This window comes from Triticum urartu, chromosome 2A (assembly GCF_056163025.1).
Source record: "Triticum urartu cultivar PI428250 chromosome 2A, HENAU_Tu73, whole genome shotgun sequence".
Taxonomy (NCBI): Eukaryota; Viridiplantae; Streptophyta; class Magnoliopsida; order Poales; family Poaceae; genus Triticum; species Triticum urartu.
Window position 1 is genome coordinate 625,183,600 of NC_141874.1, and position 64,434 is coordinate 625,248,033.

The window sequence follows — 64,434 nt, forward strand, 5'->3', positions numbered from 1 at the left end:
AGATTGAGAAACTTGGTTTTTTAATTCCTGTAAATCTAAAACACGCCCGAAAATCATGAAACTTGGCATGGTGTCATGACAAGGCACCAACATGCTGCGGTAATTTTTTTGGCCGATTTAGGACAAGCTTTGGTGTAAGCTTGTTGCAAACCGGAGCTTCCCTCAAGAAGGCTCGTGGTTCCGAGAGGGAACGTGTCACCTCTGTGTGTGAAACAAGATACGTACACTGCCTTCTCCCGCCTTAATTTTTTACACTGGCAGATTAGACCAATTAGAAGTATCATGCTAAATTTTGGAATTATTTCGGGTTCTTTTGGCCTTTTTATACATTAATTGAGTTTCTATGCATTGAATGTGCATAATTCAAATTTGAACTACAAGGACAGGCTCCAGTGCACCAAAGTTCGTTGAAAAATCACATGTGTGTCCTTGGGTGAATTTCTAGGTCCCAGTCAAGAATTGGGAATGAAATTCAAACATCTGGGCATCATGGCTCGGTGGGAAAGATTGAGAAACTTGGTTTTTTAATTCCTGTAAATCCAAAACACGCCTGAAAATCATGAAACTTGGCATGGTGTCATGACATGGCATCAACATGCTGCGGTAATTTTTTTGGCCGAATTGGGAGAAGATTTGATGTAAGCTTCTTGCAAACCAAAGCATCCCTCAAGAAGGCTCGTGGTTCCGAGAGGGAACGTGTCACCTCCGTGTGCGAAACGAGATACGTACACCGCCTTCTTCTGCCTTAATTTTTTTAAACAGGCTGATTAGACAAATTAGAAGTATCATGCTAAATTTTGGAATTATTCTGGTTTCGTTTGGCCTTTTTTATATATTAATTGAGTTTTTGCACATTTAGTGTGCATAATTCAAATTTGAACTACAAGCACACGCTCCAGTGCACCAACGTTGCTTGAAAAATCACATGTGTGTCTGTGGGTGAATTTCTAGCTCCCATGCAAGAAACGGGAATGAAATTCAAACATCTGGGCGTCGTGGCTCGGCAGGAAAGATTGAGAAACTTGGGTTTTAATTCCTATAAATTTAGAACACGCCAGAAAATCAAGAAACTTGGCATGGTTTCATGACATGGCACCAACATGTTGTGGTAATTTTTTTGGCCGAATTGGGACAAGCTTTGGTGTAAGCTTCTTGCAAACCGGAGCTTCCCTCAAGAAGGCTCGTGGTTCCAAGAGGGAACGTGTCACCTCTGTGTGCGAAACGAGATACATACACTGCCTTCTCCCACCTTAATTTTTTTACACAGGCAGATTAGACCAAATAGAAGTATCGTGCTAAATTTTGGAATTATTCCGGGTTCGTTTGGCCTTTTTAAACATTAATTGAGTTTCGGCGCATTTAATTTGAACTACAAGCACATGCTCCAGTGCACCAAAGTTGGTTGAAAAATCACATGTGTTCTTCAGGTGAATTCATAGGTCCTATGCAAGAAATTGGAATGAAATTCAAACATCTGTGCGTCGTGGCTCTGCCGGAAAGATTGAGAAACTTGGTTTTTTAATTCCTGTAAATCCAAAACACGCCCGAAAATCATGAAACTTTGCATGGTGTCATGACATGGCACCAACATGTTGTGGTAATTTTTTTGGCCGAATTGGGACAAGCTTTGGTGTAAGCTTCTTGCAAACCGGAGCTTCCCTCAAGAAGGCTCCTGGTTCCAAGAGGGAACGCGTCACCTCCGTGTGCGAAACGAGATACATACACTGCGTTCTCCTACCTTAATTTTTTTACACAGGCAGATTAGACCAAATAGAAGTATCGTGCTAAATTTTGGAATTATTCCGAGTTCGTTTGGCCTTTTTAAACATTAATTGAGTTTCAGCGCATTTAATTTGAACTACAAGCACATGCTCTAGTGCACCAAAGTTGGTTGAAAAATCACATGTGTTCTTCAGGTGAATTCATAGGTCCTATGCAAGAAATGGGAATGAAATTCAAACATCTGTGCGTCGTGGCTCGGCCGGAAAGATTGAGAAACTTGGTTTTTTAATTCCTGTAAATCCAAAACACGCCCGAAAATCATGAAACTTGGCATGGTGTCATGACATGGCACCAACATGTTGCGGTAATTTTTTTGGCCGAATTAGGACAAGCTTTGGTGTAAGCTTGTTGCAAACCGTAGCTTCCCTCCAGAAGGCTCGTGGTTCCGAGAGGGAACGTGTCACCTCCGTGTGTGAAACAAGATACGTACACTGCCTTCTCCCGCCTTAATTTTTTACACTGGCAGATTAGACAAAATAGAAGTATCGTGCTAAATTTTGGAATTATTCCGGGTTCTTTTGGACTTCTTATACATTAATTGAGTTTCTATGCATTGAATGTGCATAATTCAAATTTGAACTACAAGGAAAGGCTCCAATGCACCAAAGTTGGTTGAAAAATCACATGTGTGTCCTTGGGTGAATTTCTAGGTCCCACTAGAGAATTGGGAATGAAATTCAAACATCTGGGCATCGTGGCTCAGCGGGAAAGATTGAGAAACTTGTGTTTTAATTCCTGTAAATCCAGAACATGCCAGAAAATCATGAAACTTGGCATGGTATCATGACATGGCACCAACATGTTGTGGTAATTTGTTTGGCCCAATTGGGACAAGCTTTGGTGTAAGCTTCTTGCAAACCGGAGCTTCCCTCAAGAAGGCTCGTGGTTCCTAGAGGGAACGTGTCACCTCCGTGTGCGAAACGAGATACATACACTGCCTTCTCCCGCCTTAATTTTTTTACACAGGCAGATTAGACCAAATAGAAGTATCGTGCTAAATTTTGGAATTATTCCAGGTTCGTTTGGCCTTTTTAAACATTAATTGAGTTTTGGCGCATTTAATTTGAACAACAAGCACATGCTCCAGTGCACCAAAGTTGGTTGAAAAATCACATGTGTGTCTTCAGGTGAATTTATAGGTCCTATGCAAGAAATGGGAATGAAATTCAAACATCTGGGCGTCGTGGCTCGACCGGAAAGATTGAGAAACTTGGTTTTTTAATTCCTGTAGATCCAAAACACGCCCGAAAATCATGAAACTTGGCATGGTGTCATGACATGGCACCAACATGCTGCGGTAATTATTTTGGCCGAATTAGGACAAGCTTTGGTGTAAGCTTGTTGCAAACCGTAGCTTCCCTCAAGAGGGCTCGTGGTTCCGAGAGGGAACGTGTCACCTCCGTGTGTGAAACAAGATACGTACACTGCCTTCTCCTGCCTTAATTTTTTACACTGGCAGATTAGACAAAATAGAAGTATCATGCTAAATTTTCGAATTATTCTGGGTTCTTTTGGACTTTTTATACATTAATTGAGTTTCTATGCATTGAATGTGCATAATTCAAATTTGAACTCCAAGGACAGGCTCCAGTGCACCAAAGTTGGTTGAAAAATCACATGTGTGTCCTTGGGTGAATTTCTAGGTCCCACTCAAGAATTGGGAATGAAATTCAAACATCTGGGCATCGTGGCTCGGCGGGAAAGATTGAGAAACTTGGTTTTTTAATTCCTGTAAATCCAAAACACGCCTGAAAATCATGAAACTTGGCATGGTGTCATGACATGGCATCAACATCCTGCGGTAATTTTTTTGGCCGAATTGGGAGAAGCTTTGGTGTGAGCTTCTTGCAAACCAAAGCATCCCTCAAGAAGGCTCGTGGTTCCGAGAGGGAACGTGTCACCTCCGTGTGCGAAACGAGATACGTACACCGCCTTCTTCCGCCTTAATTTTTTTAAACATGCGGTTATACAAAATAGGAGTATCGTGCTAAATTTTGGAATTATTCTGGTTTCGTTTGGCCTTTTTATACATTAATTGAGTTTCTGCGCATTTAATGTGCATAATTCAAATTTGAACTACAAGCACACGCTCCAATGCACCAACGTTGCTTGAAAAATCACATGTGTGTCTTTGGTTGAATTTCTAGCTCCCATGCAAGAAATGGGAATGAAATTCAAACATCTGGGCGTCGTGGCTCGGCGGGGAAGATTGAGAAACTTGGGTTTTTAATTCCTGTAAATCCAGAACACGCTAGAAAATCATGAAACTTGGCATGGTTTCATGGCATGGCACCAACATGCTGTGGTAATTTTTTTGGCCGAATTGGGACAAGCTTTGGTGTAAGCTTCTTGTAAACCGGAGCTTCCCTCAAGAAGGCTCGTGGTTCCAAGAGGGAACGTGTCACCTCCGTGTGCGAAACTAGATACATACACTGCCTTCTCCCGCCTTATTTTTTTTACAGAGGCAGATTAGACCAAATAGAAGTATCGTGCTAAATTTTGGAATTATTCCAGGTTCGTTTGGCCTTTTTGTACATAATTGAGTTTCAGCGCATTTAATTTGAACTAGAAGCACATGCTCCAGTGCACCAAAGTTGGTTGAAAAATCACATGTGTGTCTTCAGGTGAATTTATAGGTCCTATGCAAGAAATGGGAATGGAATTCAAACATCTGGGCATCGTGGCTCGGCCGGAAAGATTGAGAAACTTGGTTTTTTAATTCCTGTAAATCCAAAACACACCCGAAAATAATGAAACTTGGCATGGTGTCATGACATGGCACCAACATGCTGCAGTAAATTTTTTGGCCGAATTAGGACAAGCTTTGGTGTAAGCTTGTTGCAAACCGGAGCTTACCTCAAGAAGGCTCGTGGTTCCGAGAGGGAATGTGTCACCTCCGTGTGTGAAACAAGATACGTACACTGCCTTCTCCTGCCTTAATGTTATACACTAGCAGATTAGACCAAATATAAGTACCGTGCTAAATTTTGGAATAATTCTGGGTTCTTTTGGCCTTTTTTATACATTAATTGAGTTTCTGTGCATTGAATGTGCATAATTCAAATTTGAACTACAAGGACAGGCTCCAGTGCACCAAAGTTGGTTGAAAAATCACTTGTGTGTCCTTGGGTGAATTTCTAGGTCCCACTCAAGAATTGGGAATGAAATTCAAACATCTGGGCATCGTGGCTCGGCGGGAAAGATTGATAAACTTGGTTTTTTAATTCCTGTAAATCCAAAACACGCCTGAAAATCATGAAACTTGGCATGGTGTCATGACTTGGCATCAACATGCTACGGTAATTTTTTTTGGCCGAATTGGGAGAAGCTTTGGTGTAAGCTTCTTGCAAACCAAAGCTTCCCTCAAGAAGGCTCGTGGTTCCGAGAGGGAACCTGTCACCTCCGTGTGCGAAACGAGACACGTACACCGCCTTCTTCCGCCTTAATTTTTTAACATAGGCAGATTAGACCAAATAGAAGTATCATGCTAAATTTTGGAATTATTCCGGGTTCGTTTGGCCTTTTTTATACATTAATTGAGTTTTTGCGCATTTAATGTGCATAATTCAAATTTGAACTACAAGCACACGCTCCAGTGCACCAAAGTTGGTTGAAAACTCACATGTGTGTCCTCGGGTGAATTTCTAGGTCCCATGCAAGAAATGGGAATGAAATTCAAACATCAGGGCGTCGTGGCTCGACCAGAAAGATTGAGAAACTTGGTTTTTTTAATTCCTGTAAATCCAAAACAAGCCTGCAAATCATGAAACTTAGCATGGTGTCATGACATGGCACCAATGTTGGGGAACGGAGTATTTCAAAAAAATTCCTACGATCATGCAAGATCTATCTAGGGGATGCATAGCAACAAGAGGGGGAGTGTATGTCTTTGTACACTCGTAGACCGAAAGCGGAAGCGTTATGAGACACGGTTGATGTAGTCGAACGTCTTCGCTATTCAAATGATCAAGTACCAAACGCACGACACCTCCGCAATCTGCACACGTTCAGCTTGGTAACATCCCTCGTACTCTTGATCCAGCTGAGGCCGAGTGAGAGTTTTGTCAGCACGACAGCGTGATGACGGTGATGATGAAGTTAACGACGCAGGGCTTCACCTAAGCACTACAACGATATGACCGAGGTGGAATTCTGTGGAGGGGGCACCGCACACGGCTAAACAGTCAACTTGTCTGTCTATGTGGTGCCCCTTGAGGAAGTCCTGGACTAAGGGGTCCCCGGGCATCCGGCCCGTTATCCATGGGCCAGACTGTTGGGCTGTGAAGATATGAAGACCGAAGACCATACCTGTGTCCGGATTGGACTCTCCTTGGCGTGGAAGGCAAGCTTGGTTACCGACTATGGAGATTTCTTCTCATGTAACCGACTCTATGTAAACCCTAGATCCCCCGGTGTCTATATAAACCGGAGGGGTTAGTCCGGAAAGGATATTCATTACCATAGTTATATAGGCTAGGCTTCTAGGGTTTAGCCATCTCGATCTCGTGGTAGATCAACTCTTGTAACACTCATATTCATCAATATCAATCAAGCAGGACGTAGGGTATTACCTTCGTAGAGAGGGCCCGAACCTGGGTAAACATCGTGTCCCCTGTCTCCTGTTACCATTGATCCTAGACGCACAGTTTGGGACCCCCTACCCGAGATCCGCCGGTTCTGACACCGACATTGGTGCTTTCATTGAGAGTTCCGCTGTGCCGTCGATGAAAGGTTCGATGGCCCCTTCAATCGTCTATAGAGACGTTGTCCATGGAGAAACCTTCCTCCCCGACAGATTTTCGTGTTCGGCGGCTTCGTACTGCGGGCCAACTCGCTCGACCATCTGGAGCAGATCGATAGCTCCGCCCCTGGCCACCAGGTCAGATTTGGAAGCTTGAACTACGTCGCAGATATCCATGGAGACTTTATCTTCAATGGATTTGAGACCGCAGCGATCGCTCCCCCTCGCTCCGAGGAACATGACTTAAATCTGTCATCGGATCACATCCAGGAGGTGGTCCCTGTTGCTGCAACGGCCTTAAAACCGGAGTAGATCGTGCCATTCGAAGCCACGGAGTCCGCTACATTGGAGCCGCACACGGACTCGGCACCTCGCAGTATCTGCGTCAATGGAACTCTGGATTCGTCTCTGGCTATAAATTCTGGACCATATGCGCCTATGGACACCGAGCTAGATCGATTATAGATCTACGAATTCAGTGCTGCAAATGTTTTTCAGCACTCACCTTTGGGCGATGTGCTAAACTCTTTAAAGAACCTGCCATTCACGGGAGACTCGCAGCCGAACTATGTCCGGTTCGAACTAGGGGCTGACGAGGGAGTATTTTGTTTCCCACCCGCCACCCACTTCATAGCCACTGTAGAGGACTTAACCGACATGCCTACTCCTGGCTCCGCAGACATTGACGGTAAAAACGACGATTTAGTTAAGGAGTAAGGCCAAGACCCGTCAGTCATCAGGCGCAAGAGGCCACCCCTTCACATGACGTGTACATGATCGATACACTTAAAAAGCCTCGCGGCAAAGACAAGGGAAATCCAGCTAAAACTCCCGAGTCACAGTCTAAATTCCGGCGCCCCAAACGTTGCCCCAAGTCACACCGCAAAAACAATGGCACTGGAGAAAATAGTACTCCGGACGGTGCCGAAAGCAATGAAGACCCTGGGGGAGCAACATTCGAGTAGGAGGAACAGAAAAACGGGCAAGCTAGCCCCGACGAAAAGGCCCTGCACAGCGACGGTTCGAAGGACGACACCTACCATCCGCTCTCCGAAGATGAGGAAAGCCTCGACGATGAAGACTTCATCGTCCCCGAAGAGCCCCTTGAACAGGAGCGCTTCAAGCGCAGGCTGATAGCTACGGCAAGGAGCCTGAAAAAGAAGCAGCTGCAGCTTCAAGCCGACCAAGACCTACTCAATGACAGATGGACCGAAGTCCTGGTCGCCGAAGAATACGACCTTAGTGGCCCAGCAAAAAGCTACCCAAAGCACAGATCGCTCTACCAGTCCGATGACGGGGCGTCGGAGCCCATACCATCGTCACACAACGCGGCAGGTCGCCGGCAACTCTGTCCGGATAAAGAGGCAACTCAAGCCAAACACCAGACCGCTCCACCTTGCCATAAAGGCAAGAACAACATAGGACACAATTACCTAGACAACCTGCAGAGGGACTGGGACAATAGTGCACGAAGCGCAAGACTGATCTATGGATCATGAAAACATGCTTCGACATGTGACGATGGCCACCTATTCGGACGTGTCACACCTCGCCGCGACCAGGCTGAAAACCGCAATGGGACTCCTTCGGCGTTACACTGTAGTGTGGCCCAACACAGAGGTGTCGCACACCCGCTTTGCTTCATTGATGAAGTGATGGATCATGAATTCCCTGAAGGATTGAAACCCATCAATATTGAATCATATGACGGGACAACCGATCCTGCCGTATGGATAAAAGATTTCATCCTCCACATCAATATGGCCCGTGGAGAAGACCTCCACGCCATTAAGTACCTCCCACTAAAACTAAAAGGACCAGCTCGGTACTGGTTAAACAGCCTGCCGAAAAATTCCATAGGTAGCTGGAAGGACTTGGAAGAGGCCTTCCTTGATAGCTTCCGAGGAACACATGTCCGGCCACCGGACGCCGATGACCTAAGTCACATCGTCCAACAGCCCGACGAATCAGCCAGGGAGCTCTGGACCCGGTTCTTAGTAAAAAAACAAATCGTCGACTATTCGGACACGGATGCCCTCACGGCTTTCAGACACAGCTTCCGGGACGAATGGCTTGCACGCCACCTCGGCCAAGAAGGACCTAAATCCATGACAGCTCTCATTGCTCTGACGACTCGCTTTTGCGCGGGAGAAGATAGCAGGCTCGCTCATAGAAGCAATAGCGCCAGCAACCAGGGCACCCCCGAAATCCGAGACGCCAACAGCAAGCCACGAGAAAGCAAAAACAACAGTCACAACAACAATGAAAGATCAGGCGGCACAGCGGTCAACGCCGGATTCAGTAACCCCAAGCCGGTCAGCGGAAGAAGCCATCCAAGGCGAATCGAGATGAACCATCCAACCTGGATATGATATTGGACCGACCCTACCAGATTCATGGCCACCCCGATAAACCAGGTAATCATATCAACAGAAACTGCTGGGTCTTTAAACAGGCCGGCAAGCTCAACGCCAAACATAGGGGAAAGAAGCCGCCATGCGACAGGGATGACGGAAAGGTTCACCAACGAAAAACCGGGTATCTGAAGCAGCCTCTACACGAGGATCAACTACCCCTAGAACGGAAATAGCAACCTGGTGTCCGCCACCCACTTCGTACACCTACAAAGTTTGTACCGTGCGTACTTCATTATGCACTCAAGATACCATGGGCATCGGCGGAAGCACAATACGGACAAGCTCGCGAGCACTCCAGTAACTTTTTTCTACATATAATTATTTATTTATATCTTCTTTCGATACCCTTTAAAAAATAGGTGACAAACAGGATAAAAATCGGAAACTGGCTCTATCGGAGTCCGGATCCGTACACCCACCTAAGGGGCCCTGTCCATCAAGGATTCCCCCCACCGAGGACTGGCGATGCAAACGTGCGACAGGAGGTCCAAAATAAATTTTTGTAGACCGCACTCTCTATTTTTTGAGCCTGTACTATGCCTGTTCCTCCACCTCCAACCCCGAGCATGTCAAATCGCCGGGGGGATGGGTTTTATATACATATATCATAAATAATCATCGGCATATCGCTCAGTTGCCAGTAAACAATATTCGAACTAATCATCCATATGGTTTTCCCGACAAATATGCTCCTACGGTTATTTCACAGACATACCTTGGCCTAACATGCCAGGGGCTCGGTGTGGGAACAAATGAGTTGCCAGTAAAAGTCTGAACAGGTCCATAGCATACTTCGGCATCGCAAGTTTGGCCTTATATGCATCAGCTCTGAATCATTGTCTTGGGTCAATAGTTGGGTTGCCCGGCTCCTGTGCTTGCTACCCAATGTTCCGCTCTATCGGCTAGGGTAGTAAAGGGAGAACTACTGCGATTGTGCCCTGGTCTAAACCGGACGAGCACCTCGGTAGAGAAAGCCGAAAACTGACTGTCATTATGCGGCGTGAGCTGGTTAACCACTTGACGACTTATTAGAATCTTTCACGATTCTCCGTGTCACACGCGGGATCTTTTTCAGATAAAAAATGTAAGGCACCATACGCCGCATACATACCAGGGGCTATGTCGTAGCCCCACCATAAAACTCCTATGGCTAAGTGAAGGTGTTAACACCTTATAGTCCGATTGCCTAGTTCGCCGCATTATCACCTCCTTAATGGACCAAGACGTTGGATAAAGAGTGATTAAATGCTTTTTCGAACACCCCCGTACTTCCTACGAGGGGGATGAAGCCGACGACTGGAAAACTTTCAGATTATATCAAAACGGCTGCACAGGAGGAATTCAAGATTTCAAGCAAAACATAACTAGATTAACTATAAAATTGTTTGTTACAATTTTCATACACCTCACTCGAACATTATGTCTTTTGAGCACTGACCCTCTACAAAGTGGGCGGCCTCTAGGACGTCTTCAAAATAATGCTCCGGTTCCGGACACCCTTGCCTTTGGGTGGACCCTTCATCGCAACATCGATGGCCTTCATCTCCCCCCAAAACGTCTTGACTCGGGCAAAAGCCATCCATGCACCCTCAATGCACGTTGACCGCTTCACAACGTCGATACACGACACCGCGTCAACAAGCCTTTGCACTAAACCGAAATAGCTATTTGGAACAGGCTCGGTTGGCCACAACCGGACTATGATGTCCTTCATGGAAGCGTCAGACATCCTATGAAGTTAGGCCCATTGGGACATCTGTTCATTGAGAAACAAAGGGCGCTTGGATGCGCCAAACTGTGACCAAAAAATCTTCTCCATTGCATATCCATCTCGCGCTTGGTAATACTGTGCCGCATCGGCAGAACTCTTCGGCAAGTCCAAGAACTCGTCCGGAGAACTCCATACTTGGTTGAGCTGGGCATAGTTTGGGTCGCCAAACTTAGTTTGCAGCAGAAAGGGCTTTCCAGCCGTAATCTCCCTCGCCTGTCGAACCTCCTCACATGCCGCTCTGGCTTTGCATTCCGACCGCGCTCCTCTCGCCTCTGGTAAGGCCTTCTCCAGATCAGCCGTTAAGGCTTCATTCTCCTTCTCTTGAAATTCATAGCGGCCGGTAGCATTCTCCAGCTCGAGCGTCATCGTGGATATCTTCTCCTCATCTTGGCGCCGTGTAGCTCGTTCGGCTTTTAATTCAGCCGATGCCTTTTCGGCAGCAGCATTGCTACGTCGGGCCTGCTCCTTGGCCCGGGCCAGCTCCGCTCGAAGAACTTCAACGGCGGCAGCACCATCTTCAGCCAAAATTTCAGCATCATGCTTATACCACAAAAATGTATGAGGATTGCCCCGAATACATACCTTGCGACTCGTCAAGATGCATATTGATTAAAGCAAGATCACCCTGTACCACATCAAGCTTGCGCTGCAAATCGGCAATTTCCATAGTCCAGGAAGTGGCCAAGGGAGAAGAAGCATGTGTTAAGAGTTGATCAGGTTAGTCCTCAAACGGTCCTTTTTGATCCTCCGTTTTGCTTCCCAGCGGAAGCCAACCCAACTATCAGGGGCAACTACCTATACACAGGCGCATCTTTGCAAATGAAACATAGCTAAAAACATTAGGTTGCAAACCTTGAAGCCCTTCAGTAGGCTCATGAAGGCTTCATTTAATCCGCTCTTCACGGAGGAAATCTTCTCAATCACTGTACCCATCAAGGTACGCTGTTCCCCCGAGACAGATGCTTTCCGCAACATGTCCCACAATATATCGGAGTCTCCGGGTTCCCCGAGGCCGCCCAAAAAGCACAATCATCCTTTGAAGGAATCAGCTCACCTGTCTTCAAAATCGCGGGCGGCTGTGAACCAGACAGGTCGGGGCTTCGGTTATCATCAGCCCCGGAATCCCGGATGGTCGGAGATCCACCTTTGGGCACTGCCTCTTCTGCCCCCCGGTATAAAGGGGCCCTCTGCGATGACACTTCAGAGTCATCCGCCTTATTGGGCAAGGAGGCCAGAGGAGGCGTCTCACTCTCCATCATCTCTGGAAGGAGAGTCCCCGAAGAAGTGGATCGCCCCGAAAAATCCTATGCCAACCTGTAAAAATGCATAAATGTGTTACGTGTATCTTCGGTAACAATAAGGGAGCGGAACGCTATCAAAGTACTCCGGATTCTCTTACGGTTTGGCCGAGGGCTTGCCCCTTGTTGGGGCTGCTCAACGGCATCGCTTTCCAAACCCAAGCCGGTGGACGGTGGCATCTTGCCCTTCTTGGGAGACCGCCCCTCCCCATCTTCGGAGGCGGCCCTTTTCCTCCTGTTCGGAGAAGGGATACTGGGTCCTTTTCCGCCTCTATCTTCGGGCGAGGAAAGGTCGATTTCTCCGGATTCAGTGTCCGACTTACCTCTGGAATCAAGGTCATCTTGGATCTTTTCGCCCTCCCCTGCTGGTTCCTGGTATGGCACCGAGGCCAGCATCCTTGTCAACACAGGAGTAGCTGAGTCCTCGGGAAGGGGAGATGGACACCTAATCAATTCCACCTTCTTAATCCAGCCCTGAGAAAGGATGATACTGTTGGTATCTTGCCACTAGGTATCTGATTATGAAGTATTCGGTAAACGATTACTTACTGGGGTGTCCAGATGGTTGCAGTCAAGGCCGACATCTTCGGTGGTGTCCGGCCATTGCCTTCGTTTCCCGAAGACTAATCTCCACATTCCTTCGTCCGTTGTGCCGAAGAAGTTCTGAAGAGTCCGTGGCCCTTCTGGATTGAACTCCCATAGTAGGAGAGGCCGTCGCTGGCACGACAGGGTCCGGCGAACTAGCATTATATGAACGATGCTGGCTATGTCGATGTCCCTCTCAATGAGGCTTTGGATGCGACTTTGCAGAGTTCGCACATCATTCGTTGATCCCCAATCTAGCCCCTTATTAATCCACGATGCAAGTTGAGTTTGAGGGCTGGGTTGAAATGTGGGCGTGGTCACTCACTTGGAGCTGTGGGGCTCGGTGATATAGAACCACCCCTGCTGCCACAGATCGGAAGATTTGGCGAAGGATCCTTTCAGCCAAACAGTGCTAGCAAGCTTGCTCACTGTAGCACCGCCGTTCTCGGCCTGCTCCCCCTCTACCACTCTACCACTCGGGGCTTTACATCAAAGGTCTTGAGCCACAAGCCGAAGTGCAGAGGAGTTCAGAGGAGGGCTTCGCATGTCACGATAATCGTCGAGATAAGAAGAATAGAGTTCGGGGCCAAATCGTGGAAGTCTAGCCCGTAATAGAACATGAGCCCTCGAATGAAGGGGTTAAGTGCAAACCCCAACCCGCGGAGGAAGTGGGACATGAAAACGACGCTCTGGCCGGATCTGGGGGTGGGAATAACCTGCCCCTCGGCAGGAAGCCGATGATGGATTACAGCGGTCAGGTACCTCGCCGCCCGAAGCTTTGCGATATCTTCCTCCGTAATAGAAGAAGCTACCCACCGGCCTAGACGGCTAAATACGGACATGATTGGGGCTGGTGGTGATCGAAACCTAGGTGTTGGAACTCGGGGTAGCAAGGGTTGAGGAACATGCAAGCGTGGAAGAAAAATACGGGTTTGTACCCCTATTTAAAAGCTGCAAATATCAAATGTCTCCTCTCGAGCCTCAAAAACTTGCTTGTTTCCAAGGAGTTGTACCCAAGGGACGGTTGGGTTACCCACGTGCGGGTCGACAGGAATTCCTTAAAAAGGGAGGCACGATCTCCATTTGGATAAGATGCACCAATAAGGCCACGTCCTGGGACGTGGGGCGACGGGCTGGCTAAAATGGTTCGCAAGCAAAGGCCGGGCAGGCGTGGTGTCATATTACTAAAAAGTGGTCGGTGGGTTGAACCCATTAAATATTATATCCTCTATGGTTGTGCATACAAGCCCGGATACAATCATTACATATGAAGATCAACTAGGAGTTCGGAAGGGGGAACCCGCCTTGCAATCCCGAAGACAATCAGCGCACCGGATTCCTCGTCATTGAAGCCAGGTTCAGGGGCTACTGAGGGAGTCCTGGACTAAGGGGTCCTCGGGCGTCCGGATCGTTATCCATGGGCCGGATTGTTGGGCTGTAAAGATATGAAGACCAAAGACTATACATGTGTCCGGATTGGAGTCTCCTTGGCATGGAAGGCAAGCTTGGTCACCGACTATGGAGATTTCTTCTCATGTAACCAACTCTATGTAAACCCTAGATCCCAGCGGTGTCTATATAAACTGGAGGGGTTAGTCCGGAAAGGATATTCATTACCATAGTCATATAGGCTAGGCTTCTAGGGTTTAGCCATCTCGATCTCGTGGTAGATCAACTCATGTAGCACTCATATTCATCAATATCAATCAAGCACGACGTAGGGTATTACGTCCGTAGAGAGGGCCCGAACCTGGGTAAACATCATGTCCCCTGTCTCCTGTTACCATCGATCCTAGACGCACAGTTCGAGACCCCCTACCCGAGATCCTCCGGTTTTGACACTATGGGTTTGAGAACTATGTAGACATGACCGAGACTCGTCTCCGGTCAATAACCAATAGCGGAACCTGGATGCTCATATTGTCTCCTACATATTATACGAAGATCTTTATCGGTCAAACCGCATAACAATATACGTTGTTCCCTTTGTCATCGGTATATTACTTGCCCGAGATTTCATGTCGGTATCTCAATACCTAGTTCAATATCATTATCGTCAAGTTTCTTTACTCATTCCGTAATGCAACATCCCATAAGTAACTCATTAGTCACATTGCTTGCAAGGCTTATAGTGATGTGCATTACCGAGAGGGCCCGGAGATACCTCTCCGATACACAGAGTGACAAATCCTAATCTCGATCTATGCCAACTCAACAAACACCATCGGAGACACCTGTAGATAATCTTTATAGTCACCCAGTTACGTTGTGACGTTTGATAGCACACTAAGTGTTCCTCCGGTATTCGGGAGTTGCATAATCTCATAGTCATAGGAACATGTATAAGTTATGAAGAAAGCAATAGCAACAAACTAAATGATCATCATGCTAAGCTAATGGATGGGTCAAGTCAATCACATCATTCTCTAATGATGTGATCCCGTTAATCAAATGACAATTCATGTCTATGGTTTGGAAATTTAACCATCTTTGATTAACGAGCTAGTCAAGTAGAGGCATACTAGGGACACTCTGTTTATCTATGTATTCACACATGTACTAAGTTTCCGGTTAATATAATTCTAGCATGAATAACAAACATTTATCATGATATAAGGAAATATAAATAACAACTTTATTATTACCTCTAGGGCATATTTCCTTCAGTTTCCCACTTGCACTAGAGTCAATAATCTAGTTCACATCGTCATGTGATTTCACACCAATAGTTCACATCTTTATGTGATTAGTTCACATCTTCATGTGACTAATACCCAAAAGGTTTACTAGTGTCAATAATCTAGTTCACATCGTGATGTGATTAACACCCAAAGAATGATCATGTTTTGCTTGTGAGAGAAGTTTAGTCTACGGGTCTGCAACATTCAGATCCATATGTATTTTGCAAATTTCTATGTCTGCAATACTCTGCACGGAGCTACTCTAGCTAATTACTCCCACTTTCAATATGTATCTAGGACGAGACTTAGAGTCATCTAGATCGGTGTAAAAAGCATGCATCAACATAACTCTTTACGACGAACTCCTTTATCACCTCCATAACCGAGAAATATTTCCTTAGTCCTCTAAGGATAATTTTGACCGTTGTCTAGTGATCTACTCCTAGATCACTATTGTACTCTCTTGCCAAAATCATGCTAAGGTATACGATAGGTCTGGTACATAGCATAGCATACTTTATAGAACCTATGACTGAGGCATAGGGAATGACTTTCATTCTCTTTCTATTTTTTGCCGTGGTCGGGTTTTGAGTCTTTACTCAACTTCACACCTTGCAACACAGGCAAGAACTCTTTCTTTGACTGATCCATTCTGAACTCCTTCAAAATGTTCTCAAGGTATGTACTCGTTGAAAAAAACTTATCAAGCATCTTGATCTATATCTATAGATATTGATGATCAATATGTAAGCAGCTTTACCGAGGTCTTTCTTTGAAAAACTCTTTTCAAACACTCCTTTATGCTTTCCATAAAATTCTACATCATTTTCGATCAACAATATGTCATTGACATATACTTATCAGAAAGGCTGCAGTGCTCCCACTCACTTTCTTGTAAATACAGGCTTCATCGCAAGTCTGTATAAAACTATATGCTTTGATCACACTGTTGGTGTCAAAACCGGCGGATCTCGGGTAGGGAGTCCCGAACTGTGCGTCTCGGATCGATGGTAACAGGAGACGGGGGACACAATGTTTACCCAGGTTTGGGCCCTCTCTATGGAGGTAAAACCCTACATCCTGCTTGATTGATATTGATGAATATGAGTGTTACAAGAGTGGATCTACCACGAGATTGTAATGGCTAAACCCTAGAAGTCTAGCCTATGTGGGTATGGTAATGAGTATATGTGATGTCCTTTCCAGACTACCCCCTTCGGTTTATATAGACACCGGGGGGATCTAGGGTTTACATGGAGTCGGTTACATAAGAAGGAATCTTCGGTCGCTAAGCTTGCCTTCCACGCTAAGTAGAGTCCAATCTAGACACGATGCAGTCTTCGGCCTTCATGTCTTCACAGCCCATCAGTCCGTCCCAAAGGATAATAGGCCAGACGCCTGAGGACCCCTTAGTCCAGGATTCCCTCAGTAGCCCCTGAACCTGGCTTCAATGACGAGGAGTCCGGCGCGTAGATTTGTCTTCGGCATTGCAAGGCGGGTTCCCTCCTTCCGAACTCCAGAATAGTGTCTGGATGCGATGATTGTATTGGGACCTGTCACACACACCATATATAACCGCAGAGAGAATATATATTCTTACACGAGTCTAATCCACTAACAGCTTTTACAACATGACATCGCATTTTTCCGATCGTAATTTCAAACTGTTTTTTGTCTACCGCTCCACGTTGCGAGACGCGGTTGTCATTGGCACGTCTTGTCTAAGCAAAGATCGTGCCCCCTTATTACGGGATTCTCATCAATACGTGTGTGGGTAACCCAACCGTGCCGTTTTGCACAGCTCTCGGGAATAGGCGAGTTCAAGGTGAGTGGGGAGGTGCTCGATATTCACGGTCTTTATAAGGGGATAAGGACATTCTTCCTTTACCCACATCCTTCTTCATCTCTAGTCCCTCCGTCCTTGAGCTCTAGCGCCCAAGCTTTCGGCTTTTCCTCGTTCTAGAAGACATTCCAATCATGTCCGGATCCGGGGCTGGAGGCAAGTGGATGGCCTCCTCCATTAAGGAGAAGAACATCATGGAGCTCCGGGAGGCCGGCTATCTAGCCAAGGAGATTGCTCACCGACTCCCGGAAAAGGGGCAGATTGTCCCTACCCCCGATCCCCACGAGAGGGTTGTGTTTCTCACACACTTCGTCCGTGGGTTGGGATTCCCTCTTCATCCATTTTTCCGTGGATTGATGTTTTACTATGGGTTGGACTTCCACGATCTGGCCCCCAACTTTATCCTCAATATCTCCACATTCATAGTTGTGTGCGAAGCCTTTCTCCGCATCCCACCTCACTTCGGCCTATGGCTGAAGACTTTTAATGTAAAGCCAAAGGTGGTGCGCGGCCAACAGGCCGAGTGCGGAGGTGCCATGGTGGGCAGGATGCCCAATACCACCTGGCTCGAAGGCTCCTTCGTAGAGACGGTAAAGGGATGGCAATCGGGGTGGTTCTATATCACCGAGCCGCACGACGCCAACTGGGTGGCGGCTCCCAAGTTTTGATCCAGAGTCCCGATGCGGCTTACCTCCTGTCAAGAGAAGGGCCTGACCTGGGGATCTTCGGAAGAGATCACGGGGTTCCAAACATGCCTCCAGAATATGATAACCCAGAAGATCAAGCTAGTTGATGTGATCTAGGTCATGCTTGTACGCCGGATCCTTCCATGTCAGCGCCAGACCTGTATTTGTGGGAGTTCAATCCGGCCGAGCACCAGACGCTCCTAAGGCTCTTCGGCACGAAGATATCTGGAAGGTGCTCTTCAAGGGAAGCGAGACGTCGCCACCCTTGACCAAAGATCGCGGGCTCAACTTTAAGTGTCAGGCCAATTCGGTAAGCCATCAAGGTGTAGTCTTTAAGGATACATTTCGAGGGAGGATACTAAGCCTTCTTGTCAATTTCTTTTTCAGGCCTAGGTCAATCTAGCAGGACGGATTAATAGTCCGGCTCCGCTGCCCGAAGATGAAGAAACCCCACTCCTTACCAAGATGCTATTTCCGGTGCCTTACGACGTGCCGGAGAAGAAGATCCAAACCACAGTCAAGGGGACCAAGCATGGGGTTCGCCGAAGGAGCACCTTGGTCTTCTCGTCTGACGACGAGACAGACCCCTCAGCCGCCAAAGACGACAACGAGGAGGAAGGCGACTCCCCCCTGAGAGTGGAAGGGAGAAAAGGGAGCCCTCCCGAGTTTGGAGGTGATACGTCCATTTTGCATCATGCTTTTATATCGATATTTATTGCATTATGGGCTGTTATTACACATTATGTCACAATACTTATGCCTACTCTCTCTTATTTTACAAGGTTTACATAAAGAGGGAGAATGCCGGCAGCTGGGATTCTGGGCTGGAAAAGGAGCAAATATTAGAGACCTATTCCGCGCAGCTCCAAAAGTCCTCAAACTTCACGGAAGTCATTTTCAGAATATATAAAAAATACTGAGCGCAAGAAGTTCCAGAGGGGGGCCACACCCTGCCCACGAGGGTGGGGGGCGCGCCCTACCCCCCTGGGCGCGCCCCCTACCTCGTGGGCCCCCTGGTGGCCCTCTGATGTCCATCTTCTGCTATATGGAGTCTTTCGATGAGGAAAAAATCATAAGCCAGCTTTCCGGACGAGACTCCACCGCCACGAGGCGGAACCTTGGCGGAATCAATCTACGGCTCCGGCGGAGCTGTTCTGCCGGGGAAACTTCCCTCCGGGGGGGAAATCATCGCCATCGTCATCACCAACGATCCTCTCATCGGGAGGGGGTCAATCTCCATCAACATCTTCACCAGCACCATCTCCTCTCAAACCCTAGTTCATCTCTTGTATCGAATTCTTGTCTCCAAGTCTGGGATTGGTACCTGTGGGTTGCTAGTATGTTGATTACTCCTTGTAGTTGATGCTAGTTGGTTTATTTGGTGGAAGATCATATGTTCAGATCCTATATGCATATTAATACCCCTCTGGTTATGAACATGAATATGCTTTGTGAGTAGTTACGTTTGTTCCTGAGGACATGGGAGAAGTCTTGCTATTAGTAGTCATGTGAATTTGGTATTCGTTCGATATTTTGATGAGATGTATGTTGTCTCTCCTCTAGTGGTATTATGTGAACGTAGACAACATGACACTTCACCATTATTTGGGCCTAGAGGAAGGCATTGGGAAGTAATAAGTAGATGATGGGTTGCTAGAGTGACAGAAGCTTAAACCCTAGTTTATGTGTTGCTTCGTAAGGGGCTGATTTGGATCCACATGTTTCATGCTATGGTTAGGTTTACCTTAATACTTTTGTTGTAGTTGCGGATGCTTGCAATAAGGTTAATCATAAGTGGGATACTTGTCCAAGTAAGGGCAGTACCCAAGCACCGGTCCACCCGCATATCAAATTATCAAAGTACCGAACGCGAATCATATGATCGTGATGAAACCTAGCTTGACGATAATTCCCATGTGTCCTCAGGAGCGCTTTTCTTTATATAAGAGTTTGTCCAGGCTTGTCCTTTGCTACCAAAAGGATTGGGCCACCTTGCTGCACTTTATTTACTTTTGTTACTTGTTTCTCTTTACAAATTATCTTATCACAAAACTATGTGTTACCTATAATTTCAGTGCTTGCAGAGAATACCTTGCTGAAAACCACTTATCATTTCCTTCTGCTCCTCGTTGGGTTCGACACTCTTACTTATCGAAAGGACTACGATAGATCCCCTATACTTGTGGGTCATCAAGACTCTTTTCTGGCTCCGTCGCCGGGGAGTGAAGCGCCTTTGGTAGGTGGAATTTGGTAAGGAAAAATTTATATAGTGTGCTGAAATTTACTATCACTTGTTACTATGGAAAGTAATCCTCTAAGGGGCTTGTTCGGGGTATCTTCACCCCGACCAGAAGAGCAAAGAGTTGCTCCTGAACCTACTAAACCTACTGAAAATGAAAATGTCTACTTTGAGATTCCTTCGGGTATGATAGAAAAACTGCTAGCTAATCCTTTTGCAGGAGACGGAACAATGCATCCTGATGAGCACCTAATATATGTGGATGAAGTTTGTGGATTATTTAAGCTTGCAGGTGTGCCCGATGATGTTATTAAGAAGAAGGTCTTCCTTTTATCTTTGAAGGGAGATGCATTGACATGGTATATATAGGCTATGTGATGATATGGGATCATGGAACTACAAACGATTGAAATTGGAATTTCATCAGAAGTTTTATCCTATGCATCTTGTTCATCGTGATCGCAATTATATATATAATTTTTGGCCTCGCAAAGGAGAAAGCATCGCTCAAGCTTGGGGAGGCTTAAATAAATGTTATATTCATGCCCCAATCATGAGCTTCCAAGAGAAATAATTATTCAAAATTTATATGTTCGGCTTTCTGATAACAACCGCACCATGCTCGACACTTCTTGTGCTGGCTCTTTTATGATGAAGACTATTGAATTCAAATGGGATTTATTGGAAAGAATTAAACGCAACTCTGAGGATTGGGTTCTCGACGAAGGTAAGGAGTTAGGTATGACATGTAAGTTTGATTGTGTTAAATCTTTTATGGATACCGATGTTTTCCGTAAATTTAGCACTAAATATGGACTTGACTCTGAAATAGTAGCTTCTTTCTGTGAATCTTTTGCTACTCATGTTGATCTCCCTAGGGAGAAGTGGTTTAAATATCATCCTCCCATAGAAGTAAAACTAGCTGCACCTATTAAAGTTGAAGAAAAGACTGTCACTTATAATGATCCTATTGTTCCTACTACTTATGTTGAGAAACCACCTTTTCCTGTTAGGATAAAAGATCATGCTAAAGCTTCAACTGTGGTTCGTAAAAGCAATATTAGAACCTATACACCTCCTGAGCAAATTAAAGTTGAACCTAATATTGCTATTGTTAAAGATCTCTTGTCTGATAATATTGATGGGCATGTTATTCATATCTGTGGTGAGACTGCTAGAATTGCTAAACCTTGTGCTAAATATAAACATAGACCCGTGGTAGGCATGCCTGTTATTTCTGTTAAAATAGGAGATCATTGTTATCATGGCTTATGCAATATGGGCGCCAGTGCCAGTGTTATACCTCATGACTTATACAAAGAAATTATGCATGATATTGCACCTGCTGAGATAGAAGATATTGATGTTAAAATTAAACTTGCCAATAGAGATACTATTTCACCAATTGGGATTGTTAGAGATGTTGAAGTCTTGTGTGGGAAAACTAAATATCCTGCTGATTTTCTTGTTCTTGGTTCCCCACAAGATAGCTTTTGTCCCATAATATTTGGTAGACCCTTCTTGAACACAGTTAATGCTAAGATAGATCGCGAAAAAGATGTTGTTACTATAGGTTTAGGTGATATGTCTCATGATTTTAATTTCTCTAAATTTCGTAGACAACACCGTGACGAGGAATTGCCTAGTAAAGATGAAATTATTGGTCTTGCTTCTATTGCCGTGCCTCCTAGTGATCCTTTAGAACAGTATTTGCTAGATCATGAAAATGATATGTTTATGAATGAAAGAAGGGAAATAGATGAAGTATTCTTTAAACAGGAACCCATCCTGAAACACAATTTTCCCGTTGAAATCCTAGGGGATCCTCCTCCACCCTAGGGTGATCCCATGTTTGAGCTCAAACCATTACCTGATACTCTTAAATATTCTTATCTTGATGACAAAAAGATATATCCTATTATTATTAATGCTAACCTTTCAGAGCATGAAGAAGAGAGATTATTGAAAACTCTTAAGAAGCACCGTGCTGCTATTGGATATAATCTCGATGATCTTAAGGGCATTAGTCCCACACTATGTCAGCACAAAATAAATTTGGAGAAAGATGCCAAACCAGTTTGTGATCACCAACGATGGCTGAATCCTAAGATGAAAGAAGTGGTAAGAAAGGAAATACTAAAGCTCCTTAAGGCAGGTATAATTTATCCCGTTGCTTATAGTCAGTGGGTAAGTCCTGTCCATTGTGTCCCTAAAAAGGGAGGTATTACTGTCGTTCCTAATGATAAAGATGAATTGATTCTGCAAAGAATTATTATAGGTTATAGGATGGTAATTGATTTCCGCAAATTAAATAAGGCCTCTAAAAAGATCATTACCCCTTACCTTTTATTGATCAAATTCTAGAAAGATTATCCAAACATACACATTTTTGCTTTCTAGATGGTAATTCTAGTTTCTCTCAAATACCTGTGTCAGCTGATGATCAATCTAAGACCACTTTTACATGCCCGTTCGGTACTTTTGCTTATAGACGTATGCCTTTTGGTTTATGTAATGCACCTGCTACCTTCCAAAGATGCATGATGGCTATATTCTCTGACTTTTGTGAAAAGATTTGTGAGGTTTTCATGGATGATTTCTCCGTCTATGGATCCTCTTTTGATGATTTCTTAAGCAACCTTGATCGAGTTTTGCAGAGATGTGAAGAAACTAACCTTGTCTTGAATTGGGAGAAATACCAATTTATGGTTAATGATGGTATTGTCTTGGCGCATAAAGTTTCTGAAAGAGGCATTGAAGTTGATAAAGCTAAGGTTGATGCTATTGAAAAGATGCCATGTCCCAAGGACATCAAAGGTATAAGAAGTTTGCTTGGTCACGCCAGTTTTTATAGGAGGTTCATTAAGGACTTCTCAAAAATTTCTCGGCCTCTGACTAATTTATTACAAAAAGATATACCATTTGTTTTGATGATGATTGCGTAGAAGCATTTGAAATACTTAAGAAAGCATTGATCTCTGCACCTGTTGTTCAGCCACCTGATTGGAATTTACCCTTTGAAATTATGTGTGATGCTTGTGATTATGCTGTAGGTGCTGTTCTAGGGAAAAGAGTTGATAAGAAATTAAATATTATTCAATATGCTAGTAAAACTCTAGACAATGCTCAGAGAAATTGCTACTACTGAAAAAGAAATCTTAGCAGTTGTATTTGCTTGTGATAAGTTCAGGCCTTATATTGTTGATTCTAAAGTTACTATTCACACAGATCACGCTGCTATTAAATATCTCATGGAAAAGAAAGATGCTAAACCTAGACTTATTAGATGGGTTCTCTTGCTACAAGAATTTGATTTGCTTATTATTGATAGAAAGGGAGCTGAGAACCCCGTTGCAGAGAATTTGTCTAGGCTAGAGAATGTTCTTGATGACCCACTACCTATTGATGATAGCTTTCCTGATGAACAATTAAATGTCATAAATGCTTCTTGTACTGCTCCATGGTATGCTGATTATGCTAATTATATTGTTGCTAAATTTATACCACCTAGTTTCACATACCAGCAAAAGAAAAGGTTGTTCTATGATTTGAGACATTACTTTTGGGATGACCCACATCTTTATAAATAAGAAGTAGAAGGTGTTATTAGACGTTGTGTACCTGAGCATGAACAGGAATAGATCCTACGCAAGTGTCACTCTGAAGCTTATGGAGGACACCACGCTGGAGATAGAACTACACATAAGGTATTGTTTGTTGTATCTTGTGATGAATGTCAAAGAATTGGTAATATTAGTAGACGTCAAGAAATGCCTATGAATTATTCACTTGTTATTGAACCATTTGATGTCTGGGGCTTTGATTATATGGGACCTTTTCCTGCCTCCAATGGATATACACATATTTTAGTTGTTGTTGATTACATTACAAAGTGGGTAGAAGCTATTCCAACTAGTAGTGTTGATCATAACACCTCTATTAACACTACAAGAAATATGTCAACTTGTGACCTTGACTATTGGCCACTTAAAGGTCACTGTTTTTCATTTGTGACCAAAAACAGAAGGTCAAAAGCTGGCGGTCGTAAACTGAAATTAACGATCTTCTCTGTGAGAAGGTCATGGAATTCCACGACCAAAACAAAAGATCGTTGATTCTATGACCTTTTATTTTGGTCGCTAGCTCTCTACCCACGCCACGTTGGATCCGACGTGACAATCTGACGTGGCAAAATTGTGATCAATTGAAAAGGTCATTAATAAGATTCATCCCGGTCCGATTAGGTGTCTATATGGGCCGAGCCCAACAATTCAGCCCATTTAGTTTTTTTTCCTTGTTAATTCTGGTCGGCTTCATGGGCCATGCCCTACAATTCGGACTTTTAATTTTCTGGGCCATGGCCCTTTTGTAAACCATTTCATTACGCCTTTTTGTCCAGGTTTTACAGAAATGCACAATGTTCCGGTCCACTATTATTTGGGCTGTAGCCTTTTTAGAGCCCATATATTATTTGGTCCAATAGAAAATTTGGTCTTTTATTCACTGATTTTCAGTTTACACATTTGAACAAGAAACACTTAATAATTCTCTCAATTAAATGATTAAATTCAGAAATCATTCATCCAAAGATACACAATAGCACATACAAGTCTGCACGTCCAACATCAACTAAAACAAGTAAAAACAGATACACAAGCACATACAAGTGTGCTTACAAGCAAAAACAGATACACAAGCACCAAAACATGGTGCAACATCAACTAAAGTTGTGGTGCGCATCTCCATGCCTCTTCTGATCTTCCATCATAGCAGCACCAACCTGAACGACATTAGATCACCAAAAAGAAACATTATTAAATGTTTAGAAACAAGGCCATCAACATGAGGCGGTAATCCAACTTAACACTTTGTCAACATATTTTACATATTCAAATAACTAAGCTTATACTGTATAAGTTTATGATCCACATGCAATGTGAAATTGAATTGCCAAATATACTGTTTGAGCAGTCACAGGCTCATAGAGAAGGTATAGCTACAAAAGTACAATATGACCAGCTAATATATTGCAGAGAAGGTTTTTGTGCATCAGCACTGAATCAAAGAACATATTCTCAATAATTTAGACATATGTTTCAAGTTGTTGCAACATCAACTTGAGGCTGCTTGTCTATCCTCATTCTTCTAGTTGATGATCATTTATAAATTTGTAGTGAACATATCCTAGGCCTAAGACATACAAGATACATCCTTCGCACACAAAAAAGATATACGAGATACAACATGTTCCTATTTGTAAAGCCTACCAAGAACATAGAGACATAGCAAGGGAGGAGCACCTATGTCAAGAGAAATCACACATGGCCTGAACCCTGGGCATCATTTTAACTTACAAATTGCATCACCAAATAAAACTACCAGGTTAGTGACAACCTTAAAATGGAATCAGGCAGTCTTCTGTTTTGAGCCACTTGTAAGATCAATACCAGTTTTCTTTAACTTGGATGTGAAAGCAAAAAACTTGCCAGAATTAGCAAGGATTCCTCTGCCTAACTAGATTTCAGCACGAGCCAAGCAGGGCACCTTATGCTCTGAACCTAGCACGACATTTTTTGTTTATTTGTTTTTAGAAAATGGATGAGATTTATTATTCTTGGCTTCCTCTGCAAGTAGCCAGGCTAGTGGGGTGGCCCAAAAGATTCATGGATTTAAGGATAAACACCATGGCTGCACAATATTGATATATTGATCGCACACTATGAATCTAGTCAGAAAAAAGGCAAAGCCTAAGTCACATGAAACACATGTTGCATGCGTGCGTGTGGAAACTTCAGTACATCCCACAATGAACATCAACATCAGGGCTCCTTTGATTCAAAGGAATTTTATAGGAATTCTGGAGGATTAAAATCCTTAGGATTTTTTCCTATGTTGGTCCTTTGATTCATAGGATTGAATCTCATGGGATATTTTCCTATGGAATCTTTTGTACTACATTTTATAGGAAATCTAACATCCAGTCCAACCTCCTTTTACAATTCCTCTGTTTTTCCCATGCCATCAAACACTCATTCCTAATTCTATTGGATTCAAGTGAGCATGCCACTCCAACCCTATACTTTTCCTATCCCTACGTTTTTAAAATCCTACGAAACAAAGAGGCCCTCAGAATAGTTCAGAAGGTGGCAAGTATTGGCCGTACCTACGATGAGCATGAGTATGTTGACGTCCATGGTGCACCACCGAAGCACGGCGACGCTCCTGAGCATGATCGGCGGCAGGCCGGGGGCCGCCCCCACCACGGCGAACCACTTGGGCGGCCTCCAGAAGTGCTCGAAGAGTGAGACCACCAGAAGCATCCCGCACATGAGCATGTAGGGGCTGCGCCATTTGTTGGACACCTTGCTCTGGCCGGTGCCATCGTACGCCCTCACGGATGCCTCCAGCCTCGCCCCATTCAGCTCCCTAACTACACAAAAAAATGATACACTTCAGAACTTACAGTTTCAGAGAATATACTGAATAAATAATGGTTATGTAAGTATAGTAATTATGAAATCCGTAATTCCATACTGTAAGAATAATCAGGGAAAAATTGTGAACGAGCAGATTTGCCAAAAAAATTCTGTACTAAAAATCAGTATAAAAACCAAGGTCAAGACAACATGGCGGACTCCACTCTCGCGGGGAAAAGCAATGATGCTACAGAAGCAGTTCTTGAACTTAATCCCTACTACGTGCGCAAAGTAACTGGAGAGAGATTGTCTGCACAATACCATCTGAGCTTCTGAACCATAGAACAGCAGACTAAATGCCACTGAAAGAATATCAGTGACTTGAAAAGTAATACAGCGGACGGAGTTAACATATGCTATTTGCAAATTGGAAAGAGATTGATTATAGAATATACGAGCTTCATAGGGAAGTAACGGCAGTTAGAAAGATGGAACTTGCACAAAAGTGCAAGAGCTGGCCTAGAAAATGCAGCATATCCTTTCAAAACTATGCAACCTTAAGTCACTGCACTGCAAAACTTCAATTGCACAAAATTGCAAGAGTAATTTCACTAAGAGAATCCCAGACTATGCAGTCCTAAGCAATTACACTACAAAACTTTGTCGGCAAGTGGCTCAGGCTATGAAAAGAAACCCCTCAAGCAGGTCAACAAAATGAGTGCATCACATTTCTAAGAGAACGTAGGAGATGGCAAGTCACATGAATTATCAAGGCTGTATACAGGTTCCGCGGAATTAGCAGGTCACATGAATAACTATTTGTTCCGTTCTTAGCGATTACGGATAAGTGGAATCTGAGGCAAACACTTAACCTACCAAATCTACTACTGCATTCCATCAAAACTGGAGACAGAAGCCAACAAGTAGCACAATTTCACTCCATCTCACAATTGTGTAACCAACAGATCATACGAATGAAGGACTCGTTCAAACAAGACCTGGTAAGGAACAGATCGAACACAAAGATGATGCTGGACATGCTACGAATTGTTTACCTATTTTGGGTGTTCGTGTTGTGCCAACAGAGTGGGGATCCTCTGCTGCAGACTGGTGGCGGGCGATGGGCATCCTCTGCTGCAGACTGGGCGACGGGCAGATGATGAGGAGACACCTCGGGCTATGTATCATGGGGCAGCATGCACCGTCGATGGTGGGAGAGGCGGCCGCCCGAGAAAATCAACGGGAAGGGATTAGAGGTCACGGATGTGCGAAGCAAATCGATGGTAGAATGTCTCAACTGCAGTAGGAGACGAACCTGATTTGGCCGGCGGGGACCGCTGCATGTTCTCGCCATTGTGGAGCCGGCCGCCATCGCACCCACACGGGCTGGATCCGCCCGCCGCATCGTGGTCAGAGTGGAGTTGGCGAGGTCATGGCCAGAGACGGAGGTTGGCCGCGCTGGGGTTTCAGGCACGAGTTAGGAGGGAGGGATTACTGCAAGATCTGGTCACGAGAAGAGCAGCTCGAGTCGATCTAGGGGCAGCTGGAGCTGAGGTTGGGGGAGAGTAGGAGGTCGCCGCTCGCCGGTGGGGTTGGAGCATAGGAGTTCGCTAGTGAATCCTTGCTGCATCCAGCAAGGGTCTGGGCGTGGGTCAGCAATGAGGTTCGTCGACGGTGGGGGTAGGCGGCGGTGGGGTAGGCGACGATGGAGAAGGGAGCTGGCGGGCAGGAAGGGGACGGGATTGAGAGGAGCTAGGGTTTGCACGAGTGAGGAAGGGAGGGGATCGGGGAGCGAGGGAAAGAAAGGAGGTGGGGGGTGGATGGAAATTGACCCGGAGGACATAGCTAGGGTTTTGGGGTTGGTGTAGATGGGTCGAGGACAGCCGTTGGATCCCCGAGCATCCGACGGTGTTGGATGCATGATCCGCGTGATATGTCCACGAACCAATCAGAATGAAGTACGATGTTACGACCATCTAAATTGGTCGTAGTTGACTTAAAATAATGTGTTAAAATCATTTAAGCTACTTTATGATCTGAGAAATTCTAAAAAAATGGAAAACCTTCTCATTGTGTCACCAAAATGTGAACAAGTTTTCAGAAAAGATAACAACATGGAATAAGATAAATATCTTTAAAAGGTGTCGTTGGAAATGAGTTTTTTGCAAAAAAACATTTTCCCTTTTTTGAGTGCCCAAGATGAGTTTTTTTGTGAAGGACCTACCATATATTTGTTGCAAAATTGGACAAAATCAATTTTCTAAAATACTAAGCCATATTTAATTGATAATTGACCAAATAGTTGGGTGTCAAAATTGGACCAAAATAGTTGGGTGTCTAAAATGCTAAGCCATATTTAATTCATAATTGCAGAATTGAGTTTTTTGTGTGAAGGACCTACCATATATTTGTTGCAAAATTGGACCAAATCAATTTTCTAAAATACCAGGTCACATTTAGTGCACAATTGACCAAATAGTTGCATGTCAAAAGCCTTGATCCACCTCTGGTGAAAAAGACAAATTCCCGCCGATTCAGCAGGAAGCAGGTCAAATTTGAACTGCAGATGCCTCATAGTTCACTCTTTATTTTTTCAAAAAATCATTTCTTGGTACATAAGTATCTATTTAATCAGAGAAGTAGGTCAAGTTTATTATTTTTCCAAGATTCAACCACCAGCTAGGAACGGTCAAGCCCACCGTTTTGATTGAAATTCGAAACGGGCATAAAAAATTCAAAAAATTGGAAAACCTTCGCATTGTGTCATTATATGTGACCAAGTTTCCAGGAAAAATAACAAACTTGTAATTCGGCAATTATTTTAAAAAGTGTTCTCAGAAATGAGCTATCATGCGTGAAGATTCATGGCTTTCAAGCCCAATGATCAATCTTATGGCCACATTCATGGCATAGTTTGTTAAAATGATCTCATATTGTGCACAAGGGTGCATATTGGAATTCCAAACAATGTTGCCTAAGGGACTTCTTATTTTCTTTGCACGGAAAATCCATTTTCCATTTTCCGAGTGCCCGAATTGAGTTCTTTTTGTGAAGGACCAACCATATATTCGTTGCAAAATTGGACCAAATCATTTTTCTAAAATACTAGGCCATATTTGATTCACAATTTACCAAATGGTTGGGTGTCAAATGCCTTGATCCACCTCTGGTGAAAAAGACAAATTCCCAGCCGATTCAGGAGGAAGCGGGTCAAATTTGAACTGCAGTTGCCACATAGTTTGCTGTTTATTTTTTCAAAAAATCATTTCTAGATACATAAGTATCTATTTAATCACAGAAACATCAAAAGTTTTCCAAGATTCAACCACTAGCTAGGAACGGTCAAACCTGCCGTTTTCATCACATTTCGAAACGGGCATAAAAAATTCAAAAAAAATCAAAAAATTGGGAAACCTTCGCATTGTGTCATTATATGTGACCAAGTTTCCATGAAAAATAACAAACTTGTAATACATCAATTATTTTAAAAAGTGTTCTCAGAAATGAGCTATCATGCGTGAAGATTCATGGTTTTCAAGCCAAATGATCAATCTTATGGCCACATTCATGGCATAGTTTGTTCAAATGATCTCATATTGTGCACAAGGGTGCATATTGGAATTCCAAACAATGTTGCCTAAGGGACTTTTATTTTCTTTGCACGGAAAATTCATTTTCCATTTTCCGAGTGCCCGAATTGAGTTCTTTTTGTGAAGGACCTACCATATATTTGTTGCAAAATTGGACCAAATCATTTTTCTAAAATGCTAGGCCATATTTGATTCACAATTGACCAAATGGTTGGGTGTCAAAAGCATTGATCCACCTCTGGTGAAAAAGACAAATTCCCGCCGATTCAGTAGGAAGCGGGTCAAATTTGAACTGGAGCTGCCTCATAGTTTGCTCTTTATTTTTTTCAAAAAATCATTTCTATATACATACGTATCTATTTAATCGGAGAAACATCAAAAGTTTTCCAAGATTCAACCACTAGCTAGGAACGGTCAAACCCGCCGTTTTCATCGCATTTCGAAACGGGCATAAAAAATTCAAAAAAATCAAAAAAATTGGGAAACCTTTGCATTGTGTCATTATATGTGACCAAGTTTCCAGGAAAAATAACAAACTTGTAATACGGAAATTATTTTAAAAAAGTGTTCTCAGAAATGAGCTATCATGCGTGAAGATTCAGGGCTTTCAAGCCAAATGATCAAACTTATGGCCACATTCATCGCATAGTTTGTTCAAATGATCTCATATTGTGCAAAAGGGTGCATCTTGGAATTCCAAACAATGTTGCCTAAGGGAGTTTTCATTTTCTTTGCACGGAAAATTCATTTTCCATTTTCCGAGTGCCCGAATTAAGTTTTTTGTGTGAAGGACCTACCATATATTTGTTGCAAAATTGGACCAAATCAATTTTCTAAAATACTAGGTCATATTTAGTGCACAATTGACCAAATAGTTGGGTGTCAAAAGCCTTGATCCACCTCTGGTGAAAAAGACAAATTCTCGCCGATTCAGGAGGAAGCAGGTCATGCGTGAAGATTCATGGCTTTCAAGCCAAATGATCAATCTTATGGCCACATTCATGGCATAGTTTGTTCAAATGATCTCATATTGTGCACAAGGGTGCATCTTGGAATTCCAAACAATGTTGACTAAGGGAGTTTTCATTTTCTTTGCATGGAAAATTTATTTTCCATTTTTGAATGCCCAAAATGAGTTTTTTGTGAAGGAGCTACCATATATTTGTTGCAAAATTGGACCAAATCATTTTTATAAAATATTAGGCTGGTGTCAGAAGTTTTGATCCACCACTTGTGAAAAAGACAAATTTCTGCTGATTCAGTAGGAAGCAGGTCAATTTTGAACTGCATCTACCTTATCATTTGCTCTTTATTTTTTTCCAACAATCATTTCTAGTTACATAAGTATCTATTTAATCGTAAATACATGGTTTGGCGGTGATACGTCGAGGTTTGGATGTGGCCAGGGCCCCAACTCCAAAGCGCGTAAACTCGCATGCCCGCCGCGTGGATACCGCGTGACCTTGGCGTTGACATGCGTTCTAGGAGGCCTAGGCATGTCTAGTGGGTTGGGCACTCCCCAGGTAGGTGCTAGGAAGAAAATTACAACAGAAGAATCTCACAAGGAGACTGACCTATGCTCAAAGATGAATTAGCAGCCAAGTGATTGATTAGCGGTACGGGAAATGCACATGGCCAATGGGCGTGAGTTTTGGCTGAGGATGATAATATACTAAGGAGAATGTCTTCACAAATTTTTAGCTCAAAAGGAGGATCCTAGGTGGTACTTGCTTTGCAAAGTACCACGCTGGACAAAAATATGAATGTTGAAGCTGGGCTCAAAATAATGAATGGATTGAGCTGAAATTTGGTGGAGGATGGTTATTTCGGCATAGGAAAGCATTGTAGAAAATTGATACCATTTGGACATGCCAAAGTTGTACTTCCTTCACAATGCTCTTCTATGGACAGAAACTTGGGAAAACTAGTGAGAGAGATTGGATGAAGGAAATGAGCGCAAAATTGGTGTAGGTAAGTTACATAGGTATGGTCATGCGCTGGTAAATTTTCAGATCATTTGGGTAAGCCTAGCTAGTACTTACTTCACAAAGCTTCTCTCAAGGTAGAAACTTTGGAAATTTCCTGAGAAAGATTTACTAGGAAAATTGAGCTGAATATTATCATGTGGCAATGATTTGGGTATGGAAGAGTGCCCAAAAAGTTTGAGGGTAATAGGAGGGGTCTAGATAACACTTGCTTTGCAACATGCCAATTTAGCCATAAAATATAAATTGAACCTGGGCTCACATAGATGATTTGACTGAGCTGCAATTTGGAGGATGGTGATAATTTGGGCATATGAAGGAACTATATAAATTTCATGTCATTTCGATATATAAAAAAGGTACTTCCTTCACAATGCTTCTAGGTGGACAAAAACTTTGGAAATTTGCCGAGGAAGATTTGCTAGCCAAATGGAGCTGAATTTTGTCATGCGGTAATTATTTGGATAGGAAAGAGTGCCCAAAAATTCCAAGGGAAATCAAGAATATATAAATAGCACTTCCTTCATAAAGTGCTGTTGTGAACAGAATAGGAAAATGAATATTGTTGAATTAGTTTTGAACTAGGCAAGGAAGGATTTTTACATATTTGATGAAGATATGACTCAAAGAATTTATGAGATTTTTTTGGGAATTTTGGGAATGACAGAAATATAGGTTGCTTCACAACCTAGGGCAAAAATTGACACATGGACATGACACATAGGCAAAACTGATGAGGTGGCACCAAGTCATACCAATCCACCACAATTTACAAGTTTATGACCATCTATATTGGTCATGATCAGCTAGAAATAAGGCACCGGACTGTACCGGGATGTGCAATGAATCAAGAGTGACAAGTATGAAAAAATTATGAACGGTGGCTTTGCCACAAATACTATGTCAACTACATGATCATGCTAAGCAATATGACAATGATGGAGCGTGTCATAATAACGGAACGGTGGAAAGTTGCATGGCAATATATCTCTGAATGGCTATGGAAATGCCATAATAGGTAGGTATGGTGGCTGTTTTGAGGAAGGTATATGGTGGGTTTATGGTACCGGCGAAATTTGCGTGGTACTAGAGAGGCTAGCAATGGTGGAAGGGTGAGAGTGCGTATAATCCATGGACTCAACATTAGTCATAAAGAACTCATATACTTATTGCAAAAATCTATTAGTTATCGAAACAAAGTACTACGCACATGCTTCTAGGGGGGTAGATTGGTAGGAAAAGACCATCGCTCGTCCCCGACCGCCACTCATAAGGAAGGCAATCAATAAATAAATCATGCTCCGACTTCATCATATAACGGTTCACCATACGTGCATGCTACGGGAATCACAAACTTCAACACAAGTATTTCTCAAATTCATAACCACTCAACTAGCATGACTCTAATATTACCATCTCCATATCTCAAAACTATTATCAAGTATCTAACTTCTCCTAGTATTCAACACACTCATAAAAGAATTTTATTATTCTTGAATACCTAGCGTATTAGTATTTTAGACAAATTACCATGCTATTGAAGACTCTCAAAATAATATAAGTGAAGCATGAGAGTTCATCTATTTCTTCAAAATAAAACTACCACCATGCTCTAAAAGGTATAAGTGAAGCACTAGAGCAAATGACAAACTACTCCAAAAGATATAAGTGAAGATCAATGAGTAGTTGAATAATTATGCAACTATGTGAAGACTCTCTAACATTTAATAATTTCGGATCTTGGTATTTTATTCAAACAGCAAGCAAAGCAAAATAAAATTACATGACGCTCCAAGAAAAACACATATCATGTGGTGAATAAAAATATAGCTCCAAGTAAAGTTACCGATGAACGAAGACGAAAGAGGGGATGCCTTCCGGGGCATCCCCAAGCTTAGGCTCTTGGCTATACTTGAATATTACCTTGGGGTGCCTTGGGCATCCCCAAGATTAGGCTCTTTCCACTCCTTATTCCATAGTCCATCGAATCCTTACCCAAAACTTGAAAACTTCACAACACAAAACTTAACAGAAAACTCGTAAGCTCCGTTAGTATAAGAAAATAAATCACCACTTCAAGGTACTGTAATGAACTCATTCTTTATTTATATTGGTGTTAAATCTACTGTATTCCAACTTCTCTATGGTTTATAAACTATTTTACTAGCCATAGATTCATCAAAATAAGTAAACAACACATGAAAAACAGAATCTGTCAAAAACATAACAGTCTGTAGTAATCTGGATCAAACGTATACTTCTGGAACTCATAAAATTCTCAAATAAATTGACGGACCTGAGGAATTTATCTATTAATCATCTTCAAAAATAATTAAATAAATAGCACTCTCCAAATAAAAATGGCAGCAATTCTCGTGAGTGCTAAAGTTTCTGTTTTTTACAGCATGATCAACAAGACTTTCCCAAAGTCTTCCCAAAGGATCTACTTGGCACAAACACTAATTAAAAGCATAAAACCACATATAAACAGAGGCTAGATGAATTATTTATTACTAAACAGGAACAAAATACAAGGAACAAAAATAAAGTTGGGTTGCCTCCCAACAAGTGCTATCGTTTAACGCCCCAAGCTAGGCATGATGATTTCAATGATGCTCACATAAAGGATAAGAATTGAAACATAAAAAGAGCATCATGAAGAATATTACTAGCACATTTAAGTCTAACCCACTTCCTATGCATAGGGATTTGGTGAGCAAACAACTTATGGGAACAATAATCAACTAGCATAGGAAGGCAAAACAAGCATAACTTCAAGATTTTAAGCACATAGAGAGGAAATTTGATATTATTGCAATTCCTACAAGCATATATTCCTCCCTCATAATAATTTTCAGTAGCATCATGAATGAATTCAACAATATAACCAGCACCTAAATAATTCTTTTCATGATCTACAAGCATAGAAAATTTACTACTCTCCACATAAGCAAAATTCTTCTCATTCGGGATAGTGGGAGTATCATAAGAGACTTGGATACTATAAATTGTTTCCACATTAAAAGAGTAATGTTCAGAAAAGGGGTAACTATAATCATGAAAAGTTATATAAATATAATCCTCACTACTTTTTATAGCATATGTATCATCACAATAATTATCATAAGTAGGAGGTATGTTATTATCATTATGAATTTGCATATGAAAACTTGGGAGACTAAAAATATAATCTTTATTAAGCGTAGCATCCCCAAGCTTGGGACAAACATTAATGGCAGCAAATATATTCTCAAAAACATCATCTTCATCAAACATAGCATCCCCAAGCTTGGGCCTTTTCATATCATAAGCATAATCACTCTCATCATTAATAGTATGGATAGCACCAATAGTATAGCAATTATTATATTCTTCCAAGCAAGTGCCAAAAAGATTTTCAAGATCATAAGAAGTATCATTATCTTCCCAATCATAATCATCACAAAAGCAATAGGCATAACGAGATCATCATCAAGTGTATCATCTTCATTTTCATGAGGCACAACAATAATAGGTGCAACTTTATTTGGGAGAGATACCTTTTTTACCTCTCTTCCTTTTTCTTTTCTTCTTCTTCACATCATGTGTGAGTTCAATCCTCTTTTTGGAGCTCCTTGTTAATGAGATTGGTTGAATAAAAGGCTCCTCCTCGTTACCTGATTCATCATAAGAAATAGTAGGAGGATATTGGGAAGTCTCTTCCCTTTCATTAGTATTCTCTTCATCCTCTATTTGTTTTCATTTCTTTATGTAATTGTCAATATAAGGATTTTCAATGCAATTCACCGCACAATACATATAAATTTCTTCTAGATCAAAGACAAGAAGTTTGTAACGGGCAAATTCTGGAAGATCATTAGTTGAACGTTTCATTTCTTCATAACCCATAAGCAAACTAAGTTCATTATAATGTGCAAGGGAAATCAAGTCATCACAATTTTTGGACACGATTAGATCATGAAACAATTTGCATCGGATAGCTAAATGACCACTTTCATTGCAAGGTCCACAAGTACGGCCAAGATAATTTAAATTTTCAGCACATTCATCTAGCTCTTCTTGCAACAATTTGGTTTCTAAGTACTTATGCTTCTTGCAATATCTATCTTACCTATTTGGTGTGTACTTACAAACCCAATGCACTCCACAAAAATTGACATGTTTATAGGAGACATTTTCATCATAACTAGTTCAATCATCATTAGCATCATGGATATTCAAAGAATTCGTACTAACAACATTGCAATCATGCTCATCATTCAAAGATTTAGTGCCAAACATTTTAATGCATTCTTCTTCTAACACTTTGGCACAATTTTCCTTTCCATCATACCCACGAAAGATATTAAAAAGGTGAAGCGTATGAGACAAACTCAATTCCATTTTTTATAGTTTTCTTTTATAAACTAAACTAGTGATAAAACAAGAAACTAAAAGACTCGATTGCAAGATCTAAAGATATACCTTCAAGCACTCACCTCCCCGGCAACGGCGCCAGAAAAGAGCTTGATGTCTACTACACAACCTTCTTCTTGTAGATGTTGTTGGGCCTCCAAGTGCAGAGGTTTGTAGGACAGTAACAAATTTCCCTTAAGTGGATGACCTAAGGTTTATCAATCCGTAGGAGGCGTAGGATAAAAATGGTCTCTCTCAAGCAACCCTGCAACCAAATAACAAAGAGCCTCTTGTGTCCCCAACACAGCCAATACAATGGTAAATTGTATAGGTGCACTAGTTCGGCGAAGAGATGGTGATACAAGTGGTATATGGAAGATAGATAATAGTTTTTGTAATCTGAAAATATAAAAGCAGCAAGGTAACTAATGATAAAAGTGAGCGTAAACGGTATTGCAATGCTAGGAAACAAGGCCTAGGGTTCATAATTTCGCTAGTGTAAGTTCCCTCAACAATACTAACATAATTGGATCACATAACTATCCCTCAACATGCAACAAAGAGTCACTCCAAAGTCACTAATAGCGGAGAACGAACGAAGAGATTATGGTAGGGTACGAAACCACCTCAAAGTTATTCTTTCCAATCAATCCATTGGGCTATTCCTATAGATGTCACAAACAGCCCTAGAGTTCGTACTAGAATAACACCTTAAGACACAAATCAACCAAAACCCTAATGTCACCTAGATAATCCAATGTCACCTCAAGTATCCTTGGGTATGATTATACGATATGCATCACACAATCTCAGATTCATCTATTCAACCAACACAAAGGACCTCAAGAGTGCCCCAAAGTTCTATCGGAGAATCACGATGAAAACGTGTGCCAACCCCTATGCATAGGTTCATGGGCGGAACCTGCAAGTTGATCACCAAAACATACATCAAGTGAATCACGTGATATCCCATTGTCACCACAGATATCCATGGCAATACATACATCAAGTGTTCTCAAATCTTTAAAGACTCAATCCGATAAGATTAGTTCAAAAGGGGAAACTCAATTCATTACAAGAGAGAAGAGGGGGGGGACATAGGATCCAACTATAATAGCAAAGCTCGTGATACATCAAGATCGTATCATCTCAAGAACACGAGAGAGAGAGAGAGAGAGATCAAACACATAGCTACTGGTACATACCCTCAGCCCCGAGGGAGAACTACTCCCTCCTCGTCATGGCGAGCATCGGGATGATGAAGATGGCCACCGGAGAAGGATTGCCCCCTCCGGCAGGGTGCTGGAACGGGTCTAGATTGGTTTTCGGTGGCTACGGAGGCTTCTCGCAGCGGAACTCCCGATCTATGTTGCGTTCTGGAGGTTTTAGGTCACGTGGGTATATATGGGTGCAGGAGGTACGTCAGGGAAGCCACGGGGGCCCCACGAGACAAGGGGGCGCACCCTAGGGGGGTGGGCGCGCCCCCCACCCTCGTGGGCAGCTCCCGTATCTTCTGATGTGGGGTCCAAGTCCATCAGGTGTGTTTCCTTCCAAAAATAACTTCTCTAGTTGATTTCGTTCCGTTTCGACTCTGTCTGATATTCCTTTTCTTCAAAACACTGAAATAGGCATAAAATAGCAAATCTGGGCTGGGCCTCCGGTTAATAGGTTAGTCCCAAAAGTAATATAAAAGTGGATAATAAAGCCCAATATTGCCCAAAATAGTAGATAATATAGCATGGAGCAATCAAAAATTATAGATACGTTGGAGACGTATCACCGTCTTGACACCTTGATCTCCATCGAAGCATCGTTGTTGTCTCGCCAACTATTGCTTCTACGACTATCGCTAACGCTTAGTGATAAAGTAAAACCATTAGATGGCGATTGCATTTCATAAATAAAGCGACAACCATATGGCTCCTGCCAGTTGATGATAACAGTGTTACAAAACATGATCATCTCATACAACAATTTATATAATCATGTATTGACCATATCACATCACAACATGCCCTGCAAAAATAAGTTAGACATCCTCTACTTTGTTGTTGCAAGTTTTACGTGGCTGATACGGGCTTCTATCAAGAACCGTTCTTACCTACACATCAAAAACCGCAATGCGGTATAGTGATTGCTTTTTGATCTTTAGAAAGAACCCTGTTTATTGAATCCAATTCAACTAAAGTTGGAGAAACAGAAACCCACTAGCCACCTATGTGCGAAGCATGTCGATAGAACCAGTCTCGCGTAAGTGTACGCGTAATGTCGGTCTGAGCCGCTTCATCCAACAATACCGCCGAATCAAGAATAAACTAGTGACGACAAGCAATATGTATGTACCCACTCCCACAACTCCTTTGTGTTCTACTCGTGCATATAACATCTACGCATAGACCTGGCACGGATGGCACTGTTGGGGAATGCAGTATTTCAAAAGATTTCCTACGATCACGCAAGATCTATCTAGGAGATGCATTGCAATGAGAGGGGGAGAGTATGTCTACGTACCCTCGTAGACTGAAAGCGGAAGCGTTATGAACCGCGGTTGATGTAGTCGAAAGTCTTTGTGATCCAACCGATCAAGTATCGAACGCACGGCACCTCCGCGATCTACACACGTTAAGCTCAGTGACGTCCCTCGTACTCTTGATCCAGCTGAGGCGGAGGGTGAGTTTCGTCAGCACGATGGCATGATGACGGTGATAATGAAGTTACCGACACAAGGCTTCGCCTAAGAACTACAACGATATGACCGAGGTGGAATTCTATGGAGGGGGGCACCGCACACGGCTAAACAATCAACTTGTCTATCTATGGGGTGCCCCCTCCCCCGTATATAAAGGAGTGGGGGAGGGGAGGGCCTGCCCTCTCATGGCGCGCCCAAGGGGGGAGTCCTACTCCCAGTAGGAGTAGGTTTCCCCCCTTCCCTAGTTGGAGTAGGAGAAGAAGGAAGAGGGAGAGGGAGAGAAGGAAAGGGGGGGCCCTCCCAATTTGGATTGGTCTTGGGGGGCGCCCCCACCTTGGCCGCCTCCTCCTCTCTCCCACTAAGGCCCATTATGGCCCATTAACTCCCCGGGGGGTTCCGGTAACCCCCCGGTACTCCGGTAAATGCCTGAGCTCATCTGGAACCATTCTAATGTCCAAACATAGCCTTCCAATATATCGATCTTTATGTCTCGACCATTTAGAGACTCCTCGTCATGTCCATGATAACACCCGAGACTCCGAACTACCTTTGGTACATTAAAACACATAAACTCATAATACCTATCGTCATCGACATTAAGCGTGCTGACCCTACGGTTTGAGAACTATGTAGACATGAATGAGACTCATCTCCGGTCAATAACCAATTGTGGAACCTAGATGCTCATATTGGCTCCTACATATTCTACGAAGATCTTCATCGGTCAAACCGCATAACAGTATACGTTGTTCCCTTTGTCATCGGTATGTTACTTGCCCGAGATTCGATCGTCGGTATCTCAATACCTAGTTCAATCTCATTATAGGAAAGTCTCTTTACTCATTCCGTAATGCAACATCCTGTAACTAACTCATTAGTCACATTGCTTGCAAGGCTTATAGTGATGTGCATTATGGAGAGGGCCCAGAGATACTACCTCTCAGATACACGGAGTGACAAATCCTAATCTCGATCTATGCCAACTCAACAAAAACCATCGGAGACACCTGTAGAGCATCTTTATAGTCACCCAGTTACGTTGTGACGTTTGATAGCACACTAAGTGTTCCTACGGTATTCGGGAGTTGCATAATCTCATAGTCATAGGAACATGTATAAGTTATGAAGAAAGCAATAGCAACAAACTAAACGATCATCGTACTAAGCTAACGGATGGGTCAAGTTAATCACATCATTCTCTAATGATGTGATCCCGTTAATCAAATGACAACTCATTTCTACTGTTAGGAAACTTAACCATCTTTGATTAACGAGCTAGTCAAGTAGATGCATACTAGTGACACTCTGTTTGTCTATGTATTCACACATGTACTAAGTTTCTGGTTAATACAATTCTAGCATGAATAATAAACATTTGTCATATAAGGAAATATAAATAACATCTTTATTATTGCCTCTAGCGCATATTTCCTTCGACCAACATGCTGCGGTAATTTTTTTGGCCGAATTGGAACAAGCTTTTGTGTAAGCTTCTTGCAAACTGGAGCTTCCCTCAAGAAGGCTTGTGGTTCCGAGAGGTAATGTGTCACCTCCGTGTGCAAAACAAGATACGTACACTGCCTTCTCCCGCCTTAATTTTTTTACATAGGCAGATTAGACCAAATAGAAGTATCGTGCTAAATTTTGGAATGATTCCGGGTTCGTTTGGACTTTTTTATACATTAAGTGACTTTCTGCACATTTAATGTGCATAATTCAAATTTGAACTACAAGCACAGGCTCCAGTGCACCAAAGTTGGCTGAAAAATCACATGTGTGTCCTAGGGTGAATTTCTAGTTCCCATGCAAACAATGTGAATGAAATTCAAACACCTGGGTGTCGTGGCTCGGCCGGAAAGATTGAGAAACTTGGTTTTTCAATTCTTGTAAATCGAAAATACGCCTGAAAATAATGAAACTTGGCATGGTGTCATGACATGGCACCACATGCTGTGGTATTTTTTCTGTCCGATTTGCGAAGGCGCACACATTAACAATCAACAAAGTCATTTTGGAAGAAGTGCTGTCACGTTACCAATCAGAAACACAAGTATTATTGAAACTATGGGCGTTCTACTTACCAATTACCTGCCGCCACGCGTCCTCTTTTTTTATTGGCTAGGAGGTGCCGTGCGGGGTAGCTATTTGAGTATGGGAGGCGTGCGATCAGACCCTTGCGCGTGCTCATCGGGAGGAGAGCCCTTTGGCCGCTACCCGTCGCACACCTCCCTCCCAACATCTCCATTAATGGCGCCCGAGCCCCTGTTCTATGGCATGTCCATATGTCTCACTAGACTAAGATTTAACAGAGAAAAATGAAAATCTAAAAAGAAAATTTTGCACGAATGTTGATGTAGGATCTGACGGACCTATATAGCATCGACTTCGACTTATAGCAAGCATGATGAATAAGAATGATGACAGTGGATAATAATTGCTTCACATATTTAGGAACATAATTAAAAGAATCCAAATGCGGCAGCGCCCGAAATACACAAGGTCAAAAGAAGAAGGAGACAACGATCTGGCTCGCTAATCTCTACATTGCTGCAGGTCGCGGGAAGTAGTCTCCGCGACGAGCGGCGATGAGCTCTTTCTTGTCCTCAAGATGCTGCTTGAGAGCATCCATCGATTCCTCCACCAGCTTTCTGCGCTCGATGCCCAGCATGGCATTCTCGTCCATAAGTTTCTCGACGATGACGCCGGTCCTCTTCAACAAGGCAGTGGTCTCCTCCTGCTGCTCCGCACTTCCGATGATCTTAGCCCTCAGCAGGTCACGCTCGGCCCGGAGCTTTGCATTGCTCTCATTTAGTTGCCGGATGACGCCAGCAAAAGAGGCTTTCAATATCGTCCTACAACCTCGCCCAGCCGAAGATCTGATCCATCTGGCTATTGACGATCGCATGTATGCGCCTGTAAGAGTCCTCGCCTGCCCACGAGACATTTTCCTAGGCTGCCGCGGTGCGGGTGGACATTTCTGCTGCGTTCGCGGCGCGGCGAAACATCTCTTCCGGCGCGGCCGGACCAGTCTTCCGCATCGACGGTGCGGCGGGACCTGCGTGCTGCTTCGGCGGCGCGGCAGGCCCTCTGTGCTTCTACAGCCGCACAGCGGGACATGTCGGCTAAGTTCATGGCGAGGCGGGACATCTCTCGTGCTTCCACTTCCATGCTCGCATCTCCCTGGTGGCAATCTCTCGACCCAGAAGTCATGCTGGCCATGGGAGACACAAAGGGAACGATGATGAATTCCTTTGTTTTTGTGGAAGAGGAGTTGAGGAGGAATGTGCAGTCATCTTGGAGTATGAGTATTTATAACCGAGTAGTAATACGCTCCTAAGTGGGAAACCGTTTAGGTTTTGATCGGTGTGAACAGGTTTGCAATTTGGAATGTGACGGGACGCATGCTCAAAATTTACTGACAGTTATAAGTGCGGCACTATTCCCGGAAGGCGTAACGTGGGAACGTATGCCTTCTCGGTCGCGTACATGGCGTTTGCACCATAGGGTGCACCGCAATAGGCAATGTCAGCACACGTCTTGTTCCAACAACCGTGCGCGCTTGTTATTACCTCCGTGCACGCTTCTTTTAATTAGAATGTGTGTGCCCGTCTAGCGCACACACGTTGATATATCTAACTGTTTCAGTTTGTTGTGGCTAATCACAAACAGTTCATCCATGTGAAGTGTATGCCATCAATCGCAGACAGTTTGATCTGGCTGACGCGTTTTTGTTCTGTTGCCTAATCGCAAAAATTTAATCCTTCTGAAGCGTATGCCCTCAATCACACACACCTTGATCTGGCTGACCGTTTCTTTTGTGTTGCCTAATCACAAACAGTTCATCCGAGTGAACCGTTTGCTGTATATCGCACACGCCTTCATCAGGCTGCCCGTTTCTTTTGTTCTGCCTCATTGCAAACAGTTCATTGGACTGAACCGTATGCCCCACATCGCACACTCAACTAAAATATGAACCGTGTTTGATGGCTCCGCCATCGCAAACGTTTTGCACCTTTTTGACGGTTCTTTTGCACCACCGTTTGCGATTATTACATCGCACACAGTTTCATCGAAGGGGTCTGATCGTAGTGTCGCGTTAGCAGCATCCTGCAGTAGTGTGTAATAAGTGTGTGATTGAACTCTGTTATAAATCCTCGAGTACTGTGTGTGTCAGCATATCGGTCCAGGGATGAACTTAAGCACAGAGACTTCGATCCATTGGGATCGGGTTGCTATAAGATGGTATCAGAGCACACGCTGACTGTAGGACGCGACCACTAGGAAAAGCCACAGGATACTCTTCTCTACACTTTTCTAATTCTTCTCTTTTTCTACTCTATAGATCATGTCAGACCCCAGGAACAAGTTCACACTACTAGAAAAAGGGCTGCTAGTGGCGCACCTGTTTTCGCTACTAATGGTGCACTATAGGTTGGCCACTAGCACCACGCCATTAGATTTTTTACTAACAGCGCACCACCGGTGCGCCATTAGTATCTGGTATACTAATGGCGCACCACAGGTGCGCCATCAGTATAGCCCACGGTGCGCCATTAGTATCTGGTATACTAATGGCGCACCATGCAGGAGTGCGCCATTAGTAGCAATTTTTTCAAAAAAAAATTTAAATGTTTTTCAATTTTTTTATTTTTTTCTTAATCTCGGGTCACTATGGCTTAATCTCAGGTCAATATGCTTAATCTCAGGTCAAATCGCACTCTGTGGTCAAACTTCCCGGAAGGTCATCCATCCTCACACTACTCCAGCCCGAGCACGCTTAACTTCGTAGTTCTATCCAACCCCAGCACCACCACACTTCACACGCACTTATTGATATATCTATCATATCAATCCTATTAAACCTTGCTGATTTCTAGGACTTAGTTCATGAGTATGATGAAATTTTGAAAAAATATTTCAAACTTCCCAGTCATATTACGTATCATATTCTGAAATATAATTCAAATTTTTTTTCGAAACCAATTTTTTTTCTTTTACTAGTGGCGCACCTAGCATACGGTGCTCCAGTAGTAAGTATGACATTTTTTGAATTTTTTGGCTCCGGATCTTAAAAGCCCCGTAACTTTTTTTCTGTTAGGTTTTTGGGGATTTTTTCTGTTAGATTTTTCATATAGAAAACTTTTTAATCCGAGTTCGTATGCAAAAGTTATGCCCATTTTACAAATTCCAGAGAGATTTTGCAAATAAAGTCGAAATTCATATTTGTAAATTTTCCCAACAACTAGACCACATATCAAATGGGAAACTTATTTTCTTTTATTTTTTTGACATTTCCATCAATTTCTTTTATTTATTTTTAAACTGAAAAGGCGGCCCACGGGTGGGGTGCATTCGGTGGAAGTTTTGGGCCAAGTTAGTAATGGCGCACCATGGGAGTGGTGCGCCATTACTAGTTAAACTAGTAATGGCGCACCACACCCACGGTGCACCATTACTAGTTTTGAAAAAAAAACAAATTTTGAATTTTTTTTTGAAAAAAACTTAGTAATGGCGCACCAGCTGACAGTGCGACATTACTAGTTTTAACTAGTAATGTCGCACTGTCCACTGCTGCGCCATTACTAGTTTTGAAAAAAAATTGAAAAAAAAATTGAAAACAAAAATTGAAAAAAAATTACTAGTGGCGCACCGTGGATGTGGTGCGCCATTACTAGTTTAACTAGTAATGGTGCACTATCCACTAGTGCGCCATTACTAGTTTTGAAAAAAAATGAATTTTTTTTGTTACTAATGGCGCACCGTGGATGTGGTGCGCCATTAGTATTTGGACACTAATGGCGCACCTACACATGGTGCGTCATTAGTATATACTAATGGTGCACCACATGTCTCGTGCACCATTAGTGGCCATATCATCTATAGCCCTTTTCCTAGTAGTGTCACTTAGCCGGATGACGACACCCCTTTCGGAAAACACTTGAAGGAAGTCACTAAGTACATGAACATCGGCATACGAAGCTTCGCCGGAACCTTCACTGCAACTTTACCAGAAGAGGAGCGTCGGACGATTCAAGTTCGTGTTCCTAGAAGGACTTCTGCACCAATTACCGAGCCCATTGAGTTTTCCTTTGATGCACCAACCTGGAGCTTAGGAAAGAGCATGGCCGCCCACATCACCATTGGAAGCATAGGCGAGGTGTACAACAAGGATCTTAAAGACACCATCTACCAGATATGTGGACACCAAGATGAGCAATGGGAGATGATTCGCACCAGGAAGGATGGATCTATTGCATCCTACATACAGGAGATGAACCAGCACATTCGTCGATATGAGAATCAGATGTGCGCTAACATGATAGATACCAAGAAGGTGATGAGCAGGAATATGGAGCTAGAATAGGAACTCAAGGCAACTCGTGATGGATACTAAGAGGAAATTTTTGTGCTACTGGAGCAGAATGAAGACCTGAGGAAGAAGATAGGAATATCTGTGTGAAACTAGAACCTTAAGGGGACATTCGTTCTGAAGACTACATCATGCTTGATGACACAGACACCGACAGTGATGATGATGAAGAGAGTGATGATTTTGAAGACGAAGGTGGAGCTGATATTATGGAGTCTTCCACCGATCAAAATTTCTAGTCGACCACCATATTAATATTAGAATCCTTCCATGTAGTTAGAAATCATTCACGAGGTTTTGTAATAGTAGCTTAGATCAATTGTATGAATCTTGTTTGAAATTGAGTGGTGTGAATTGGATATGTTTGTCTCATGTGCATATGGGTAGTGAAATCTCTCATTGGACCCTATTCTATTCTATTCTCACCTCTCTAACCAATCAGATGCCTCCGAGACGTGACCCCGGATTCGCTTTCCCGCCGGAACTCACCCAGTTGATCCAATAGCAGAATGCCTTGATGCAGTTGCTCGTCCAGAACCAAGGCAGCAGCAGCAGCAACAACAACAACAACAACAACAACAACAACACACCGCCACCACCCCCAGTTGACAACCTAGCCCGTTTCCTAAGGTTGAATCCGCCAGTGTTCTCTAGGAGCACCAAGCCGATTGTTGTCAATGATTGGCTCCACAAGATCGGAAGAGAGCTTACAACTCCTGGATGCATGGATGCGGAGAAGGTGCACTTTTCCGCACATCAGCTTGATGGACCCGCAGCCTCATGGTGCGAGAACTACACCACCACCTTCCCCGTTGTTGGCGTTCTGGGAACGGGGGTCCCCAGACTTGCCTGCCTGCGGCGTGGCTCAAAGGGGGGCCCCAGCATGGCCCATCTTCATCAACACAGACCCAAGACCCTCGCGAGGGGCCAAGCCTCGCGGGGCGGACGACACGGAGCTTCCTCAGGCACAGCCTCATCAGGCTGGCTCACGAGGAGGCAGAGAGATCAAGGCGGGGTACCTCACGAGGTGCCCGTGACGCAAGCCATGACGACCAAGGGCGCCAGGCGGGCGCCAGCCCGTGCAGTGTCCTCCTTTCCTCTTTGGTGCAAAGGGAGCAAGTGCAGGAGAGAGCATCAAGCAAAGGCACCCGTTTCGGTGCAACGAGACCAAGACCAGTCCAACGGCAGGGAGGAAGTCAATGTGGAGCCCAAGCCAGCGTCACCACCAGAGTCTTTGGGAGGCGAGGACCAACTTTAGCCAGGATAAGTGTACCAGATGTTCCCCTTCAAAATGGCCAATTGTTGGCGCCCTTCCCGCTCAATATTTGGGGGAGAGGCCCAGGGCCTTGCCTATAAATAGGACTAGCCACCCACAGGGTAGGAGGATCCATAATCGGCCAACCCAGAAACTAGCCAGGATCGCAATCGAGAAGAGAGAGGGAGAGAAGGGTGACTGAACTCCCCCTAGCAGTTCATCCCCCCAACCAAGAACAGACCCTCGCGAGGCTGTTCTTCCTTGTATTGCTCATCATCATCAGCCCTAGAGGCAATCCACCACACCACACACTGGAGTAGGGTATTACACCACAACGGTGGCCCGAACCAGTATAAACCCTGTGTCTCTTGTGCTGTTCTTTCCATAGCTTAGATCCTAGCGAGGCGGAGGGGTGCAGGTAGGTAGAAGGCGAAATCTCCGCGTGCACCCCAGTGTTCGAACCTTAAGGGTCTGTCGGAACCCGAAATCCGACATTTGGCGTGCCAGGTAGGGGTGCGCCGGAATTCGTCTTCCACCACCCCGTTCTCCTTCGACCATCGCGTCCATGTCTGACGCTCGTCGGGCCTGCGCCGAGCGCCGGGCCACTCTCACCTCCCGCGTCGACCAGACGGCTCCTGTCGGCGGGCATCCTCGCCGTTCCCCGTCACCTGCCGTCAAATCCCTCACTCACCCCAGCTGGTTCTTCACCCCGCGCGCTCCGCGCACCCATGGAGGCTCGAGCTGCGCTCATCGCGGCAAACGAGCTCCTGCGCTACCGTCCCGTCGACGACGTCTACAAAGAATGGCTCGACCACATCGCCGAGCTCGTCCGCGCCGCAGGGGGCTCTCCTGCGCCGTCCGTTCCGCTGCACCGCACCCCGCCCCTCGCGGGCGACGAAGCTCCGGCGGCGCCCCGGCCGCCTCCTCCTCAAGAAGGCGCCATGGCTCTAAGGCGCGTGGCCCCTGGGCGGAACCCACTCTGTCAGGTGCCAGCGCGGCAAGAGCAGAGCAGCCAAGAAGTCCCTCACCCGCAAGAAGCTGCCCGGGCGCTCCCTGCTCCAGCACATCGTGACCACGCTCCTGCTCCCGCACGTCAAGACCCCGCGCTGCTCCCAGCTGCAGCGCATGGGGACATGCAAGACCAAGCTCTCTGTCACCCAAGGCCTCCCGTGGCCACAGCTGGCTTTCGTGCCTTCACCACCGAGCTACGTAGCGTCGCGTGGCCCGGCAAGTTCAGGCCAGATCTGCCTCCTTGTTACGACGGCACGGTCGACCCTACGGAGTTCCTCCAGCTCTATGAGCTGGGCATCGAAGCTGCCAACGGAGACGAGAAGGTCATGGCGAACTGGTTTCCCTTGGCGCTCAAGGACGGGGCCCGCACCTGGCTCCTGAACCGGGCTCCAGGCACGATCTCCTCCTGGGATGATATGCGCACCCGCTTCATCGCCAACTTCCAAGGTACTCGCGACTGGCCACCCGCCGTGAGCGACATGCACCGCATCAAGCAACAACCCGGAGAGACCCTGCAGAAGTACATCCATCGCTTCAACAACGCACACCTCAAGATTCCCAAGGTGACCGAGAGGCCATCATCTCAGCCTTCTCCGACGGCGTGCGCGATGTCAAGATGAAGGAGGAGCCGGCGATGCATGAAGTCCTGTGCACTTCCTTGGATTTGTTCAACTTGGCAACCAAGTGCGCCAGGGCTGAGGAAGGGCGCCTCTCCCTCCTCGAGCTGCCTGCCGCAGACCAAGAAGAGAAGAAGCCCAAGGCCAAGGATGTGAAGCGCAAGGGGGCTGCCGTGCTCGCGGCAGAACCAGACACCAATCGGGGAAGAGATCAGCCCGAACCTCCCAAGGGCAGATGGTACTGTGTGTACCACGACCTCCACACCCACAACACCAACGAGTGTCAAGAGCTCCGAGCCGTGCGAGAAGGAAGGGTCGGTCGTCGCCCCGACCGCGATGACTGGGGCTACGGTCGAGGAGGAGTAAGGAACGCAGGTCGCTGGGAAGACCGCTGCCCGCGCCAGGGGTGGCGCGATCGACCTCGCGAGGATCGCTGGCAAGACCCGCCTCGCGAGGGAGACTGGAGGGATCAGCCTCGCGAGGATCACCCACAAGGCAACACAGGCCTCCCTCCGCTGCCACCGCAGCCAAGGAGAAACGAGGACCGCCATCAGGACGAGGGGGCTAGGGGCTTCCAGGAGCCGCACGCGATCGCCTGCATCCTGGGCGGGGCTCAAGCCCCAGCCTCTCAATGCATCTTCAACAGTTCGCCCGCGAAGTGAATGCAGTCCTCCCCAAGCTGGAAGCCACGCGCCCTCTCAGGTGGTCGGCATGCGCCATCACGTTCAGCTCAGCAGATCAGCTCAAGTGTGCGGCCACAGCTGAAGTCCTCCCGATGCTTTGTTCCCCAATCATCAGCAACGTGGTGGTCACCAGGACCCTCATCGATGGCGGGGCAGGGCTCAACGTCCTGTCCGTGGAAACATTCAACAATCTCCAAGTGCCCTACAACCAGCTTCAGCCAACCAAGCCTTTCTCCGGAGTCACCGACGGCTCCACGGTCCCGATTGGGCAGGTCCGCCTCCCTGTCACCTTCGGGCCATGCGACAACTACCGCACCGAGCTCATCGACTTCGACGTCGCTCACATTCGCCTGCCGTACAACGCCATCCTTGGGTACCCAGCGCTGGCCAAGTTCATGGCCGTAACTGACCACGGCTACAACGTCCTCAAGATGCCAGGAAGTGGCGGAGTCATCATGGTGCCCTGTGAAGAGAAGGACGCGGCGTGTTCCCTGGAACGAGCCTTTCAGGCCACATCACTGGAAGACCCGGATCGTGGAAGGAGGAGGCTTCACGAGACCGCCCCCAAGAAGAAGAAGACATCGTCCAGCCCGGCCCCTCAGGAGGCAGGCCCCTCAGGGCCTACGCCTGCACAGGGGGAACCTCCTTCCATCACATAGGAAAGCGCGCCCGGCGCCCTCCTCAGGCAGGGCTCGGGGGCTCTCCCCTGGAGGGCCACCGACCTGGCTAAGGTCACGAGGGAGGCGCTTGGGCACCACATGGAGGCGTGTTTCGAAGCACGTTTCCCTCAAGAAGGAGTAAGGCAAGAGGGCCAGACCCTCAGGAGTTCGTCAGCAAGGCTATTCAGGAGCTAAAGGAGTCAAGAGTCATGAAAGGCGGCCACCGCCTACCCGCTGTGGCTCCCCATCCAGGCGAGGATGGTGGGCTGCGCGTCTGCATCAACATACCAGGGCTGAATCGAGTCACCTCTCTGGAGCGCCTCTGGACCTCGCGAGTGGGGCGCTGCGAAGGTCCACCCCACAGCTACGTTTGCATGCCTTACGGCTTGCCAAACGCGGCTGCCACGTACCAGCGCCTCATGAGGGGCATCATGGAGGCTCAAGAGGCCAGGCGTTTCGCAGCCCTGGCGGAGATGGAGATGGTCCGCGAGGGGCCACCAGCGCCTCCGGAGCCTCCCCAGGCCCCTGGGCCTGGGGGCTCGTGAGGATCGGCTGCCGCAGCCCGCCGAGTCAGCTACACCAACACTCCTTCGTCCTCAACATCATCAGGTGACATCTTTCAAGTTTCATTTCCAGGTGGGAGCGCCCCCCCAGGGCTGCATTATTCCCAGGCCGCGTGGGTCCGTCCCTCGGCATGTATCCCTTTTATTTCATGTTGTTAGCTTACTTTGTTGGGGGCGCCCCACGGGCTGCATCATCCCCAAGTCGCTCGGGCCTAACCCAGGGATGTCCGCCTTCCCAGCATCTATTTGAATGGATCCACTCCTTCGCGGCTAATGTGTTTGACCTAGTTGCCCGCTCAACAGACGCCAACTGATGGAGCTGCTCCCAAATGGCACGATGCTTGCGCATGGGTCCATCCCTGCAACGCCGACAAACCTGAATGGCTGAGCTCTGGCCGCGGCAGCCCCGCATGGCGCCACCTCGTCAAGCCTTCAGTGCCTCATCGCCCCTCGGAAGCAACCAATGGCTGACTTTCAATTGTTATGGCAACCCCTCGTTCTTTCTATGATGGGTCTACAGGATCTCCTAAAGGAGCTGCGTCAGGCGAGGCCCTTGCGGTGTCTCCTTCACTCTCAACCGCGCGAACCGCTTGCACGTTAAAGGGGGGTGCCTGAGCATCGCTACTCAGGGCTCCTACTGGCTCTCCAGCCCTCACCCTCTGGCCTTGTCCACGGCATCGCGACCTAGCATACCAGCGACGGCTGAGACTCGCTCGAGGGCCGGGACCCAAGGACGTAGAGCAGAAAGGGGAGCAAAGGCGAGAGGGGAGGGACACGCGAGGACCTCGCCGAGCAACCTCACGCCTGCCGATGCACGGACCCGGCGACACACCAGAGAGCGGCCCCTGACTCTTGAGATAATTCACCACCCGGAAGCACCAGCTACTGTGGCACCATCCCCGCACCTAATGCAATTCCGTGTTAGCGACGCCGCTCTCCTTTCTCACCGAACGACGGCTACTTGAGCGCCAAAGGGGACCTCCTGAGCATCGTGACTCAGGGGCTCTTACCGGACCCCGGGTCGCTCACCTCCTGGCCTTGACCACGGCATCACGACCTGGCATACCAGCGACGGCTGAAGCCGCCTTGGGACTGGGACCTGTCGGCGAAGAGCACCAAGCCCTCATGAGGTTCGAAAGGAAGAACTGAGCTAAGGCGGAATGAGCAACTCGCACAATTCTACGACAAGGGTTATATTAACAAAACAGGATCACAGGCACCTTACAAGCCCCCACGGGACGCGTCTTTGATTCCTCGTAGGGAACAGATCCTAAAAGGACGCTAACTACACGCGCTCCTGCAAAAGACACCATCATCAACAGTGGGTCGTCAAGCACCGGCGCCAGCCCCATCCAGATCAGAGTCGACAGCGGCCTGACGAGCCCGCCCTGCTCCAGGAGCGGCGCCGGCTCAGGGGCTCGTAGTTGTCGTCGCTCGTCTCCGGAGTCGCGAAGAGCTCGCCGGAGTCGCTGGAACCTCCGACGCCTCTGCCGCCTGAGGAGCCGCCAAGGGAGTGGTCGGCGGTCCCAGTCCTCGCTGTAGCACGGCCCCGACCACCTCTCTCAGGGCAGCACTCCAGCCGGCGCCCGTTCGCATCGAAGACCTTGAAGAACATCACCGACGCACCGTCGTACTCCAAGTGGATCACGAGGGCGCCTCTTGTCCTGCAAACCCGGGCGATTTCGCTCCAGCCTCGAGTCATGAAGACCTCCCCCGGGGCAACGACCACGACCTCTACCTCGGTCGCGAGGGTGCTGCAGCCAGCGTGCTGCAGCCAAAGCTCCAGGAGTTCTCCCTGCCGGATGATGGAGGCGAAGAAGGGAGGAAGGCGAATCCAAGACTGAGGAGGCATGGTGGCGTGGATCACGAACTCTCGGGAGGAGCCCTCAGTGTGGACCCCAGGGGGGACGACCCACACCTTCGTGACCCGTCGGCACCGACGGCGGCGCCGCCCGTGGCGATCGGCATCGACTCCTTCAGGGCCCTCGATGTGGGCATACAAGGGAAGCGGGAACCCCGGCGGTGGCCGCTCGCACCAGGGCCTCGACACCACCTGATGGGCCCCCTCGTCCCGGCCGCGGAGGGCGAGCCGTTTCTTCGGCGGGAGAAGGTCTGGTTCCTCTCGGGGAGCCTTGCCCTTCTCTGCCGTCGAGAACCGGCGGATCAGAGCCATCGCAGCAAGACGGAGCAAGGACCGGGAAGAAGGAGAAGCAAGAGGGGATGGACTGGAAGGGCGCGCGTCGTTCCGTACTTATGGCCGGCGAAGGCCAACCGCCGACCTCCACGATCGCAAGTAATCATGACCCGCTTTGCATGCAGGGACTTGTCAAATCCGTGCAGTTGCCGAGGCGCCATGGGGAAGTGGAGACGCCCATGTCCAATCGACCACCACACGGCGCCCAAGGCCGCAGGCTGTTAGGGCCCGCGGCGCTTCGCTCTTGCCCTTTTGCCTCCCTGCACGGCCAAGTCCGGGCGCGCCTTGGGCCCAGGGGCTACTGTCGGCGTTCTGGGAACGGGGGTCCCCAGACTTGCCTGCCTGCGGCCTACGGCGTGGCTCAAAGGGGGGCCCAGCATGGCCCATCTTCATCAACACAGACCCAAGACCCTCGCGAGGGGCCAAGCCTCGCGGGGCGAACGACATGGAGCTTCCTCAGGCACGGCCTCATCAGGCTGGCTCGCGAGGAGGCGGAGATATCAAGGCGGGGTACCTCACGAGGTGCCCGTGACGCAAGCCATGACGACCAAGGGCGCCAGGCGGGCGCCAGGCGGGCGCCAGCCCGCGCAGTGTCCTCCTTTCCTCTTTGGTGCAAAGGGAGCAAGCGCAGGAGAGAGCATCAAGCAAAGGCACCCGTTTCGGTGCAACGAGACCAAGACCAGTCCAACGGCAGGGAGGAAGTCATTGTGGAGCCCAAGCCAGCGTCACCACCAGAGTCTTTGGGAGGCGAGGACCAACTTTAGTCAGGATAAGTGTACCAGATGTTCCCCTTCAAAATGGCCAATTGTTGGCGCCCTTCCCGCTCAATATTTGGGGGAGAGGCCCAGGGCCTTGCCTATAAATAGGACTAGCCACCCACAGGGTAGGAGGATCCATAATCGGCCAACCCAGAAACTAGCCAGGATCGCAATCGAGAAGAGAGAGGGAGAGAAGGGTGACTGAACTCCCCCTAGCAGTTCATCCCCCCAACCAAGAACAGACCCTCGCGAGGCTGTTCTTCCTTGTATTGCTCATCATCATCAGCCCAAGAGGCAATCCACCACACCACACACTGGAGTAGGGTATTACACCACAACGGTGGCCCGAACCAGTATAAACCCCGTGTCTCTTGTGCTGTTCGTTCCATAGCTTAGATCTTAGCGAGGCGGAGGGGTGCAGGTAGGAAGAAGGCGAAATCTCCGCATGCACCCCAGTGTTCGAACCTCAAGGGTCTGACGGAACCCGAAATCCGACACCTGTGGCCAATGTTACATGGGATCAGTTTCAGCAGGCCTTCCGCACTGCACATGTCTCAGCTCGAACCATGAGTTTGAAGAAGCGTGAGTTCCGCAACTTATGCCAGGGGAATCGTACTATGGCACAGTACGTGGATGAGTTCAGCAAGTTAGCACACTATGCCCCAGATGATGTGGCCATAGATGCCATGAAGCAGGAGAAGTTTCTTGAAGGCTGAATGATGACTGAGTATGCAGTTGATGGTAGCAACTTTTACCACCTACTAGGAGCTGGTAGACAGTGCCCTTATGATTTAAGGCAAGCAACAGCAGATAGAGAACCGCAAGCGGAAGTATGGACAGGGGAAGTACAACTCTGGAGCTCAGCAGAAGCCCCGCTATTCCCTGTACCCGGGAGGACACATTCATACCCATGAAGGACATAACCATGGAGGCCATTCTCACAATGGAGGAAATCCACACAACCATAGTGGCGCTAAGAATGGTAATGGGAGTGGAGGAAACAACAGTCAGAGTAGTTCCAACCCAGCAACCCCCGCCAAGAAGGATCTGAGTCATGTTACCTATTTCAAGTGCGGTAAGACTGGACACTACGCCAATGACTTCCCTGAGGCAAAGAATTGAAATGGCAATGGAAGTTATGGAAAGAAGCCCAACCCTTTCTCCAGGGGATAGGTGAATCATGTCAACGTGGAGGAAGTTGACGAGCAGCCTGACGCAGTTATTGGTAAGTTTTTTTATTAATTCATTTATAGCCCATGTTCTTTTTGACACTGGTGCATCGCATTCATACATATCAATGGGATTTGTGGACAAGTTTAAGTTGCCAACCGAAGCCCTTAAGACACCTATGTTAGTAAGCTCGCCAGGAGTGGAGTATTTGGCTAGCCGAGAGTGTTTTCAATTACCATTGACCATAGGTAGGCATGTTTTTCCCACGGGTCTCATTACTGTAGAATCACAAGGATTGGATGTAATACTAGGCATGGATTGGCTATCTAAGTATGGGGGAAACATCGATTGTGCTAGTAAGTCAATTCTTCTCACCACCCAGAGGGAAAACGAATCAAGTATGTGCCTAGGAATGCGCCAAGGAGGACTCAAGTAACTTCACTCTCGGGAGTTGTTCAGGAGGAAGTGCCAGTTGTGAAGGATTATCCCGATGTATTCCCGGAGGAACTACTAGGCATGCCACCAGATCGAGACATAGAGTTTTTGATTGAGTTATTGCCAGGCACCAGACCAATATCCAAGAGACCATAGCGGATGCCCGCAAATGGTCTGGAGGAAATTAAGAAGCAGATTAAGGAGTTGTTGGAGAATGGTTATATTAGACCAAGTTCATCACCATGAGGAGCCCAGTGCTTCTAGTTGAGAAGAAGGATGGATCCTTGAGAATGGTTGTTGATTATCGAGCATTGAATGAGGTGACGATCAACAACAAATATCCTCTACCGATGATCAATGATTTGTTTGACCAGCTGCAGGGAGCTAAAGTTTTCTCCAAGATAGATCTTCGATCAGGATATCACCAACTGAAGATCCGAGAACAGGATATACCTAAGACAATGTTTACCACGAGGTATGGGCTATATGAGTACACGGTCATGTCTTTTGGATTGACTAACGCCCTGCCTACTTTATCAGTGTCGGTGTCAAAACCGGTGGATCTCGGGTAGGGGGTCCTGAACTGTGCGTCTAGGCCAGATGGTAACAGGAGGCAGGGGACACAATGTTTTACCCAGGTTCAGGCCCTCTTGATGGAGGTAAAACCCTACGTCCTGCTGGATTAATATTGATGATATGGGTAGTACAAGAGTAGATCTACCACGAGATCAGAGAGGCTAAACCCTAGAAGCTAGCCTATGGTATGATTGTATGTTGTGGTTGTTGTCCTACGGACTAAAACCCTTTGGTTTATATAGACACCGGAGAGGGTTAGGGTTACACAAGGTCGGTTACAAAGGAGGAGATATCCATATCCGTATTGCCTAGCTTGCCTTCCACGCCAAGTAGAGTCCTATCCGGACACGAGACGAAGTCTTCAATCTTGTATCTTCATAGTCTAACAGTCCGGCCAATGGAGATAGTCCGGCTATCCGGAGACCCCCTAATCCAGTACTCCCTCAATGAGTATGATGAATAAGGTGTTCATGGAGTTCTTGGATAAGTTTGTTGTGGTGTTCATTGATGATATATTGGTGTACTTGAAGAATGATTAAGAACACAAGGAACATTTGCGCTTGGTTCTCGAGAAGCTCAGGGAACATCAGCTGTATGCCAAGTTCAGCAAATGTGAGTTTTGGTTGAAGGAAGTTGGATTTCACGGACATGTTATATCAGGAGAAGGAATAGCAGTAGACCCCTCCAAGGTTCTATCCGTCACCAAATGGATGGCACCCACCTCAGTGGGACAGATACGCAGTTTCCTTCGACTTGTAGGATATTATCGGAGGTTTATTGAGAATTTTTCTAAGATTGCCAAGCCCATGATGGAGTTATTGAAGAAGGACACCAAGTTAAAATGGACTGAGGATTGTGAGGCCAGTTTTCAGGAGTTGAAGAAACGTTTGGCTACTGCCCCAGTGCGAATTCTTCCGAATATACGCAAGGATTTCCAAGTATATTGTGACGCTTCTCGACAGGGACTTGGAGGCGTTCTTATGCAAGAAGGAAGAGTCTGCCTCACGTCAACTTCGACCTCATGAGTTAAATTATGCCACACATGATTTGGAGTTAGCAGCCGCAGTGCATGCGCTCAAGACTTGGAGGCATTTTCTTATCGGAAATCATTGTGATCTTTACACAGATCATAAAAGTTTGAAGTATATCTTCACGCATAAAGAGTTGAACCTCAGGCAGAGGAGATGGTTGGAACTCATAAAGGATTATGACATGAAACTGCATTACCACCCAGGAAAGGCCAATGTTGTGGCAGATGCTTTGAGCCACAAGAGTTATGTCAATACTCTCATAACCGGAGGATTACCTCAGGAGTTAGACGACACTCTCTGTCATGGAATTGTCACGGCAGATGTCCTAGTGAGAGGACTTAGTCGTGGAGCCATCGAAACTAGGAAGCTTAAAGGGGTTAATCGGGACAAAGGACACGAGAGGTTTATAATGGTTCGGCCCCTTACGGTGAAGGTAAAGCCTAGTCTAGTTGATGTGGTATTGCTAGGTTTCGATGACCAAGGAGCGAATATGCTAGCTTGGCTCTCGATCTGTTGTTTCCTGCCCTAAGCCGCCGCCGGGTCGTCCCCTTATATACACGGGTTGACGCCCTGCGGCCTACGGAGTCCCGGCCGGCTCATACAATGTGTCCGGCTCGGTGACTTCTTTTGCATGCCTTACTTTAAAAGTCTTATTCATACATGGCGGTTTACAATTACGGGCCTTAAGCTGCCACTGGGCTTGGGCCTATTACAAGCTTTATCATGAACCGTCGCCTTGTATACTCGTCGGGCTTCTTTTAAGTAACCCGCCATTGATTGACCCGGCCCCTCCTAGCCGGGTCATACCTAGTAGTTATATCCCCAACACTCTCCAAGAACTTTTCTAGGAGATAGTTCCGAGAGGTTTTGTTGCAGCGTTGGAAATTCAGTCCACTTTGTTGGGAAAGATCAGTGAAGCCCGGAAGATTGACAAGGAAATTGCAGAGATAAAATAAACGATGAGTAAAGGAAAGGCCAAAGGTTTTTGTGAGGATGAACACGGAACTTTATTGTTTGACGATCGCATCTATGTGCCCAATGACCCAAAGATCAGGAAGTCCATACTTCAGGAGGCTCGTGATTCGCCTTACTCGATTCACCTAGACAACACCAAGATGTATCTGGATTTGAAGGAACATTTATGGTGGACAATTATGAAGAAGGATATCGCCGAGTATGTAGCAATATGTGACGTATGTCACAGAGTTAAGGCAGAGCAGCAGAAACCAGCAGGACTACTTCAGCCTTTGCCGATACCCGAATGGAAGTGGGATAAGCTTGGCATGGATTTCATGACCGGATTCCCAGGACTCATTCAGGATATGACTCCATCTGGGTTGTAGTTGATCACTTGACCAAGGTGGCTTACTTTATCCCCGTGAAAACCACTTATACGAGCGCTAAGTTGGCCAAGATATATATGACCAGGATCGTATGTCTACATGTAGTTCCCAGGACCATCGTATCAGATAGAGGAACACAGTTTACTTCGAAGTTTTGGAATCAGTTACACCAAACTTTGGGTACCAGGCTAGAGTTTAGTATAGCCATTCATCCACAGACAGATGGTCAGACCGAGAGAGTTAATTAGATTCTGGAGGATATGTTGAGAGCTTGTGTGCTAGACTATGGATCTAGTTGGGATGATAATTTGCCTTACGCAGAGTTCTCATATAACAATAGCTACCAAGCTAGTTTTAAGATGGCCCCTTTTGAATCTTTGTATGGAAGGAGGTGCAGGACACCATTGATGTGCGATGAAGTTGGAGACCGACAATTGTTCGGACCAGATTTAATAAGATAGTCTAAGCAGAAGCTCAAGATAGTAGTCCAGGCTGAAGAGTTATGCTAATACTAAACGCAAGGAGGTAATCTATGAAGTCGGAGACATAGCCTATCTTCGTGTGTCGCCATTTCGAGGAGTTAAACGGTTTGGAGTGAAAGGAAAGTTAGCGCCACGAGTAGTGGGACCAGAAAGAGTTATGGAACGTATGGGTGAAGTTGCCTACAAGTTGGAATTACCCGAAGGATTGTCAGGAGTTCATTATGTGTCTCATGTTTCCCAGTTGAAGAAGTGCCATGCAAAGATGGCCAATATTCCTCTGAGAGATACAGTGCCCCTGGAAGCAATTCAGTTGGAGAGTGACCTGACTTATGAGGAGAAACCCGTCAAGATTCTCGAGTTCGCCAACCGAGTTACCCGCGGCAAGGTCATCAAGTTTTGCAAAGTTCAGTGGAGTCACCATACCGAGGAGGAAGTCACCTGGGAACGAGAAGAAGACCTCCGAAAGGACCACCCACCCACACCTTCATTAACCAAAAAATGAAACTTCTCCCAATTCAAGACAAGATTAGTTTCTTCACATCTCTACAATACTCGATCAAGGTTGCTTAAGCAATCATCAAAATAAGTTCCGTAACCAAAGAAATCATCCGTGAAAACCTCAACAATCTTTTCACAGAAGTCAGAGAATATAACAGTCATACATCTTTGAAAGGTAGCAGATGCATTGCATAAACCAAAAGGCATACGTCCATAAGCAAAAGTACCGAAAGGGCAAGTAAAAGTGGTCTTTTTCTTAATCCTCTTTTGACACAGGTATTTGAGAAAAAACAGAATAACCATCTAGAAAACAAAAATGTGTATGTTTGAATAGTCTTTCTAGCATTTGATCAATAAAAGGTAGAGGGCAGTGATCTTTTCTAGTAGCTTTGTTTAATTTGGGAAAATCAATTACCATTCTATAACCTGTAACAATTCTCTATGGAATAAGTTCATTCTTATCATTAGGAACAACAGTAATACCTCCCTTCTTAGGGACACAATGAACGGGACTTTCCCATCTACTATCAGCAATAGGATAAATTATACCTTCCTCCAGAATCTTTAGTATTTCATTTCTTACCACTTCCTTCATCTTGGGATTTAACCGTCCTTGGTGATCAACAACTGGTTTAACATCAGGCTCCAAATTAATTTGTGCTGGCATACAGTGGGACTAATGCCCTTAAGATCATCAAGACTATATCCAATAGCTGCACGGTGCTTCTTCAGAGTTTTCAATAATTTCTTGTCTTCATGCTCTGAAAGGTTAGCACTAATAATAATAGGTGTCGGTGTCAAAACCGGCGGATCTCGGGTAGGGGGTCCCGAACTGTGCATCTAAGGCGGATGGTAACAGGAGGCAGGGTACACGATGTTTTACCCAGGTTCGGACCCTCTTGATAGAGGTAAAACCCTACGTCCTGCTTGATTGTTCTTGATGATATGAGTATTACTGTCGGCGTTCTGGGAACGGGGGTCCCCAAACTTGCCTGCCTGCGGCCTGCGGCGTGGCTCAAAAGGGGGCCCAGCACGGCCCATCTTCATCAACACAGATCCAAGACAGTCGCGAGGGGCCAAGCCTCGTAGGGCGGACGACACGGAGCTTCCTCAGGCACGGCCTCACCAGGCTGGCTCGCGAGGAGGCGGAGAGATCAAGGTGGGGTACCGCACGAGGTGCCCGTGACGCAAGCCATGACGACCAAGGGCGCCAGGCGGGCGCCAGCCCGCGCAGTGTCCTCCTTTCCCCTTTGGTGCAAAGGGGGCAAGCGCAGCCGCGGGGTACCGAGGCATCAGGCAAAGGTTGCCATTTCGGTGCAACAAGACCAAGACCAGGAGGACTACAAGATGGAGGTCATCGTGGAGCCCAAGACGGCATCACCACTAGAGCTTTGTGCAGGCGAGGACCAACTTTAGTCAGGATAAGTGTACCAGATGTTCCCCTTCAAAATGGCCAATTGTTGGCGCCCTTCCCGCTCAATATTTGGGAAGAGGCCCAGGGCCATTGCCTATAAATAGGACCAGCCACCCACAGGGAGGAGGGGGGTTCGGGTTCGAGATCGAGCATCGAGGATCAAGGATCGGATCGAAATCAGAGAGAGAGAGAAGGGTGACTGAACTCCTCCTAGCAGTTCGCCCCCCCCCCCCAGCCAAGAACAGACCCTCGCGAGGCTGTTCTTCCTTGTATTGTTCATCATCATCAGCCCAAGAGGCAATCCACCACACCACACACTGGAGTAGGGTATTACACCACAACGGTGGTCCGAACCAGTATAAATCTTGTGTTTCTTGTGTTGTTCTTTCCATAGCATAGATCTTAGCAAGGCGGAGGGGTGCAGGTCGGTAGAAGGCGAAATCTCCGCGTGCACCCCAGTGTTCGAACCTCAAGGGTCTGCTGGAACCCGAAATCCGACATTTGGCGCACCAGGTAGGGGTGCGCCGGAATTCGTCTTCCACCACCCCGTTCTCCTCCGACCATCGCGCCCATGTCTGACGCTCGTCGGGCCCGCGCCGACCGTCGGGCCGCTCTCACTTCCCGCGTCGCCCAGACGACTCCTGTCGGCGGGCGTCCTCGCCGTTCCCCGTCACCTGCCGTCAACGCCGCCATCGGCCTGGCGGGGGACAAGCAGCAAGCGTCGTCTCAGCATCCGTCAGTGCGGCAAGACGGCCGCACCGCTACTCCCTCGCTCACCCCAGCTGGTTCTTCATCCCGCGCGCTCCGCGCACCCATGGAGGCTCGAGCTGCGCTCATCGCGGCAAACGAGCTCCTGTGCTACCGTCCCGTCGACGACGTCTACGAAGAATGGCTCGACCGCGTCGCCGAGCTCGTCCGCGCCGCAGGGGGCTCTCCTGCGCCTACCGTTCCGCTGACCCGCACCCCGTCCCGCGCGGGCGACGAGGCTCCGGCGGCGCCCCAGCCGCCTCCTCCTCAAGAAGGCGCCATGGCTCCAAGGCGCGTGGCCCCTGGGCGGAACCTGCTCCGTCAGGTGCCAGTGCGGCAGGAGCAGAGGTGCCAAGAAGTCCCTCGCCCGCAAGAAGCTGCCCGGGCGCTCCCTGCTCCAGCACGTCGCGACCATGCTCCTGCTCCCGCACGCCAAGACCCCGCGCTGCTCCCAGCTGCAGCACGTGGGGACATGCAAGACCAAGCTCTCCGTCACCCAAGGCCTCCCGTGGCCACAGCAGGCTGTCGTGCCTTCACCACCAGGCTACGCAGCGTCGCGTGGCCCGGCAAGTTCAAGCCAGACCTGCCTCCTCGTTACGACGGCACGGCCGACCCTGCGGAGTTCCTCCAGCTCTATGAGCTAGGCATCGAAGCTGCCAATGGAGACGAGAAGGTCATGGCGAACTGGTTTCCCATGGCGCTCAACGACGGGGCCCGCACCTGGCTCCTGAACCTGGCTCCAGGCACGATCTCCTCTTGGGACAAGATGCGCACCCGCCGTGAGCGACATGTGCCGCATCAAGCAACAACCTGGGGAGACCCTGCAGAAGTACATCCAGCGCTTCAACAACGCACGCCTCAAGATTCCCAAGGTGACTGAGGTGGCCATCATCTCAGCCTTCTCCGACGGCGTGCGCGATGTCAAGATGAAGGAGGAGCTGGCGATGCATGAAGACCTGTGCACTTCCTTGGAGCTGTGCAACTTGGCAACCAAGTGCGCCAGGGCTGAGGAAGGGCGTCTCTCCCTCCTCGAGCTGCCTGCCGCAGACCCAGAAGAGAAGAAACCCAAGTCCAAGGATGTGAAGCGCAAGGGGGCTGCCGTGCTCGCGGCAGAACCAGACACCAAGCGGGGCAGACATCAGCCCGAACCTTCCAAGGGCAGTCGATACTGTGTGTACCACGACCTCCACACCCACAACACCAACGTATGTCAAGAGCTCCGAGCCGTGCGAGAAGGAAGGATCGGCCGTCGCCCCGACCGCGGTGAACGGGGCTACGGTCGAGGAGGAGGAAGGAACGCAGGACGCTGGGAAGACCGTGGCCCGCGCCAAGGGTGGCGCGATCAACCTCGCGAGGATCGCTGGCAAGATCCGCCTCAAGAGGGAGACTGGAGGGATCAGCCTTGCGAGGATCACCTGCAAGGCAACGCAGGCCTCCCTCCGCTGCCGCCACAGCCAAGGAGAAACGAGGACCGCCACCAGGACGAGGGGGCTGGGGGCTTCCAGGAGCCGCGCGCGATCGCCTGCATCCTGGGCGGGGCTCAAGCCCTAGCCTCTCAACGCATCCTCAAGCAGTTCGCCCGCGAAGTGAATGCAGTCCTCCCCAAGCTCGAAGCCATGTGCCCTCTCAGGTGGTCGGCATGCGCCATCACGTTCAGCTCAGCAGATCAGCTCAAGTGTGCGGCTACAGCCGGAGTCCTCCCGATGCTTTGTTCCCCAATCATCAGCAACGTGGTGGTCACCAGGACCCTCATCGATGGCGGGGCAGGGCTCAACGTCCTGCCCGTGGAAACATCCAACAATCTCCAAGTGCCCTACAGCCAGCTTCAGTCAACCAAGCCTTTCTCCGGAGTCACCGACGGCTCCACGGTCCTGATTGGGCAGGTCCGCTTCCCTGTGACCTTCAGGGCACGCGACAACTACCGCACCGAGCTCATCGACTTTGACGTCGCTCACATTCTACAATGCCATCCTTGGGTACCTAGCGCTGGACAAGTTCATGGCCGTAACTCACCACGGCTACAACGTCCTCAAGATGCCAGGAAGTGGCGGAGTCATGACGGTGCCCTGTGAAGAGAAGGACGCGGCGTGTTCCCTGGAACGAGCCTTTCAGGCCACATCACTGGAAGACCCGGATCGTGGAAGGAGGAGGCTTCCCGAGACCGCCCCCAAGAAGAAGAAGACATCGTCCGGCCCGGCCCCTCAGGAGGCAGGCCCCTCCGGGCCCGTGCCTGCCCAGGGGGAACCTCCTTCCATCCCATAGGAAAGCGCGCCCGGCGCCCTCCTCAGGCAGGGCTTGGGGGCTCTCCCCTGGAGGGCCACCGACCTGGCTAGGGTCACGAGGGAGGCACTTGGGCACCACATGGAGGCGTGTTTCAAAGCACGTTTCCCTCAAGAAGGAGTAAGGCAACGAGAGCCAGACCCTCAGGAGTTCGTCAGCAAGGACATTTAGGAGCTACAGGAGTCAAGAGTCATGAAAGGCGGCCCCCGCCTACCAGCAGTGGCTCCCCATCCAGGCAAAGATGGTGGGCTGCGCGTCTACATCGACATATCAGGGCTCAATCGAGTCACCTCTCTGGAGCGCCTTTGGCCCTCGCGAGTGGGGCGCTGCGGAGGTCCACCCCACAGCTACGTTCGCATGCCTTACGGCTTGCCGAACGCGGCTGCCACGTACCAGCGCCTCATGAGGGGCATCATGGAGGCACGAGAGGCCAGGCGTTCCGCAGCCCTGGCGGAGATGGAGATGGTCCGCGAGGAGCCACCAGCGCCTCCGGAGCCTCCCGAGGCCCCTAGGCCTGGGGGATCGTGAGGATCAGCTTCCGCAGCCCACCTAGTCTGCTACACCAACAGTCCTTCGTCCTCAACATCATCAGGTGACATCTTTCAATTTCATTTCCAGCTGGGAGCGCCCCCCCAGGGCTGCAATATTCCCAGGCCGCGTGGGTCTGTCCCTGCGGCATGTATCCCTTTTATTTCATGTTGTTAGCTTACCTTGTTGGGGGCGCCCCTCGGGCTGCATCATCCCCAAGTCGCTCGGGCCTGACCCAGTGATGTCCACCTTCCCAGCACCTATTTGAATGAATCCACTCCTTCGCGGCTAATGTGTTTGACCTAGTTGCCCGCTCAACTGACGCCAACGGATGGAACTGCTCCCAAACGGCACGACGCTTGCGCATGGGTCCGTCCCTGCAACGCCGACAAACCTGAATGGCTGAGCTCTCGCCGCGGCAGCCCCGCATGGCGCCACCTCGTCAAGCCTTCAGTGCCTCATCGCCCCTCGGAAGCAACCAACGGCTGACTGTCAATTGTTATGGCAACCCCTCGTTCTTTCTATGATGGGTTTACAGGATCTCCTAAAGGAGCCGCATCAGGCGAGGCCCTTGCGGTCTCTCCTTCACTCTCATTCGCGCGAACCACTTGCACGTTAAAGGGGGGTGCCTGAGCATCGCGACTCAGTGCTCCTACTGGCTCTCCAGCCCTCACCCTCTGGCCTTGTCCACGGCATCGCGAC

General features: G+C 46.9%; 1 protein-coding gene across 1 annotated transcript; it reads right to left on the reverse strand.

The window, feature by feature from the left end:
* Positions 1-24,573: 24,573 nt before the first annotated feature.
* LOC125533807 (cadmium/zinc-transporting ATPase HMA2-like) lies at positions 24,574-28,269 on the reverse strand. The gene is made up of 3 exons (XM_048697153.2): positions 27,515-28,269; positions 26,207-26,473; positions 24,574-24,823 (listed from the first exon to the last, which is right to left on the reverse strand). Exons 1-3 carry the CDS (start codon positions 27,645-27,647, stop codon positions 24,765-24,767), a joined length of 459 nt encoding a protein of 152 aa, XP_048553110.1. The 5' UTR covers positions 27,648-28,269; the 3' UTR covers positions 24,574-24,764.
* Between the last annotated feature and the right edge of the window lie 36,165 nt (positions 28,270-64,434).

Coding starts and splice junctions, on each gene's coding strand:
- LOC125533807 (XM_048697153.2), bottom strand. CDS start 27,647: ATGATACATAGCCCGAGGTGTCTCCTCATCATCTGCCCGTCGCCCAGT. Junction 26,474..27,514: donor AACACGAACACCCAAAATAG/GTAAACAATTCG, acceptor TTTTTTGTGTAG/TTAGGGAGCTGAATGGGGCG. Junction 24,824..26,206: donor CATACTCATGCTCATCGTAG/GTACGGCCAATA, acceptor AATGTCGTTCAG/GTTGGTGCTGCTATGATGGA.